At 43.8% G+C, this 72089-nt stretch overlaps 3 protein-coding genes across 9 annotated transcripts; 1 reads left to right on the forward strand and 2 right to left on the reverse strand.

Annotated features, from left to right (window-relative positions):
* The first annotated feature begins 21498 nt into the window (after nt 1–21498).
* Nucleotides 21499–23570, forward strand: LOC100282897 (uncharacterized). Its single transcript, NM_001155803.1, has 3 exons — nt 21499–21888; nt 22407–22525; nt 23159–23570. Exons 1-3 carry the CDS (start codon nt 21620–21622, stop codon nt 23296–23298), a joined length of 528 nt encoding a protein of 175 aa, NP_001149275.1. The 5' UTR covers nt 21499–21619; the 3' UTR covers nt 23299–23570.
* A 1367-nt stretch (nt 23571–24937) lies between these two features.
* LOC111589729 (transposon Tf2-1 polyprotein) lies at nt 24938–34425 on the reverse strand. Of its 7 annotated transcripts, none has more exons than XR_002748843.2 (4): nt 33916–34425; nt 28590–33797; nt 25576–25797; nt 24938–25494 (listed from the first exon to the last, which is right to left on the reverse strand). XR_002748843.2 is itself a non-coding variant. In XM_023300593.2 (3 exons), exons 1-3 carry the CDS (start codon nt 34096–34098, stop codon nt 25249–25251), a joined length of 537 nt encoding a protein of 178 aa, XP_023156361.1. In that variant the 5' UTR covers nt 34099–34425; the 3' UTR covers nt 24938–25248. The 7 variants fall into 7 exon arrangements, 4 of the variants coding, with proteins under 4 accessions (XP_023156361.1, XP_023156359.1, XP_023156360.1 ...); XR_002748844.2 differs by having other exon boundaries at nt 24938–25380; nt 25576–25822; XR_002748842.2 differs by having other exon boundaries at nt 25576–25822.
* A 14288-nt stretch (nt 34426–48713) lies between these two features.
* LOC109941081 (uncharacterized) lies at nt 48714–50713 on the reverse strand. The gene is made up of 5 exons (XM_020541562.2): nt 50463–50713; nt 50169–50381; nt 49975–50067; nt 49764–49889; nt 48714–48977 (listed from the first exon to the last, which is right to left on the reverse strand). Exons 1-5 carry the CDS (start codon nt 50655–50657, stop codon nt 48714–48716), a joined length of 891 nt encoding a protein of 296 aa, XP_020397151.1. The 5' UTR covers nt 50658–50713.
* Between the last annotated feature and the right edge of the window lie 21376 nt (nt 50714–72089).

Below are 72089 nucleotides of genomic sequence, written 5' to 3' on the forward strand. Positions count from 1 at the left end.
CGAAGTGGCCCGGCCCGCCCCGGCCTGCGCGCCCCTGGCGCCCAAAACCCCCCCATGCGCCCCCCCTCCTCTCTCTCTCTCTCATTTGGATCTCCCGCGCAACAACCTCTCCTCTCCCTCTTCCACCTCTCTCTCCCCGTGGTGCCCTAGGATTTGGAGACGACGATCACCGGATTTTGGACCCCGAGGTGAGCTCCCCTCCCCTCCCCTTCTCCTCTCTCTCTCCCTCTCCCTCCTCTTCTTCCCCCCCGCGCGCGCCCCCTTTCTCCCCCTGCCCGCGCGCGACCCCACCCCGGCGGCGCTCGCCCGCGGCGGCGCTCGGCCTCGCCCGCCCGGCCTCCCTCCCCGCGGCGGCGTTCGGCCCCCCCCCCCCCCCCCGCCTCGGCCCTCCCCGGCGGCGCCCGCCAGATCCCCCTCCCCGGCGGCGCGGCCCCCGCTCGGCCTCCTCGGCGCGGCGACGCGGCCCCCGCTCGGCCCCGGCGGCGCGGCCCCCGTCCGGCCCCCTCGGCGCGGCGGCGCGGCCCCCGTCCGGCCTCCTCGCGCGGCGCTCCACCGCCCGGCCTCCCGCCCGCGGCGGCGCTCGGCCCCGCCCGGCTGCCCTCCCCGGCGGCGCTCGCCCGCCCGCCCCCTCGCGGCGGCGCTCGTCCCGCCCGCTCGGCCCCTCGCGGCGGCGCTCGACCCCCCGCCCGGCCTCCCCTCGCGGCGGCGCCCGCCCCGCCCCTCGGCCCGGCCGGTCATGGTGGCTCGGCGCCCTCCTGCGGCGCGGCGAGCCCCGCTCGCCCGCGCGCCCCCCGCCCCCGGTTCAACCGCCCCCTGGCCGGTTCAACCGCCCTGGCCCCAGCTCGGCCGCCCGTTCCCCGTCCCGGCCTCGCCCGACCGTGTCCCCGCTCGCCCGCGCTCGCGGTGATTATTTGTTAATTAGCGTGTTGCGTCGCGCGCTTCGCCGCGCGACGGATTTGTCTAAAATTCAGATTCTATCCTGTGTTGCGTCGTGCGCTTCGTCGCTTGACGATCCATTTTGTTTCAGGTTGTTTAAGGTGTAACGTCGCGTGTGTATTCGCGCGACGTTCCACTTTGGACTCAGTTTAGTCGACGTATGCCGTCGTGCGCTTCGTCGTGCGACGCTTAGCGTCTCCTCTTAACTAAGGCGAAGTATCTCGCTGCGTGCTCAGTCGCGCGACGAGTCGTTAACTTCTTAATTTGTTTTAGGGAGCTTTGTCGCGCGTCTCGCCGCGCGACCATCCTTTTATTTATCTCCACCTGCTTATAATAATTAGACATGAAACATGACTTTACTTTACGCTAAACATAGTGTCTACATTAAATTTCCTTCCATTAAGCGAGTGGTTAATTTATAATCATGTAACGTGATCGTTTCTCGACTGTCTTTTCCTCTTTCTCTCTTAACCGTACTTGCGAGCCCGCGTGGAACGTCTGTTTACTTATTGCATTCTATTGTATGGTGTACTGTTCTTTGGTATTAAATATGTGGATGTATGTATGTTTGCGCTCGTATAGAGAACGATCCGGTTGAAGAGCCCGAGGAACTCGCAGGAGAAGCCCCTGAGCAGCAGTCGGTTGGTGGAGGCAAGTGTCCCTTGACCTATCTATGTCCTATTCATTATTTAATTCACCTCCCGCTTTACACACTTATGCCTAAGGATTGACTAGCTTTTGTTATCCCTGTCCTTGTTTACCTATTTGGGTTGGATTATTACTGTTTAGCTTTATGCTATTGCTCAAACTCTAATCAATGAACATGATGAGAATATCTATGATACGCTGTTTTCCCTTCTCTTATTATGATGTTATGCTTGTGGTCATCAAGGGGGCTCGAGCGGTTTCTCGAGTGCCTCTCCGTAAGGACCTGTTCTATGGATGACCGCCCAGGAAAACAGTGCAACCATGAGGGTGGAATGGGGTGCCCTTAGCTGAATAATTAGAGGATCCGGGGTGTAGTTCACTTAGCCGTCGTGCCGTCAATGGGGCTCGGTGTATGCGGCTCGCTCTGCCAAGTTTGGGTTCGCCCCTTGGGGAGGAGTGCGGTGCATTTAGGAAACCTAACGGGTGGCTACAGTCCCGGGGAATCTTTGTAAAGGCTACGTAGTGATGCCCTGCTGGGTCACCTTGGTAGTGATCAATGGAGAGTCATGATCTCCTGGCAGAATGGGAATCACGGCTTGTGGGTAAAGTGCACAACCTCTGCAGAGTGTTTGAAAACTGATATATCAGCCGTGCTCGCGGTTATGAGCGGCCAAGGGAGCTCCAGTGATTAGTGGTACTTGATCAGAGATACTTTGGTACAGGTGGTTATGAGATCGATGATTCTGGTTATGACTATGGTGCTGGTAAGTGGTATTCTTTCCGTTTGGAAAGGGTACATCAGGTTAATAACTTGGGTTAATGCTAAAACTTGGCTTTCTACTAGTAAGTAATAATCTGACCAACTAAAAGCAACTGCTTGACTTATCCCCACATACAGCTAGTCCACTACAGCCAAACAGGATACTTGCTGAGTATGTTGATGTGTACTCACCCTTGCTCTACACACCAAACCCCCCCCATCCCCAGGTTGTCAGCATTGCAACCACTGCTCAGGCGAAGATGAAGCTGTGGAAGGAGACTTCCAGGAGTTCCAAGATTACGACGAGTTCTAGGTGTGGGTTAGCGGCAACCCCCAGTCGGCTGCCTGTGAAGGCCGCGGTTATCTACGTTTCTTTTCCGCACTTTGATTTATTGTAAGGACTATATGGACGTCTCAGACGTATGATGTAATCGACTATTTCCCTTATTAATACTATTTTGAGCACTGTGTGATGATGTCCATATTATGTAACTGCTGTGTACGTGAATAACTGATCCTGGCACGTACATGGTTCGCATTCGGTTTACCTTCTAAAACCGGGTGTGACATAAGTGGTATCAGAGCCGTGCTGACTGTAGGACCGCTAACCTAGAGTAGAATGGTCGCTCTAAGGACTATAGACCTCTGTCTCTGCCTTGACTTTGATATCCCTTCAAAAGTTGGTCATACCGACCAAACCTATGTTCTACTATATATTATACCTTGCTGAAAATCATGTTTTATTCTAATCCTTCATTTACTTATGATTCACTATTTGCTGGTCATATTAATTCTGTTCTCACCCCTTTTGCTTGCGATGTCTTTTGTAGATGGCTCGACTTAGACACACTGCACGAAAGTCAGTCATCCCCTTCTTACCCTCCCGCCTTGCTGAGCGTCCGCTTCGCCGTCCCGTGGCCGGACAGTCCAGCCACTTGGAGAGACTACACCACCGCCTGCGTGAGGAGCAGGAGCGTCGACGACAGGAGCAGCAGGGCTCTTCCTTCTCGCTCCAACAGGAGATAGAGTCTGTGAGGAGCTGCTCCCCTGTGCTTCCTCTGGAGCCGCCCCCTGCATCACCACCGGGTGTCCCAGCTTCTGGAGTAGCTGCTGGAGGAGACCCAGACGACGGAGATGGCGACGACAGCTCGAGCCACGACACCGACTTCTCTGCTAACCCTGAGCCGGAAGGATGGGTTGCTCGACCCATCACTCGCGACGCTGCTCGCGGGTGTCACTTCCACGATGCGCTCGACACCCTGCTACGTCGGGCATTTAACCGGCATACTTGGTCCGTCGAGTATCGCTGTGTGGTCTACCAGCATAGTCGCGGGGTCTACCCGGACCGCTGGGAGGCAACTTGCTTGGTGCGCTGCCCGGAGAACAGTCTCCAGGGTGCGGAGGCCTGCTCAGAGCACTATTCTATCTCTGAACGGGACTCAGCTGAGGCAGCCATGCAAGATGCTGCACGGCGTGCGCTTTCGCACTACTGCTCGGTTTTCGGTGGGGCAGCTGATGGTCTTGACCTGAAGTATTACCCCCGCCGTCCATCTGGCAGCACAGGAGGCGTGATTGTCTCACCTGTTGGTGAGGGTAATCCTAGGTTGAGCAGCACAGTCAACCTAGCCGTCGTGCTAAACACGGAGCTGGACCATGCATTAGATGAGCTGAGTAGGGCTCGTGCTGAGATCGCCCTGCTGCGGGCTGAGCGCGCGGAACGTCGTCACCTGGATGGTGGTTCCCCCGCTCCCGTCGGGACTCAGCACCCGTACCGCTCACCTCAGCGTGGACACCAGTCTTATGGCAATCCCGACTGCAAGACCAAGATAACTCTAGAACCATAGATCGTTAGAGTTGGATCTTGTAATTAATACAAAATATATACATAGAAGCTACAGTCTTAGCGTTAGTCTCGGTCTTAGTTAGTCTTAGTTAGACAGGGTGGTTTGCTATATCCTGTGCATTTATGTTTGTCATGATGAACTATGTTTGGTTTGGGTCTTTGTAATGATTGTCACCAGAGTGTGGGTATCCCCTGCATTTTGGTTTATCTATTATGTTAATGGAGTTAGCTATATAGTTGGGAAACCTTTTATTCCACTTTCCTCTTTATCTGAGAAGCTGTGTGGTCTGTGTTGGAGATCAGTGAAGATGCTCATCTGTTCAGTGCTGTTGAAGAATTCTATTCTCTTTCCTTATGCTGCAAGATTTGCCAGATCAGTTCTGATGTGTGGTTGCATTCTGCAGATGTCAGAGAACAGGCGCAGAGGAGGAAGGCGTGCTCAGCAGGAGCGAGCCGCTCAACAGGATGAGGTGCCCCAGCAGCAGCACCTGCCGCCCTCGCCCCCGATGTCGATCGAGCAGATGTTTCTGATGCAGACTCAGGCAGTTCAAGCCATCGGTCAGACTTTGGCCGCCATTCAGCAGCAGCAGCAGCAACAGCAACAGGCTCCACCTCAGCCTCAGATGCCTCAGATGCCCAGAGACAAGCGTGCTGAATTCATGAGAGGTCATAAACCAACGTTCGCTCACTCTTCTGACCCCATGGATGCTGAAGATTGGCTGCGCACTGTGGAGCGGGAGTTGCATACCGCTCAGTGCGATGACAGGGAGAAAGTTCTGTATGGTCCCCGTCTGTTGAGAGGAGCAGCCCAATCATGGTGGGAGTCTTACCTCGCCACCCATGCCCACCCTGACGCCATCACTTGGGAAGAGTTTAGAGGTAGTTTCCGTCAGTACCATGTTCCTGCAGGTCTGATGACTGTGAAGAAGGAGGAGTTCCTGGCTCTCAAGCAAGGGCCATTGTCTGTCAGTGAGTACCGAGACAGGTTTCTGCAGTTGTCTCGCTATGCTCCTGAAGATGTCAACACCGACGCCAAGCGACAGTACCGTTTCCTGAGAGGCTTGGTTGACCCTCTGCAGTACCAACTGATGAATCACACCTTCCCGACATTCCAGCACCTGATTGACAGAGCAATCATGACAGAAAGGAAGCGTAAGGAGATGGAAGATCGTAAGCGCAAGATCAGTGGACCTCAGCCTGGAAGCAGCAATCGTCCTCGTTTCTCAGGCAATCAACCTCAGCAGTTCAGGCAGAACCAGCGTCCACCTCAGCAGCATCAGCAGTTTCAAAGGCAGTATCCTCAGCATCAGTATCAGAACCGTCAGAGCAATCAGTCAGGAGGTCAGTTTCAGAGGCAGAATCAGCAGGCACCTCGTCTTCCTGCCCCAGCAAACCAGCAGAACAGTCAGGCAGCACCAGCTCAGGTTGGAAACAGAGCATGTTTCCACTGTGGAGAGCAAGGCCACTGGGTGATGCAATGTCCGAAGAAGGCAGCCCAGCAACAGTCAGGCCCCAATGCCCCAGCAAAGCAGAATGTGCCTCAGCCTGGAGCAGGCAATCGCTCTCAGCCGCGCTATAATCATGGAAGGCTGAACCACTTGGAGGCTGAAGCAGTTCAGGAGACCCCCGGCATGATAGTAGGTATGTTCCCAGTCGACTCCCATATTGCAGAAGTGTTATTTGATACTGGAGCAACACATTCTTTCATTGCTGCATCATGGGTAGAAGCACATAATCTTCCAATTACTACCATGTCAACCCCCATTCAAATTGACTCAGCCGGTGGTAGAATTCGAGCCGATAGCATTTGTTTGAATATAAGTGTGGAAATAAGGGGGATAGCGTTTCCCGCCAACCTTATAGTAATGGGTACTCAGGGAATAGATGTCATCCTAGGGATGAATTGGCTAGATAAGTATCAGGCAGTTATCAGTTGTGATAAAAGGACCATCAAGTTGGTGTCCCCACTAGGAGAGGAAGTGGTGACCGAGTTAGTCCCGCCTGAGCCAAAGAAAGGAAGTTGTTATCAGCTAGCTGTTGATAGCAGTGAAGCAGACCCAATTGAGAGCATCAAGGTTGTGTCCGAGTTCCCAGATGTGTTTCCAAAGGACTTACCGGGTATGCCACCAGAGCGGAAAGTTGAGTTTGCTATAGAGCTTCTTCCTGGAACCGCCCCTATCTTCAAGAGAGCTTACAGAATATCTGGACCAGAGTTGGATGAACTTAAGAAGCAAATTGATGAGCTGTCAGAGAAAGGTTACATTCGGCCAAGCACCTCGCCTTGGGCCGCCCCTGTCCTATTTGTGGAGAAGAAAGATGGCACCAAGAGGATGTGTATTGATTATCGAGCTTTGAATGAGGTCACGATCAAGAACAAGTATCCTTTGCCCAGAATAGAAGATCTGTTCGACCAGTTGAGAGGAGCCAGTGTGTTCTCCAAGATTGATCTGAGGTCAGGTTATCATCAGCTCAGAATCCGACCTTCGGACATTCCGAAGACGGCATTCATTTCCAAGTATGGGTTGTACGAGTTCACAGTGATGTCTTTTGGTTTGACCAATGCGCCAGCATTCTTCATGAACTTGATGAACAATGTATTCATGGATTACCTTGATAAGTTTGTGGTGGTATTCATTGATGACATTCTGGTTTATTCTCAAAGCGAAGAAGAGCACGCAGATCATTTGAGGATGGTATTGCAGAGATTGCGAGAGCACCAGTTGTATGCAAAGTTGAGCAAGTGTGAGTTCTGGATCAGTGAAGTCCTGTTCTTGGGTCACATAATCAACAAAGAAGGATTGGCTGTGGATCCGAAGAAAGTGGCAGACATTTTGAACTGGAAAGCGCCAACGGATGCCCGAGGAATCAAGAGTTTCATTGGGATGGCCGGATATTATCGGCGATTCATTGAAGGGTTTTCGAAGATTGCGAAACCAATGACAGCATTGCTAGGCAACAAAGTTGAGTTCAAGTGGACCCAGAAATGCCAAGAGGCCTTTGGAGCGCTGAAAGAGAAGTTGACTACAGCGCCTGTCCTAGTCTTGCCTGATGTGCACAAGCCCTTCTCGGTGTATTGCGATGCTTGCTACACAGGTTTGGGATGTGTGTTGATGCAAGAGGGAAGAGTTGTGGCTTACTCGTCCCGACAGTTGAAGGTTCATGAGAAGAATTACCCAATCCATGATCTAGAGTTGGCAGCAGTGGTTCATGCACTGAAGACATGGAGGCACTACCTGTATGGACAGAAATGCGATGTTTACACAGATCACAAGAGTCTGAAGTACATATTCACTCAGTCAGAGTTGAACATGAGGCAGCGAAGATGGTTAGAGTTGATCAAAGATTATGAGTTGGAGATCCATTACCATCCAGGCAAAGCAAACGTAGTGGCAGATGCTTTGAGCAGAAAGAGTCAAGTCAATCTGATGGTCGCTCGTCCGATGCCTTATGAGTTGGCCAAGGAGTTTGACAGGTTGAGTCTCGGATTTCTGAACAATTCGCGAGGAGTTACAGTTGAGTTGGAACCTACCTTGGAGCGCGAAATCAAAGAAGCGCAGAAGAATGATGAGAAGATCAGTGAGATCCGGCGACTGATTCTAGATGGCAAAGGCAAAGAGTTTCGAAAGGATGCAGAAGGCGTGATATGGTTCAAAGACCGCTTGTGTATTCCCAATGTCCAGTCCATTCGGGAGTTGATTCTCAAGGAAGCTCATGAGACAGCCTATTCGATTCACCCTGGCAGTGAGAAGATGTATCAGGATCTGAAGAAGAAATTCTGGTGGTACGGAACGAAGAGGGAAATCGCAGAGCATGTGGCTATGTGTGATAGTTGTCGAAGAATTAAGGCAGAACACCAGAGACCTGCTGGATTGTTGCAACCGTTGCAGATCCCTCAGTGGAAATGGGATGAAATTGGTATGGATTTCATAGTCGGATTGCCTCGCACTCGAGCCGGCTACGATTCCATTTGGGTAGTAGTGGACCGTCTGACCAAGTCAGCCCACTTCATACCTGTCAAGACCAACTACAGCAGTGCAGTATTGGCAGAATTGTATATGTCTCGGATCGTTTGTCTTCATGGTGTGCCAAAGAAGATAGTGTCAGACAGAGGAACGCAGTTCACCTCTCATTTCTGGCAGCAGTTGCATGAAGCTTTGGGCACGCATCTGAATTTCAGCTCAGCTTATCACCCGCAGACAGATGGCCAGACCGAAAGGACCAATCAAATTCTTGAAGACATGCTGAGAGCCTGTGCATTGCAAGATCAGTCCGGATGGGATAAGAGATTGCCTTATGCAGAGTTTTCCTATAACAACAGTTACCAGGCTAGTTTGAAGATGTCACCATTTCAGGCGCTCTATGGAAGGAGTTGCAGAACTCCGTTGCAATGGGATCAGCCTGGAGAAAAGCAAGTGTTTGGGCCAGACATTTTGCTTGAAGCCGAAGAGAACATCAAGATGGTCCGAGAGAATCTGAAGATAGTGCAATCGAGGCAGCGAAGCTATGCAGACACAAGAAGAAGAGAGCTGAGTTTCGAAGTCGGAGACTTTGTCTATCTGAAAGTGTCACCGATCAGAGGAGTCAGAAGATTCGGAGTGAAAGGCAAGCTAGCACCCCGCTACATCGGTCCGTATCAGATTCTTGCAAGACGTGGAGAAGTGGCCTATCAGCTCAGTTTGCCCGAGAATTTGTCAGCTGTGCATGATGTCTTTCATGTGTCTCAGTTGAAGAAGTGCTTGCGTGTGCCAGAAGAGCAGTTGCCAGTGGAAGGTCTTGAAGTCCAGGAGGACTTGACCTACGTTGAGAAGCTAGTGCAAATCCTTGAGGTTGCAGACAGAGTCACCCGAAGGAAGACCATCAGAATGTGCAAAATCAGATGGGATCATCACTCTGAGGAAGAAGCAACCTGGGAGCGTGAAGATGATCTGATGGCTAAATACCCTGAGCTCTTTGCTAGCCAACCCTGAATCTCGAGGGCGAGATTCTTTTAAGGGGGATAGGTTTGTAACGCCCTGAATTTGGGGGCAGAATTTTTTCTTCTTTTCTCTCACCAAATTCGGGCGTTACTCTCTTTTCTCTTTCCTCGTTTGCTCCTTCTTTCCAATTTCAAACCAGTATAGCGGCAGGTGTCCGTGTCATGTATAAACCAAAACCTAAGTGTCATGGGTGTTGCATCATGCCGAAGCGCATTTCTTTGTCTGATGTTGAATGTTCGTCTCGTTCCGTTCCGGATTTCGGTTCGCGATTTAATTCCGTTTAGTGGTCGCGCTCGTCGTGGGTTTTCGACCCGCGAAGTGGCCCGGCCCGCCCCGGCCTGCGCGCCCCTGGCGCCCAAACCCCCCCCCCCCCATGCGCCCCCCTCCTCTCTCTCTCTCATTTGGATCTCCCGCGCAACAACCTCTCCTCTCCCTCTTCCACCTCTCTCTCCCCGTGGTGCCCTAGGATTTGGAGACGGCGATCACCGGATTTTGGACCCCGAGGTGAGCTCCCCTCCCCTCCCCTTCTCCTCTCTCTCTCCCTCTCCCTCCTCTTCTTCCCCCCCGCGCGCGCCCCCTTTCTCCCCCTGCCCGCGCGCGACCCCACCCCGGCGGCGCTCGGCCTCGCCCGCCCGGCCTCCCTCCCCGCGGCGGCGTTCCCCCCCCCCCCCCCCCCCCCGCCTCGGCCCTCCCCGGCGACGCCCGCCCGGTCCCCCTCCCCGGCGGCGCGGCCCCCGCTCGGCCCCTCGGCGCGGCCCCTGCTCGGCCTCCTCGGCGCGGCGGCGCGGCCCCCGCTCGGCCCCGCGCGGCGCGGCCCCCGTCCGGCCCCCTCGGCGCGGCGGCGCGGCCCCCGTCCGGCCTCCTCGCGCGGCGCTCCCCCGCCCGGCCTCCCGCCCGCGGCGGCGCTCGGCCCCGCCCGGCTGCCCTCCCCAGCGGCGCTCGCCCGCCCGCCCCCTCGCGGCGGCGCTCGGCCCGCCCGGCCTCCCCTCGCGGCGGCGCCCGCCCCGCCCCTCGGCCCGGCCGGTCATGGTGGCTCGGCGCCCTCCCGCGGCGTGGCGAGCCCCGCTCGCCCGCGCGCCCCCCGCCCCCGGTTCAACCGCCCCCTGGCCGGTTCAACCGCCCTGGCCCCAGCTCGGCCGCCCGTTCCCCGTCCCGGCCTCGCCCGACCGTGTCCCCGCTCGCCCGCGCTCGCGGTGATTATTTGTTAATTAGCGTGTTGCGTCGCGCGCTTCGCCGCGCGACGGATTTGTCTAAAATTCAGATTCTATCCTGTGTTGCGTCGTGCGCTTCGTCGCGCGACGATCCATTTTGTTTCAGGTTGTTTAAGGTGTAACGTCGCGTGTGTATTCGCGCGACGTTCCACTTTGGACTCAGTTTAGTCGACGTATGCCGTCGTGCGCTTCGTCGTGCGACGCTTAGCGTCTCCTCTTAACTAAGGCGAAGTATCTCGCTGCGTGCTCAGTCGCGCGACGAGTCGTTAACTTCTTAATTTGTTTTAGGGAGCTTTGTCGCGCGTCTCGCCGCGCGACCATCCTTTTATTTATCTCCACCTGCTTATAATAATTAGACATGAAACATGACTTTACTTTACGCTAAACATAGTGTCTACATTAAATTTCCTTCCATTAAGCGAGTGGTTAATTTATAATCATGTAACGTGATCGTTTCTCGACTGTCTTTTCCTCTTTCTCTCTTAACCGTACTTGCGAGCCCGCGTGGAACGTCTGTTTACTTATTGCATTCTATTGTATGGTGTACTGTTCTTTGGTATTAAATATGTGGATGTATGTATGTTTGCGCTCGTATAGAGAACGATCTGGTTGAAGAGCCCGAGGAACTCGCAGGAGAAGCCCCTGAGCAGCAGTCGGTTGGTGGAGGCAAGTGTCCCTTGACCTATCTATGTCCTATTCATTATTTAATTCACCTCCCGCTTTACACACTTATGCCTAAGGATTGACTAGCTTTTGTTATCCCTGTCCTTGTTTACCTATTTGGGTTGGATTATTACTGTTTAGCTTTATGCTATTGCTCAAACTCTAATCAATGAACATGATGAGAATATCTATGATACGCTGTTTTCCCTTCTCTTATTATGATGTTATGCTTGTGGTCATCAAGGGGGCTCGAGCGGTTTCTCGAGTGCCTCTCCGTAAGGACCTGTTCTATGGATGACCGCCCAGGAAAACAGTGCAACCATGAGGGTGGAATGGGGTGCCCTTAGCTGAATAATTAGAGGATCCGGGGTGTAGTTCACTTAGCCGTCATGCCGTCAATGGGGCTCGGTGTATGCGGCTCGCTCTGCCAAGTTTGGGTTCGCCCCTTGGGGAGGAGTGCGGTGCATTTAGGAAACCTAACGGGTGGCTACAGTCCCGGGGAATCTTTGTAAAGGCTACGTAGTGATGCCCTGCTGGGTCACCTTGGTAGTGATCAATGGAGAGTCATGATCTCCTGGCAGAATGGGAATCACGGCTTGTGGGTAAAGTGCACAACCTCTGCAGAGTGTTTGAAAACTGATATATCAGCCGTGCTCGCGGTTATGAGCGGCCAAGGGAGCTCCAGTGATTAGTGGTACTTGATCAGAGATACTTTGGTACAGGTGGTTATGAGATCGATGATTCTGGTTATGACTATGGTGCTGGTAAGTGGTATTCTTTCCGTTTGGAAAGGGTACATCGGGTTAATAACTTGGGTTAATGCTAAAACTTGGCTTTCTACTAGTAAGTAATAATCTGACCAACTAAAAGCAACTGCTTGACTTATCCCCACATACAGCTAGTCCACTACAGCCAAACAGGATACTTGCTGAGTATGTTGATGTGTACTCACCCTTGCTCTACACACCAAACCCCCCCATCCCCAGTTTGTCAGCATTGCAACCACTGCTCAGGCGAAGATGAAGCTGTGGAAGGAGACTTCCAGGAGTTCCAAGATTACGACGAGTTCTAGGTGTGGGTTAGCGGCAACCCCCAGTCGGCTGCCTGTGAAGGCCGCGGTTATCTACGTTTCTTTTCCGCACTTTGATTTATTGTAAGGACTATATGGACGTCTCAGACGTATGATGTAATCGACTATTTCCCTTATTAATACTATTTTGAGCACTGTGTGATGATGTCCATATTATGTAACTGCTGTGTACGTGAATAACTGATCCTCGCACGTACATGGTTCGCATTCGGTTTACCTTCTAAAACCGGGTTTGACAGTCACCCATCCCAAATTGCTCCAAGCCAAGCACGCTTAACTTGTAGGTTCTTTTGAGATAGGCTTCCAAAAAAGAAGATGCACCTTATTGGTGTGGATACTCTATTAATTCTATTAAGCCGTGGGCCAGGATATCACCGTCCCAGGGGCCAGGATACCACACAAGCCATTCTTCGTTTCCTTGCACACACACACTCCCTACCACCTAGTGAAGCACCGCCGGTACAGGCGCCGCCACCGAGCATCGCCGCCTCAACTCGTGGCCAGACCAACTTCGGTCACCTTCGACGATGATCCGCACATCGACGTGACCACTAGAGGCTCCTGTCACACCCGGATTTTAGGGGTCCAAAACCCGGGCGCAAACATAATCACCAGGTGTGCTGGGACCAAGTCTCACACATATGATGAATCATGGCACAGGATCGAATGTCACATCTTTACTACATAACAGGAGTTCTGTACAAAATAAATAAATAATTACATTATAAGGAGACAACGGTCCAGCAACCCAAAGTTGACTGGGAGACGACGGCCTAGACCTCTCACGAACTCGCCACAGCATCCTCCATGCGCCTCATCCTGCGGTACCTGTTCTTGACCTGTGGGGGGCTGTGAGACAGCAAGAGTGAGCTCACATATGTTCATCGCTCAGCAAGTTGTGGGGAATAATGTGCATGAACTCGCCAAAGGTGGGAGCTCACGTGAAGTGTAAGGCTTACCAAAGAGGATGGTTAGAGCTTAGCATTGCTTTTAAAGTTGGTCAAAATTTTATTAGCAATTACTAAGTATAAGTAAATACCAACCCAATTAAGTAGTAGAACAAAAGTAACAACATCACCTGCAATGCAATGCATATGACAAATTGAATTTAGTTCCATAAATTAATCATCAGAGAGTCCTGAGTTGCTCATGACCGTGAGCTCGGCTAGTATACCAGTTTTACACTCTGCAGAGGTGGTACCCTTTACCCACAAGTCATGTTACCCATCTGCCAAGGGATCGCGACTTCCCATACACCTCTACCGAGGAGGCGAGGCAGGGTAACACTACAAGGCCTTTACAAAGTTCCACTAGCTTCAGAAAACCCGCTACAGTTTATAGGAAGCTCCAATGCAGGAATCCCTTGCAGGACCGCCATCGCAGCAAAATCCTCCCGAGGGCCTCCCTACACTGACCACTCCCCTACTGCCCTTGCCCCTTTCGGGTAAGGTAGTCCTCCACTAGCTTTCCTAATTAGTCAGCCAAGGGCGTCCATAAACCCTTGTGGTGGCACGTGTTTCTCAAGTTAAGCTCTATGTTCCAATTAACATTAATGATCTTGACATGAACAGTAAATAACAACGGATAACAAAAGTATAATCATGAATAATGTGTATCTCAATGCCCAAAACCACATATAGCACTAGCAAGTACTACCCAAAAAGTTCAGTGGTAAACACGGTATTCAGATAATCAAACTAGGGTAACCTATTAGGTCCCATCAAAATTAACCTATGCAGATCATTATGATTAATTAGAACATGAGTGGGTAAAAGAAGTGATCAAGGGCACAACTTGCCTGGGACTTGAGATTCCAGGTACCAACTTGCTCTTCAGATGACACGTGTCCTCACTGCTAAACGTAGCAATACAAACAAACATGGTATAGGCAAAATGAACATCACATCAAACATATAAACAAAATACACAGTAATAATCTACATATTAAAATAGAATCCTAGGAATAGGAATCATAATTTTTGGAGTTATAGATTTTAAGTTATGGATTTTCAAAGGTTTTATGTGTTTAAAATAGAATTAAGTGTGAAATAACTTTTCTTACTGTTTTCATGATAAAACAGAGGCTCTTAAGTGTTAGAGAATAATATTACAAAATTTTAGAAACTGGAATGGCTCAATTTGGACTAAAAATGGATTTTCTATGATTTATACAAGTTCTAGGGTTTATTTTCATATTAAAAATCAAATTTCCAATTCATTTAATCAATTTAACTCTGTACTGGACTGGGCCTCAATTCCTGGAAAGTCCAGGGGCACTGGCGCAAGATTACCGAGACACAGAGAACAGTGGCCAATGTACTGCGGGTTTGTTATTAAATTGTCCAGGGACTCTTATGCAAAACGGATCTGCGAAGAGGTATCTAAGGTTTCTGGCCGTCCGATCGGAAATCAGGGGCCCGGATTAGATCGCTGAGGTTTACGAATCGGTACGCGATATCGAGTGCTGGATTAGGAATCAATGGCACGGATTTAAATAGATACGATCTAATCTGGACTTTACAATCTCCATCCTACGGTCTAGATCTAAAGCGCGAAGGGGTATCCTTTGGCCTAATCTCGGCCGTCCAAACGAGGATCCGACGGCCCAGTACTCTCGCCTACCTCGCACCCAGCCAGACCACGCGACGGCACAGTATCCCCGCGGTGGCGCGCTCGCCGGAGACCGGCCCTACCGGCGCACTAGAGACCTATTCGCTACCCCGATTGGTGCTATGAGGAGAGTATTTCTTGGTGAGTCACACGGGTAAAGACTTACCGAGGTTTGGAGCAGTGGTAAGTCCAAGTGACGAGGAACAGCGGGTTCAAGTCCAAGATCCACTCCGGCGAGAAATTCAGTCGACGACCAAGGCTTTCTCGGCCCCAATCCGCCACAGACACGTTCCACGAGCCCAAGCGAATCACCCCGACCTCCTGCCAACACCGGAACGGCGGCGAAGGGACGAGTCGGCGGCGGCGGTGAGCTGTCTCCGCGCGGCGGTGCACTGAGAGCCTAACGACGGCGCAAATGCGGCTAGGTGGGGCGAAGAGTGGTCACGGCACCGAGCGCTCGCATTTATATGGTCAACACCCCAACGGTCCGAGCGGGCCCTGCGCCGATCGTGGCGGCCAGGTCCGTTCGCGCCGCGCGACTTCCGCGGAGAAGAAGATGGCAGCGACGCAGTGACTGGTCAAACGGTCCCACCAGTCGGTGTATCGGGAGGAAGGGAGAGAGCTGACAACCGGGCCCGCAAGTCAGCGTAACCTGACTCCATGTAAAGCGCGCTTGAGACTGACTCGCTGGGCCCGCATGTCGGCACGCTTTCGCGGAATGAAGATGGCCGCGCGGTATTCGTTGGTGGGCCGAGCCAGCCACTTTGAGCCCAACATGGTTTTCATCTTTTATAATTTCTTTTTCTTTTCTTTCCTAAGTTTATGTTTTTCAAATTTTGAATTCAAGTGCTGTTGTGAAGTTTATTCCTTAACCAAAAATATAAGTTCATAATCTAGTATGCTCAAGTACAATTATTTGATTAATCATATTTTATTTATATTTATATAGTACTTTTCTTCTCTTTTCTCAAATTCTAAAATTTCTTTTAGCTCTTAAATTCCACTTTGGGCTTTAATATATTTCTTGTCACATTATTTTTATGTTGTCACAAGTAATGCACACAGAATAAATTCGAGCATGATGCATAATTTGGTAGTATATGTTTTTACTAATTGTTTTTGGGCATGATGTTCACATAAGATGATGCATAAAGATCAAACTCACATAAAGAGAAATTGTTCCTCTATTGGTATTATTCCTAGCAAATTACAAAGTGGGTGTTACAAATCCTACCCCCCTTAAAAATAATCTCGTCCTCGAGATTAGTAAGCAAAAGGGTTATACCGAGGTTGGTTTATAATTGAGATTGTAGTTTCTAATTGATTCAAAAATTAAGAGTCTCTCTCTTTCTCTTTTTTTAAAAAATACTATTTAGCAAGTACTTAGAAATGCATGGGTATCTTCTATGTTTAGACACACAGGTAAGAAGAGAGATGGTCAGAGTGAGGTTAGCTTATGGTAAGAAGAACTTGGTAAGGGAAGACTCCGTCCAAGGTGGTAAATTTGAATCATCTCGAGATCTGATTTGACTCCTATTCTTCCATGTCGAGGTTGATCTCCTCCTTCTTGCTCTTTGGTGTCTCCATCCGGGTTTGGGACAGGAGGTCAAGATAGATCTATTATGTGGGTCAAGTTGTTGGGTATGGCCGAGTTGATCTAGGATCTCAAACTTGTTTATAGGAGCAGGGTCTAATGTATTTCACCAGGATTAACTAACTTCTTAGGTCACTCTCTTTAAATTGGATCATAGTAGATTAGATGGGATCTAGATTAGATCGGTACAACTAGGTTAGACTAGATAATGTCTAATTACTTTGGATTAGATCATGGTTGTTACACTAGTGTGGGGTAAATATGGTTATTAGGGCAAGATGCATTCATAGGGATAAGGTAGAATCTTTTGAGGTTAGTTAGATCTATTAGGATAAGATAAAATCTTTTCAAGATAAGATTAATCTACTAAGGTAATAGAGTATCTTTTAAGATAAGATGGATCTATGAGTGTAGAATATGAATCTTTTAAGCTAAGATGGATATTGTTAGGCTAGATACTCTAGTTTATCTAGTTACTTTTTTTATAGGTGTTTTTTTTTCTATATGTATATGCAGATGTAATTGTAGACATTACTCCACAACTCATCACACTCAATCAAAAATCCAAATCAGACATGTATCACAAGAACAAACATTCAGGCATATAGATAAAAAAAATAGTTTTGTTTTTTTTCCTAAGAATAGGTCTCCTTTTCCTAAGGATCACTTTAGGCACAAGATTTCAAAGTGTGAAATCCACATTTGTCTTTAGAAAGAAAAGGTAAGATTAATCAGAGTAAAGCGGAAATAGATGAGGAAAGAATTAAGAAAAGTTTAGAAAAGAATCAGATTAGCAAAGGTAAGTAAGTATTGGTTGTCCAGTTCTATCTAGGTTTCGTCCTACAGTCAACATTCCTCTGATACCACTTCTGTCACACCCGGATTTTAGGGGTCCAAAACCCGGGCGCAAACATAATCACCAGGTGTGCTGGGACCAAGTCTCACACATATGATGAATCATGGCACATGATCGAATGTCACATCTTTACTACATAACAGGAGTTCTGTACAAAATAAATAAATAATTACATTATAAGGAGACAACGGTCCAGCAACCCAAAGTTGACTGGGAGACGACGGCCTAGACCTCTCACGAACTCGCCACAGCATCCTCCATGCGCCTCATCCTGCGGTACCTGTTCTTGACCTGTGGGGGGTGTGAGACAGCAAGAGTGAGCTCACATACGTTCATCGCTCAGCAAGTTGTGGGGAATAATGTGCATGAACTCGCCAAAGGTGGGAGCTCACGTGAAGTGTAAGGCTTACCAAAGAGGATGGTTAGAGCTTAGCATTGCTTTTAAAGTTGGTCAAAATTTTATTAGCAATTACTAAGTATAAGTAAATACCAACCCAATTAAGTAGTAGAACAAAAGTAACAACATCACCTGCAATGCAATGCATATGACAAATTGAATTTAGTTCCATAAATTAATCATTAGAGAGTCCTGAGCTGCTCATGACCGTGAGCTCGGCTAGTATACCAGTTTTACACTCTGCAGAGGTGGTACCCTTTACCCACAAGTCATGTTACCCATCTGCCAAGGGATCGCGACTTCCCATACACCTCTACCGAGGAGGCGAGGCAGGGTAACACTACGAGGCCTTTACAAAGTTCCACTAGCTTCAGAAAACCCGCTACAGTTTATAGGAAGCTCCAATGCAGGAATCCCTTGCAGGACCGCCATCGCAGCAAAATCCTCCCGAGGGCCTCCCTACACTGACCACTCCCCTACTGCCCTTGCCCCTTTCGGGTAAGGTAGTCCTCCACTAGCTTTCCTAATTAGTCAGCCAAGGGCGTCCATAAACCCTTGTGGTGGCACGTGTTTCTCAAGTTAAGCTCTATGTTCCAATTAACATTAATGATCTTGACATGAACAGTAAATAACAACGGATAACAAAAGTATAATCATGAATAATGTGTATCTCAATGCCCAAAACCACATATAGCACTAGCAAGTACTACCCAAAAAGTTCAGTGGTAAACAAGGTATTCAGATAATCAAACTAGGGTAACCTATTAGGTCCCATCAAAATTAACCTATGCAGATCATTATGATTAATTAGAACATGAGTGGGTAAAAGAAGTGATCAAGGGCACAACTTGCCTGAGACTTGAGATTCCAGGTACCAACTTGCTCTTCAGATGACACGTGTCCTCACTGCTAAACGTAGCAATACAAACAAACATGGTATAGGCAAAATGAACATCACATCAAACATATAAACAAAATACACAGTAATAATCTACATATTAAAATAGAATCCTAGGAACAGGAATCATAATTTTTGGAGTTATAGATTTTAAGTTATGGATTTTCAAAGGTTTTATGTGTTTAAAATAGGATTAAGTGTGAAATAACTTTTCTTACTGTTTTCATGATAAAACAGAGGCTCTTAAGTGTTAGAGAATAATATTACAAAATTTTAGAAACTGGAATGGCTCAATTTGGACTAAAAATGGATTTTCTATGATTTATACAAGTTCTAGGGTTTATTTTCATATTAAAAATCAAATTTCCAATTCATTTAATCAATTTAACTCTGTACTGGACTAGGCCTCAATTCCTGGAAAGTCCAGGGGCACTGGCGCAAGATTACCGAGACACAGAGAACAGTGGCCAATGTACTGCGGGTTTGTTATTAAATTGTCCAGGGACTCTTATGCAAAACGGATCCGCGAAGAGGTATCTAAGGTTTCTGGCCATCCGATCGGAAATCAGGGTCTCGGATTAGATCGCTGAGGTTTACGAATCGGTACGCGATATCGAGCGCTGGATTAGGAATCAATGGCACGGATTTAAATAGATACGATCTAATCTGGACTTTACGATCTCCATCCTACGGTCTAGATCTAAAGCGCGAAGGGGTATCCTTTGGCCTAATCTCGGCCGTCCAAACGAGGATCCGACGGCCCAGTACTCTCGCCTACCTCGCACCCAGCCAGACCACGCGACGGCACAGTATCCCCGCGGTGGCGCGCTCGCCGGAGACCGGCCCTGCCGGCGCACTAGAGACCTATTCGCTACCCCGATTGGTGCTATGAGGAGAGTATTTCTTGGTGAGTCACACGGGTAAAGACTTACCGAGGTTTGGAGCAGTGGTAAGTCCAAGTGACGAGGAACAACGGGTTCAAGTCCAAGATCCACTCCGGCGAGAAATTCAGTCGACGACCAAGGCTTTCTCGGCCCCAATCCGCCACAGACACGTTCCACGAGCCCAAGCGAATCACCCCGACCTCCTGCCAACACCGGAACGACGGCGAAGGGACGAGTCGGAGGCGGCGGTGAGCTGTCTCCGCGCGGCGGTGCACTGAGAGCCTAACGACGGCGCAAATGCGGCTAGGTGGGGCGAAGAGTGGTCACGGCACCGAGCGCTCGCATTTATATGGTCAACACCCCAACGGTCCGAGCGGGCCCTGCGCCGATCGTGGTGGCCAGGTCCGTTCGCGCCGCGCGACTTCCGCGGAGAAGAAGATGGCAGCGACGCAGTGACTGGTCAAACGGTCCCACCAGTCGGTGTATCGGGAGGAAGGGAGAGAGCTGACAACCGGGCCCGCAAGTCAGCGTAACCTGACTCCATGTAAACCGCGCTTGAGACTGACTCGCTGGGCCCGCATGTCGGCACGCTTTCGCGGAATGAAGATGGCCGCGCGGTATTCGTTGGTGGGCCGAGCCAGCCACTTTGAGCCCAACATGGTTTTCATCTTTTATAATTTCTTTTTCTTTTCTTTCCTAAGTTTATGTTTTTCAAATTTTGAATTCAAGTGCTGTTGTGAAGTTTATTCCTTAACCAAAAATATAAGTTCATAATCTAGTATGCTCAAGTACAATTATTTGATTAATCATATTTTATTTATATTTATATAGTACTTTTCTTCTCTTTTCTCAAATTCTAAAATTTCTTTTAGCTCTTAAATTCCACTTTGGGCTTTAATATATTTCTTGTCACATTATTTTTATGTTGTCACAAGTAATGCACACAGAATAAATTCGAGCATGATGCATAATTTGGTAGTATATGTTTTTACTAATTGTTTTTGGGCATGATGTTCACATAAGATGATGCATAAAGATCAAACTCACATAAAGAGAAATTGTTCCTCTATTGGTATTATTCCTAGCAAATTACAAAGTGGGTGTTACAGCTCCCCAATCTCTCCTGACTTTTCACCGGAGCTCTACCGTCACCGGTAAGTCGCCCCGCTGTCTTTTTCGCTGTGGTTACTATTTACCCCAGCCAAGGACCGCTGTCACACCCGGATTTAATGGACAAATCCGAGTGCGTCTCATATGTGCGCCAAGGAAGAACAACACATATAATGACCAAATGTATAGAGATAAATGTCAAACTTTATTACATAGCGGAAGTGTCTGACAAAATAAATGATAACAAATAAAGCGAACTATTATTATTTCCTCGGTGCCATCAAGCTGACTGGGAGACGCTACCTAGACCTCGTCGAACTGCTCATAGTAGTCCTCCTCCTGGGCCACCTGACTGGGGGGTTTATATCACAAGAGTGAGCTTACAAAATTTCATCGCTCAGCAAGTGTGGGGAATAATGTGCATGAGCTCACCCATGGTGGGGTCTCATGTGAAGTGTAAGCTGATCAACAAATAATGGTTAAAGCTGAGCACTTCTTTTAATAAGTTGGTCAAATTTTATTAGCAATTACTAAGTGCAAGTATATACCATCACACAATAATAAGAGATCAGAACTAATAATAAAATCACAATGTGATGCATATGACAAATTAAGTTTAATTCCATAAGTTAATCATGTGAGTCCTGAATCGCTTTTGACTGCGAGCATGATCAGTATACCAGTTTTACACTGTACAGATGTTGCACATTTTTACCCACAAGCCATGTTACCAATTTGCCAAGGGGTCTAGAAGTCTCATTTATCTCTTTCAAGGAGGCGAGGCGGGTAGCAATTCAATAGTAGGAATCCACCACTTTCTAAATCCTGAACCCTATAAATATATTAATTTTTCTCCGTATATAATCCTCACAATAATTAGATTATCTCCACAGTCATATTCTCTCTGCAGCTAAGTTCTCGGAAAAGGCGGTAAAAAAGTTGACCAAAAGGACACACTGGATGCACATTGACAGCTTACTCTCCCGTCGCAGCCTGAAGCTGTGCGCCCCGGTTCGGTGGGCGTGAAAGGGGAGAAAAGAGGGCGGGAAGGACCGCGGATTTTGCTAGGGTTTGCGGTTTCTGCTTCACACTGCCTCCTCAGTCCTCACCACCACAGCCGTCGCGCGCAGGAGGTTTGGGAGGATGCCACGTAAGATCACCTTGGTCAAGGAGGGGGAGCCGCAGCCGGTGGACGCTGCTCAAGGGGAGCCCGCTCCGGCACCGGCGGCACCGACGGCCGCGTTGACGGAGGCGGAGGTGGACGAGCTGCCCAGGGCCATCGTGCGCCGCCTTGTCAAGGACAAGCTTTCCCACGTCGCCGGTGGGGAAGGAGCCGAGGTCATCGTCAACAAGGACGCCATGGCCGCGTTCGCCGAGAGCGCCCGCATCTTCATCCACTATCTCTCCGCCACGTCTGTAACATCACATTCCCTCCACAGTCCCACCATCTCTGATTAGATCCAGATTACCCCCAGTTACTGTGATTCTTATCCTCTGTTGCTCTGTATGGGGGTTGGAATTTGGAACTCGGAAGAGAAAGCAACTAATCTGATATTTTTGTTGAACAGTAGACTCAGTAATAGTGAGGTACAGCAATTTTATCCAATCAAATTCTGCGTATTTTGGGGTATAATGCTGCCATCAATGGAGTGGATCCAAGTAATATATGTGATGTATTTTAATGTTGTTGAGTAACTAGCAGGATATTTTTGTTCCATAGCAATCTCTGCTCGTTTTTTAGTAGAAAAAGGTACATAGAAGGGAATGGACATAATCTATCCTCTCTTTTTTTTAAGAAAGGGTTCTTGCATATTGTAGCCTGGAGGCTCCCGATTTTTCCAGATGGAAAACAGACTTCGAGTGTCGGTATAATCTGCTTTTCGTTATCAATGCATCCATGAAAATAATACGATCATGGTTTTATCTGCAGTGCCAATGATATGTGCAAGGAATCAAAGAGGCAGACCATCAACGCTGATGATGTCCTCAATGCTCTTGATGACATGGAGTTTTCGGAGTTTGTAGAGCCCCTTAGGACTTCACTGCAAGGTCAGTCTTGCTGCCTTCATCATGTTAGCACCTTCTTAGATGCTCCATGGTGTTATCGATATGTTAAGTGAATGCAGGTAAAGCAGCATGAGTTTCAGCTTTGGATTGTGCCTTTTACAATCCGAAGCTTAAATAAACAGGCAACTTTTGACCTCAGACTCGACAGCCTAGGTTGTTGGATTGTAACTTTTCGAAGAATTTGGTCTTCCTCTGCTTTCCACGAAGTGTAACTTCAAATTACTTGCAATGCCATTCGTTCCGAACCCGGTCAAGTGGTGCACACAACAATCAAACAACCTGATCCAGAGCTTTCCACAATCTACAAGCTGCTTTTCAGAATTCCTAGCCCAAACAAACAGACCATTACTCTAACCATTACTCATTGCTATACTTGCTTAAATTTTACCGTCTTACTCCATTGAGTAAAGGTTATTAACAATATTCACAAGTTCTAGAGATTCCATTCCAATAATTTCATTGATTTTGTAACCATGGTTTGCATGGCTGTTCTGCCAATGCGAATGCCAGTCCATATGAAGTTACATACAAATACTCAGATTTTTGTAGTGAAGTCTATTTTATGGGTAGCTCATCTTATCTGATTCTCCTTTGCCCTCATTTTTTATGTTTCAGAGTTTAGAAACAAAAATGCAGACAAAAGGTCAGAAGCAAAGAAACAACAGAAGGAAAAGAGAAGGAAATTAAATGAAGAGACACTTCCGCAGAAAGAAAATGATCCAGCTGATGATGCCAAGGAGAATGGAGTAGCTTAATCGCAAGAAAAATGAAGAATGAATACAATTAACTTCTCTGCTGGAGGGGCAGTAACACGCAGAATCAAAACCATGGCAGTATTTGTTGGTAGTTGTATTTGCTTTTGCTCCATGTAGCCTCTACTCCAAAACACTTTCTTGACTTGATATGATGCTGTATAATTCTAGTGTCCTATCAGTTTTCAGCTTGCTTATGGTGCAATTAAAATTCTATGTGCCTGATGAAATTGTTCTTATGAATGAAGAATGATACCAGCACTATGTTCGTTGGCAAATTACTGGTTTTATTCTTCCAGTACTAGAATAGCTCACGACTTCCTTAGATGTTGAAACTGGATGTGCTTATTATCATATTGCTTCATGCTTTACAGTTTGACATAGATACACTAAAGCAGTCCATCTGGACAACCATATTCCGTGATTTTGGCTCATAAATATCGATTTGGCATATTCCGTAATGAGTCGAGCTTGACTCAGCTCGCTTCTCTAGCGAGTATGAAATTCTTGGGTCTCGTTGCTAGCTCGTGACCGTGAGTTGCTCGCTGAGCAACGAGCCTGACCATAAACATGAAATCATTTTTCAAACTATAATATAAAATCTCAAAAAAAAGTAACACATTTTAATTAATAAAATAAATATATTACTAATATAACGTAGAAAATAGATTAATTCTATATAGTAATCTCAAATAACATAATCCAATCATCTGTTGATACTAATATTATATGTTAATTAGAATTTTATGTAACAAATTGTTGTTAGGTTAAGGCACGAGCTAGCTCGCGAGCCGTAGTGAGTCGAGCCGAGCTAGCTCGCTCTGTTCTCGAGTAGAGATGCCAATAGGGCCTCATCTCCGATTCCCCGTGGGGAATTCCTCAATTAGACGACGAGGATCGGAAAATTTATTCCCCCACGAGGATGTAAACGAGGAAAATTCTTTCCTCGATGGGTAAATGGAGATAGGGATGGGAAAATTTATTCCTCCGCGTGGACCTATTAAACCTGCACGTGATGATATTTTTATGTACTAATTAATGATAAAAATAAATAATTACTTTATCAAAAAATGAATCATTATATAAATATGTTCGTTTTGATGTACACATAATTATTTCTTACATTTAACAATATGTATAAGCGAAAATATTTTGCATTAATAACGAAGAATGTATGTTCTAATTATAATTTAAACGGGGATAAGGATCCCCGTCATAGATTTATTCCCGTAGGGTATGGAGATGGAAAAAACATCGCTGCAAGCGTTCATGGAGAATCCCGTGAATTTTTTTTATTGCAGGAACGGGTATAAAGAGTTTTCCTCGACAGAAAATTTTCCATTGCTATCCCTATTTTCGAGCCACAGAAACAGGCTTGAGTCAGACTTGTTCTAACCGACGAGTTCTTCGAGCCAGTTCGTCGAGCTCAATCTTTTTTTTCCGTGTCTAAACTGCAGCTGTCCAAAACCATCCACAAAAGCTGCCTAAAATTCAATTCAGAAACTAGCTTGAACATTGGTAATTTATAGATGACCCAGAACTCAGAAAAATAAAGGGTAAAATAAACGCTTTGAAAGAGCCAGGATTACAGCGTGTAGAGCTTACAGAATGACTCAGAAATGTTACACGTAATAAAAACAACTTAAAACACGAATGCTCGTACTTCATATTGAGTGGCAACGCTGATACAAAACTCTGAACAACCACTAATCACGGTCTTCATCTCAAACAATTCGGCAAACATCAACATTTCAGTGTCTGCAAAACTCTGAACAAGAAATACTCCGTCTGATTTTAGGAATCCTTTTGGTCAAATTTTTTCTAACATTGACTAGCATCACAACATATTTCATTTAAAAGGTCATAGTTTCATAGAAATTATTGTAACATGTCTACTGTCGTACATACATTGAAACAGAGAGAGTTGCTCACAAGACATAACTGTGCACTACTTCAGTCCATTGCCCATTTCCCAACTACTCTTTCTTTCGCAGACATTCCAGCCTTTTCTTTCACAGGCACTCCAGCCACATTGCTAAGGCCAAGGGTACTTGACTTTGGTCCAGACCTTTCAACCAATGCGCCCTGGAAAACACAGTAAGCTATGAAGGAGAGTATGCGCCGAATCTGCCGCAGCACAAGCAACAACGAATTGATAACAGAAGCCACCAGTATATTGAAGTTTGCAATCAGGAAAAACTGCAACACAAATTGAACAATATACTTAGCAGACATTTAGGCTGGGAGCTAAAACAATGTAACAAGGTTATTTTGTTTTACCGCCGCGATAATGCCAAGGATTGTAAGAACAGTTTGTTTTGCTGCATCCCAGAAACCTCCACCAGTAAGCCGCCTAAACCAGCTGCCTCCTCCTGACCATCCTCCACCACAAGCAGCAGGATCTCTAGGGTAGCCCCTTTGCCTCCTTTCAATTTCCACACCCCATTTGTCAAACTCAGCCTTCTTCCCTAGGGCATTTTCCAGTGCTTTCCTAGCTTCATCCTGTAGGGAAAATAGTAATTTGATCCTGCAGACTACTTAGTCCGATAAGTAATAGTGCCTTTTTTATTTACAAAATAAAGTAGTACAAGAAGAAAAGGGAGTACTAAAGTCAGGTTTGGTTCGCTAGCTAAGTTGCCACACTTTGCCTAACTTTTGTGTCTAAGGTTAGTTATTCAATTTGGACGACTAACCTTAGTCAAAGTGTGTCACATTTAGCCACAAACCAAACAAACCCTAAATCCTTGCACTTTACAGTTTTGCTATGGCAGGGTTATCCAACTTCCAAGGATCAGTGAACGAAGGTGCAATTAACAAGTAGAAAAAAGTTTCCTCATCACAATTTATTCTATTACTAGGTCAGTACCCGTGCGTTGCAACGGGAACATATAATACCATGATAACTTATATACAAAATGTGTCTTATATTGTTATAAGAAAATATTTCATAATTCATTTGTGATCCTAGCCATACATAAATTTTGTTATTTTAATTTAGTTGTTTCACTACTACATTGCAACCATCAATATCATGCAGACTTCGATATCTGTCATGATTTGCATGGTCTCATTATTGGAGAGCACGTGCCACACCTGCCGGTAGAAGTTCCGTCGTACATCGTTAGTCATCAGGCACGCACCACCATACACGCTTGCTTAAACAAAAAAATGCAAGTGTGTGTTTGCGAAGAGAATTAAAGGCAGGCTGGCACAAAAGGTACCCCGACAATGGCGAGTGGTTATTGTTGTCGGTCCACCTCTGCTCACCTCCGGTGTCGAGATGACGCCACAATTCTTGATATAATAGTCGTCGAACGCGCGCGATATGGTGAGTACCGATCACTCTTGGCTGGGCTGCCAAATGAAGTGCACCCCGGGCTCATCAGCGAGGTAGTACACCTGGTCGTTGCACCACCGGATGTGCTACTCCTCTACATACATCTTGTTCGAGGACACTCACACAACAATAACAATGGTCGTCATTCCAGCGCACAAGAATTCATGGCCGGTCAGTAGCGACTTACGTGGCAGGTTAGGCTTCAGGTGGATAATGAGCTAGACGGCGTGATGGCGTCGTCGTAGGTTGTGATGCCCAGAACAACCCGAGAGTCGTCGACATTGGCGACGGCCATGAGGTCCCCATGTTTGACGATGGACAGCGCGGTGCAGCCGCTCTGGACCACGTCCAAGCGGCGGCTGCGCCGGAGCTTGCCGTACACAGCGGCGCATGGGCCATGTAGGACTGCTTCCAGAGGTCGAAATGGCAGTCGCCAAGTTTCTTCTCGTCGTCGGTGAGCGACGCCAACGCGAGCGCCTCGTGCTAGTGGTGTTTGTTCGGGGTTTCCAAGTAAGAAACATGGATTCATCTTTGGCATTGGTTTATGAAAATGATTTATAAGTTAGATCCATGGAAAAATATTACCAAGAATAAATGTTACACATGCAAAAAAAAGTATTTAAGTTGAAAACATTATTCAAACAAAAGAAATTGCATGCAAGGCTCTTCTTTAAATACTACTCACTCAATCCAAAAATATAATTTAATAATCTCAGTGATACTTATCTACTACTACACATTGTGCAAGGGTAGCAGGTGGGCTTCGGGAGAGATGTATTATATGTTTTTACTATAATAGATGTAGACATAAACACACATGTGGTGTAGTGGTAGCTATAAACACATTTATTTGAGAGATCACGGGTTCGAATCCCCTTGGAGCCTGTTTTTTTAATTTAATTTTAGCTAGGTGTGGGATGCACGTGGGAATGAGAATAGACTTTGTGGGAGGGAGAATGAGAAAGACACGTGATAGCCGGGAATGGAAATGTAAATGAGCTTTGCAGGGAGGGGGAATGAGAAAGACAGGCAGCTAGGAATGGGAATGGGCTTTGCAGTGAGGACAGAATGGGAATGACAGAACACGGAATGAGGCAGCCTACCCCTTACCGTCTTAATAGGTAGTAGAGACTATGCGGACATGTTACATCATCAGCATTATCTATATTCCAATAAGAAGCAAAGTAATAGGGTTTCCCAGCACTTTCATACTCATAGCTTTATTCTATAAGGAAGTTTGTGTTCAATTTAATCCAATATTTCGCGTAATTTTGGATTCTCTCAGAAATCAGCAGTGCTATCTAGTTCAATACAATCTTGCATATAAAAGTGACATTTTTTTTTGTATAATGAAAATCAGCATGGCATGCCAGAGGATCTCTGATTCCAAGAAAATGTACAGTTTTGCAACAACGGGGTTGCCTAAACATTACTTGTAATGGGTAAAGAGGGGTTGTCTAAACATAGCAGATTAATAAATACCGCAATACAATAACTTGATACTGTCTGCTGACACTACCGAATTCGGCATTATACACATCACCCTAAAAAATTAAAACAAGGGGTTCTTATCGAACAGGTGGTGTTCGTTTGAATAACAAATAGTGTAAACAAATTTAATCAATCCCATTTTCTACAGTGCTATGTGTTCAATCCCAGAGACAGACAAACTCAATGTGATATCCGGTGGATTATCGCCAGAGATCACCGGAGAGAAGAGAGAAGAAAGGGAAAGAACACAGGCAAGAGAAGCAGACAGAGGTATGAATATTTGGTTTCTGTTCTTCCATCCCTTCTTCAGCGCAGATATTTGCCTCTTATACGTGTGGCTGACCCGCCCACGAATACACGGCCACAATACGGCCCAATACCAGAGATTAACAAAGTCTAACAATTGAGATTACAAGGCCAAATCCGGCCCAACAGGATCCACTAAAACCAAACCTTGTCCGCATACCTCTCCTACCGCCAACTCAGTCATCCGCGACGGTGTTTGCCTGATCCTGATGCAGCACCGATGTGACAGTGCCCCCTCCAGAAGCACCAGCTGGTCCCCAGATGGATGAATTCGGGAACCTGGATTGCAGCACTGTATAATCCTCCCAGGAAGCCATCTCAACTGGAATTCCCTCCCATTTGATCAAAATTTGAGTAACTGCAGCTGATCCTTTCTTCACCAACCTCCTATCCAATATCCTTTCTGGATTGGGAGTCACATTTTCAGAAAAAGCTGTTGGTGGCAACTCAGTAAACACTGGAGTATAATCTGGAACATGTGTCTTGAGCTGAGACACATGAAACACTGGATGTATATTAGCAGATTCAGGCAACAATAGCTTGTAGGCAGCAGATCCCACTTTATCAACTATTTTGAATGGCCCGAAATATTTGAATGATAATTTGGCACAGGGTCTATAAGCCACTGAAACTTGTGCAAAAGGCTGCAACTTCAAGTAAACCAGATCTCCAATCTGAAACTGTCTAAAAGACCTATTCAGATCAGCATAATGCTTCATCCTGCTTTGAGCAGATGCCAAATTTGTCTTGATTACTTCCAAGAATTCCTGTCTTTGCTGCAAGGTGAGTTGAGCTTCTGAAGGATTCAAAGAGTCAGTGACAGGAATGCATCCCAAATTAGGCTCAACTCCATATAAAGCTTTAAATGGAGAACACTTTATAGAAGTATGATAGGATGTGTTGTACCACAACTCTGCTGAGTCTAACCATTTTGCCCACTGAGAAGGGGAATTGTGAACAGCACATCTCAAAAACATCTCCAAGCATTGATTCACACGCTCCGTTTGACCATCACTTTGGGGGTGGTATGCTGAACTGAGATGTAACTGAGTTCCAGACAATTTGAATAACTCTTGCCAAAATGTGCTGGTAAACACTTTATCCCTGTCTGAAACTATGGTATGAGGGAATCCATGTAGTTTAACCACTTGAGAGAAAAACAAGTGAGCAATGTGTGAAGCTGTGAAAGGATGTTTAACTGCTAAAAAATGGGCATATTTTGTCAAGCGATCCACAACCACTAAGATCACAGAATACCCATTGGATTTAGGTAGCCCTTCAATAAAATCCATGGACAAGTCTTGCCAGGAACTTTGGGGAATAGGCAAAGGCTGAAGCAGACCTGGGTACTTACAATGTTCGTGTTTAGCTTGTTGACACACGTGACATTGCCTCACAAATTGTTCCACATCAGCCTTGAGTCCATTCCAAAGAAATAACTTCTTCACCCTTTGATAGGTGGCCTGGATTCCTGAATGTCCTCCCAAAGGAGATGCATGAAAGGCTGAAATCAACTTTGTTTGCAGCCCCACATTTTGTCCCACTACAAGCCTGTTATTCTTGTAAATCAGCCCATTCTTCAATTCAAACCCTTGCTCATTTGGACTAGAGACAGCCAGTTCTGCCAATAGACTTTGAGCATGAGTATCCAACTCATAGGAATTTGTTATCTCCTGAAGCCACACAGGAGTTGTTGCAGAAATGGCCGACAATTCCATATTATGGGCCACTCTAGAAAGGGCATCTGCAGCTTTATTTTCTGCTCCCTTTTTATATTGTACTGAAAATTGCAGTCCGGCCAATTTGGTCATTGCTTTCTTCTGCATATCCGTTGCCAAAGTCTGATCCTGAAGATGACACAAACTTCTGTGATCAGTCCGAATCACAAAAGGTCCTCTACTCAGATAACATCTCCACTTCTCTACTGCCATTAATATTGCAAGAAATTCCTTCTCATAAGTTGACAGTTGGCTGTTCTTCACTCCTAAAGCTTTACTATAAAAAGCCACAGGATGTCCCTTTTGCGACAACACTGCTCCAATGCCAGTGTCACAAGCGTCAGTTTCAATGACAAATGTCTCACTGAAATTAGGTAAGGCAAGAACAGGAGTGGTAATCATAGCATCCTTCAAAGCCTCAAAGGCAGTTTGTGCTGATGGTGGCCATCCAAACTGTTTTTGTTGCAGCAGTACCGTCAGAGGTTTTGCCAGTATCCCATACCCCTTGACAAACTTCCTGTAATAGCCTGTGAGTCCCAAAAATCCTCTAAGTTCCGTGTGTGACTTTGGAGTAGGCCACCTTCTCATTGATTCTGTCTTAGAAGGGTCAGTTGACACACCTTTGTCTGAAATAATATGCCCCAAGTATTCTATTTGAGTGAGAGCAAAAGCACATTTGCTCCTTTTTGCATACAACTGATGTGTTTCTAATACTTGAAAAACTTGTTGTAGATGAACAACATGTGTCTCCAGTGAAGGGCTATACACCAATATATCATCCATAAAAATCAAGACACACTTCCTCATGAGTTGCTGAAATACAGCATTCATCAAACACTGAAATGTAGCTGGTGCATTTGTGAGACCAAATGGCATAACTCTAAATTGGAAGTGTCCATGGTGAGTCTTAAATGCTGTTTTCATTTCATCTTGGTCTGCCATTCTTATCTGATGAAAACCCGCAGCCATATCCAATTTGGAAAACACCTTGGCTCCTGCTAACTCATCAATAAACTCATCTATGATAGGCATAGGGAATTTGTTCTTCACTGTAATATCATTCAATTTTCTATAGTCCACACAAAATCTCCAACTCCCATCCTTCTTCTTAACCAACAAAACAGGAGAAGCAAAGGGGCTGACACTTCTAGTGATTGTTCCTGCTTGCAACATTTCCTGGACTTGCCTCTCAATCTCATCCTTCTGTAATGGTGAGTATCTATAGGGCCTTACATTCACAGGTGTAGTTCCAGGCAACAGAGAGATAGTATGATCATATTCTCTTGAGGGTGGTAAAGAATCTGGGGTTTTAAACACTTCCTTAAACTGGTCCAACACCTCTTGAACACACTCAGGGACTTGACCAGTGACTACCTTCAACTCTGGTGTCACTTGTTGTAGCAATGCAACTGCCCAAATTTCATTCCCCTTGTGCCACCTCTGGATTTGCTCATGGGATGCTTCTGGCAACAGAGCTGCAGATTTATTGCCCACCCCTTGCAGCCTGATTCTCACTCCTTCATAACTGAATTCCACCCATTTTCTATCCCAATCACATAACATGGGACTAAACTTTTCCAGCCAATCCATTCCCAGTACCATATCATATGCAGTGGCTGGTAACACAAATGCATCTACAGTAAAGGTTTTCCCACCACACCACCACTTCAATTGGACAACCTTCTTCTGGCAGTAGATGATCTGCTCATTTGCTACCTTCACTGCAACAGGCTCTATATTCTGAGTTTCACACCCAATCCTAGAACAGGCTAGCTCACTTATGAAAGTGTTAGAGCTGCCTGAATCCAACAACTGAAGGATTAACTGGTCCTTGATCAATGCTTGTATTCTCACACATCTTGGGTTGTTAGTGCCACTCATAGCATTGAGGGATACTGTCATACCATCATATGACTTATCTCCATTTGTCTCCAAATAATCCAATAGCTCATCTGAAAGTAAAGGTCCTCCATCTCCACCCTCCTCCAGAGAGATGCAGTTCAACAATGGTTGTACAGGAACCTTACACTTGTGGCCTGGCATGTATTTCTCCCCACATTTAAAACAAAGTCCATTTGCCCTCCTATAGTCCTTCAATTGTTTGGCCTTCCATAATTCTCCTTGAGACTCTGTACCTTCTTTGAAGCCCACTGGAGGAACCCCCTTTACTCCCACTGCTTTTCTTGTTCCTGCAGTGTGTCTGCTATGCAAACTCTCATGTTTCAAAGCTAGTTGAGCGGCCATAGCCACTGTTTTAGGAAATTGCATCTCCACCCCAACCTTCAACTCATGTTTGAGACCCAAAACAAATTGTGTCACCAAGAAGGTCTCACTCACAGCCTTGTCAAACAACCTAATGCAATAGACAAGTTTCTCAAATTGTGTCTTATATTCCAACACAGTCCCCGTCTGCCTTAGTGTTAACAATTCCAACATCCTGTCTGAATGTGTAGTAAGATCAAATTCATTCCGAATCTCCAACTTGAACTGAATCCAATCTACGAACCCGACAGAATCTCGAAATGATTGGTACCAGTGAGCAGCACGACCCTTAAGATGGAGAGAGGCAGCGCTTACTCTGAACTCCTCTGGAATCTGGTATAGCAGGAAGTAGGCTTCACAATTATCTATCCATACCCTAGCTTCTTCCCCTTCAAATACCGGGAAATCCCACTTGGGTAGCCAAGTCCTTCGGTGATGTTGATCCGACTCTATTCCTCTTCTGTTAACTTCTTCTTGTCCAAATCTTGCCTCCTCACCTGACGAATGGTTCCCTGAACCTCCTGTCGGATGAGACACATGAGGGGCGGTCTGGGATGTCTGGAAACTGGGTGGTATTGCCTGTGGATGAGCTCCCATCAACCCGTCACCAGTTCCTCCCCTCTGCGCGACGCTCCCTCCTCGGTTTGCATTCGCCACCACATTTGATAGTCGCGCTTGATCTTGGGATACCTGTGCCAGAGACTTCATGGAGAGATCCATTTTTGCCTGCACGTACTGTGTGATCTTCTCATGCTCCATCTGTCGCTTCTCCATCTCGGACATCTTGGTCGACAGCGTGTCCAACCCATCCATCTTCTTCGACAGCTCCATGAGAGTGGCAGTCGACGCCTCCCATGCTTGCTGGAACTTCTCAGTCAGCCTTTTCTCCACCTCTTCCATGGCTGCAACCACGTGACGCGCCTGAACAGATGGCCGACTTGGCGCCGTGATGTCTTCCCTGAGATGTCGCTCGACGACGATCGAAGTGTCGCCGGAAAATGCCTCTGATACCAGTTTGTGATATCCGGTGGATTATCGCCAGAGATCACCGGAGAGAAGAGAGAAGAAAGGGAAAGAACACAGGCAAGAGAAGCAGACAGAGGTATGAATATTTGGTTTCTGTTCTTCCATCCCTTCTTCAGCGCAGATATTTGCCTCTTATACGTGTGGCTGACCCGCCCACGAATACACGGCCACAATACGGCCCAATACCAGAGATTAACAAAGTCTAACAATTGAGATTACAAGGCCAAATCCGGCCCAACAGGATCCACTAAAACCAAACCTTGTCCGCATACCTCTCCTACCGCCAACTCAGTCATCCGCGACGGTGTTTGCCTGATCCTGATGCAGCACCGATGTGACACTCAACCCCCGGAGGCCAGAACCTGGGCCACATATGAAGACGGGAGTCCACGAAAATTGTTCCCAGATAAACCAAACGACCAACGAACCCCGAATTCGCGGGGCTACTCAATCAAGAGATGCATGCTGCGTTGCGCGCACCTGTTTCTTGCGGTTATCACCGCCAGAGAAGAGGCAGTACACGCGGCCGGCGCGGCCGCAGGATCGGCGATTAAGGCATCCAGGGATACTGGGGAATCGACCGGCATAGAAGGAGGTGAGGACTCCATCGCGGGGGAAGGCGCGGAGGCGAGCGGAAGGCGGAGGAGGCCGCGCAGGCGACATGGCTCGCTCGGTAGCTAGAGTGGCGTGGCCGCGTGGGTTTGTGTTACGGTGAAGGCTGCTTACACAACTGGGCTGGGCCTACTTTTTTTTTTTTTGCCTTCAGAGTCTGTTCTCGTGAACAAACTGTTAGGGCTAGTTTAAAAACTCAAATCCCCTTCGAGATTAGAGGGGATTAGAGAGAAAATTAGTTCATTTTCATCTCAACCCCCTCCAATCATGAAGGGGATTTGAGGTTCGTAAAGTAGCCCTTATGTGGTTTGTCCTATCTCCTGTGAGTTTGACAACAAAATCATGATACATAACATGTAATCTCAGCCAACAGATTTACCATATTTTACAATAGACACCACTATGATAATAAGAACACCACGATAATTATTCTTTGAACGTTTCATGCTAAAGAGCATGGCATCATGGATAACGACATCAAATCAGATGAACCAATATGCATCGATAGGAACAAGCAGCGCTAGGCTATGGATTTATCAGCTCAGGTGGAAGGTAAAAACACACAGTTTAGAGAATGACAAAGCAGACCAATCTTGTTCACTTGAATAGTAGACACAAAAACTTCCATTACTAATCATATCCTATAGCAAACTACACTATGGTTTCACGCCAGGAGCACAATAATTTACAACACACCATTTGACTTCCTCATATCTTGCTCTTTGGTTTCCTTGTATCGTGCTCTTAATGTATAGACATCATAACGATAATAAAGTCTTTTAATACTAAGAAAATTAACTTCTTAATGTAGGTATACAGATATAGATGGTTGTTCACGCGTTAATTTGCATCACACACCAAATCCATAATAAGAGCACCATTGTAGGAAACGGTGACGCCTAATAGGAGGCGGTGAATTAAGACTTTTAAAACTTCTTTCTAAACAAGGACACAAAATAATCCCTAAAACAAAACCTATGCAAATATCTAAACTAGATTGTGTAAACTAGGTTTTTGTCTATGTGTTGTTATCTCTACCTTAAAAGAAGTAATGCAACCTAAGTTCCAATCCTATATACACTAAGAATAATAAAGATTGTAACTTAGGTAAAGATAGTAAATGTGGATGATTAAAGAGCTAGTAGAGAAAGCAAACTCTCGTGGACGACGCTGGTTCTTTTACCGAGGTATCTGGAACCATGAAAGTTTCCAACTAATCCTCGTTGGTGCCCATATGCAAAGGGTAGCCCACGCGAGGGCCAAGCACCACGAATGAGTAACTCCATAGAGAGTCATGTGCCTTCTCCACACGCAAGTAGTGCTTCGCTTCCGGCCTCTTCTCGGACGCTCACCGCTGTCTTCACTATCGAGTTTCTGGTCGAAATGCCATGGGCCTCGTTCCCGGTACACAATGGCGGCCGTGATACAAACTCAATTGTCACGGTCTTGCAAGACTCTCGCCCTAGTCGGTACAATATTACAACGGCTCGCGCAAGAGCCGAGGGCTGTGGTGGGTTTTTATTACTTCACTCAACTAACTAGCATTACACTAGAGCAAGCGCAATGGCGGTCTAACTAGCCTAAGCACCTTGCAAAGCACCTATACTAATCACCAGATGAATCTCTTATGCACTTGTGTGTTGGACCTTAGAAATGTGCCTCTATGCCTATGATATGTTTCTTGTGCTCCACACACTTCAAATTGCCAGTTGGAGGGGTATAAATAGCCTCCCCCTCAAATAGAGCTGTTGGACAAAAAGTAGCAGTTTCTATCATTGGGTGCACCAGACAGTTCGGTGCACACCGAACATGTCTGGTGCTCTGGCCACATCAGCCGATCGTTGGAAGTAGCCATTGCTGAGCCTCTGCCGACCATGAGCTTGACTTTCCGCTGCACACCAAATTATCTGGTGGCTAGCTTCCTGAGAGCCTATTTGTAGAGCTCTCTATGTTGAATGTCTGGTTTACACCGGATTGTCCGGTCCCTCTGTCCGGTGCACACCAGACATGTCCGGTGCGCCAACACAACACCGAATGTCAGCCCCTTTTCTTGTATTCTTCAATCTTTTTCATTAGGCTCTTTTGGTCTTGAGTCTTGGACTTGTGCTTGATATTTGTTGATCTTCTAAGTATCTTTTAGGTCTTCTTTTTAGGTGTTGCATCCTCAGAGCTTCAGTCTAATCCTCTTCGTATCCTATGAACTACAAAGCACAAACACTTGGGAAACATTAGTCCATAAGGTTATGTTGATCATCAAACACCAAAATCATTTAGCCAAATGGCACGAGGTCCATTTTCCTTATAATATCCCCTTTTTGGTGGTTGATGACAACACAACCAAAGAAAGCAAATATAACAAATCATTGAGTGAAAAATGCAATCTACTTGCTAGAATGCATGAATGTCCCCCTCAATGTGAGATTATGGACTTAAGGCTCCCCATAACTCCATAAAATCCACATACTTCCTATTTTGGACCAAAAACAATATAAGCAACCATTTGTAAAGATAAAAATTTTAAATTTGGTGGTTTAGGTATTTGATATACTTTGAATTGCTTTGGTCCCTAAAGCTTCGCCCCCTTTGGAATCAAACAACAAAAACAAAGACATTAAAAGCATATAAGAAGAAATTAAAAGACGTGCCCTTTAAAATGATTACTCCCGCTAAAAGAGAGCTCTCCCCCTTTGAAAGAGTATTCTCCCCCTTTGTATGGAAGAAGACATACTCCCCCTGTTGTAGATACTCTACTTAGGAAAAACACATGAAAAAGAGAGGGAACAAGACATGATTGAATAGACTAACTCCTAGGTAAAAGATATATTTTAACAACATATGCATATATGGCAACATTGTGGTGGAACCGCCTAGATTATTCCAGCTTAAGTGCTTGGGTCTTGCCTCAAGGGCAACAACGCACACCTAAATCGGAATAAACTGTCAATTCCTCGGATCTAGTCCGATTGAAGCCACTTACCAAGGATCGAGTACCATTTGCTCACGCGAAGGTGAGGCTCACAGAAATACAATAAAGCATAATACCACAAATTAAATAAGTACTTAGAGTTATTACATCATCGGAGTTCAAAAGTAGTAACCATTGTTCTCATTGCAGCGAGAATAACTAACAGTAACATAAGGAGTGTGGCGAAGCCTCGCCCATCACTCCTCCTAATCCTCTCTTGCTGAGGCAGGGTTCCACTTGACTATCCAACCCGGTGGCAGGGTGGATGTCCAAGTCAACCTAGAAACCATATCCTTCAAGGAAGTACCTATAAAAAAATTATGCCACACGCAAGGCTGAGTATACTAATACTTGGCTAGACTTACCCGATGTGAGCAGTCTACTCCTCTACCTCTAGACCATGAAGTTACATTGTTTGGCTGAGGGGTTTGGTTTGCCAAAAGCACTAGCTTTTGTGAATGTTGTAGTTAGCTGTGAATGATATACAAATGTGGTGCTTTTGCAAATTTCTAATTGTGGTACTTTCGTGTTTATGCGATGGATTAATGATGGTGCATTACTAATTAACTATGTATGTTAATGTGTATAAAAGTATGATTTGTGGTGCTTTTGTATATATAATTAAGTGTATAGTATTATTAATAACAACTGTAAATAGGACGACTTTCTGTTGTTTGCTAAATGTATAGTATAATGGTTCATGGTCGGTCGCTAAATCTGTAATATAGCAACCCACAGTTGGTCGTTAAATATACAATATCAGCAACGGACAGTCGGTCACTAAAAAGATGTCGGTTGCTAAAGCCTTTAGCGACTACACTTACAACGACCATCCTTATGGGTAGCTAAAGGTTTTTAGCGAACAACCGTAGGGCGCTGTAAGTGAACCATCATTCATAATATGGAGGACTTGAGCACCAAGACCTTGGGGCTTGTTATTAGCAAGCTAGTGACATTTGAGATGTCTAGGAAGATGGGTCGAGAGGAGGCCAGTTCACAAGCAAGGGAATTGCTCTCACATGTGATGAGCATAGATTGATGAAGGGCAACAAGCAAATTGAAAGCTCATGTTCCTCAAGTGAATAAGAAGATGAGGATGATGATGATGATAATGATAATGAAGATGATCAACCCTCCACTTTATCATTTGAAGATGAAGAAACAATCCGATGGATTGAAAAGTAACGAGGATGATCCACAAGGTAAGTCTCATGGGTGCCCCTTCAAGTAGAAGACATACTATTCAACATCAACAACAAAGAGTCAATAAAGAAAGGATGCTTCACATGTGGGGAGAAGGGTCACTTTAGGATAGTTGCCCAAACAAGACCAAACCCAAGAAAAAGAGGGATGTTGGGGGCATTTTATTGCTGAAGCTCCACAAAACATTAACATATAGATGGTTCTCAAGTTTGTTTTAGGATCTTCGAAGCAGTGATGAAGCTGACCTTCGCCTAAGAACCTTAGGTTAAATGGTGTATTCACGAAAGCAAAGCTAGGAAGATTCAACTCTGATGCAGGCGCATGGCGATAGGCCAATGAAGATGGAGGAGAGAGACATGAAGGCTTATTCAATACATCTACAAATGAAAAGACGATGATGCCCCTGGAGCATTATGTAGTCTCAATGTAGAGGACCTAAGGACATATTTGTAATTTTATACAAAGTTGTATTGTGGTTCTCCACTATACACAGTGCCATGCAGTGCGACACCTTCTTGGTGGAAAAGAGACGTAAGAGATCCGAATTGCTCTATCACACCCAGTTTTAGAAGACAAATTGAATGCGAACTATAAACGTGCTAGGATCAGAACTCATGTACATAACGATTACATAAATGAACACCATTGCACAATGCTCAAATTACAACATAAAGGGTATTAAACTTATTACAACCGGATGTTGAAGACATCCACATAGTCGCTGACTTAACAATTACCAAATTGCTAACACGAAACACAATAAAGATAAAGGGCTTTCTGTAACACCCTAAATCCATCAATTAAAAGAAACTTAGTTTAATTAATTAGTTTCTATTAGAAAGGAAAATATTTGTGTTTCAAATAATGAAATGGAATATAATTAAACTGCACTATTTCTTGAATAGATAAAATTTTATTAAGTGTTTGATGTATTCATGCTGAAGCATATGTTTTGTTTGATCTAGATTTCTAAACCAATTCTTGGAATTAATTTTGTGAGAAAAGATCTCGTTCTATAAAATAATAATGAGTTGTGGAAATATTATTCTTGGACTACACATTTTGATAGGGTAATAATTTTAGTTTGTAGGTATTTGTGAAAGTTTCATTTTATTGATTTCCTTTTTTAGAGCTCAGTTTATTTAAATAATAGAAATTGCGCAAATATTATTTATTAAAATAATATTATTAGATTTATTATACTTTTGGAATATTTTAAACATATTTATTAATGAATAATGTATTCTAAAAAATAAAAGAAAATGAATTTAGAAATTAGGAAAAAGAAAAAAAGAAAACTCATCGCAATCACGCACGCATTAAAAAAGAAGAAACAAAATTTAAAATTAAAAAACAAAGATTGGACGTACGCACCCAAGTCTCGCAGCCACTCATGGCCCCCACGTCAGACTTTCTCTCACACATTTTTTTACAAGCCGACCTCACAACCATTTCTTTTCTCTTGCATTTTCTTGTATTTGCTGCAGCCGGGTCCTACTTCTCATTAACTGGTGCTCTTTCGTCTTTCCTCATCCTTGTTCTCGCACACACGATGGACGGAAGACGCTGCTGCCGCCGCTTCTTTGGAGTTAGGAAACGCCGCCGCAACCGTCCATTTCTTCGATGTCTCGTCTCCACACTCTAGTGCGCCACCAGAGCACACATTGCCCATCTCTCTTTGCCTCTCTCTATCACACCACACCATTACTCGCGATCGTTTCTTCCCCACACAGTTAAACCGCCATTAATGGTTTTCATGCACCTTCAATCCGGCGCCCCTCCGTGTCCCTCCACCTCCTTGGCAATTCGTCTCGCCGCCGCGATGTGGAGGACCCCATGCCACCTTCTCTCCTTTCTCTATCTCAATTAAATCGATTGTTTCTCCCTCTCCACTTTAAGGTGCCATCAATGGCCACAACCATGTGTTGCTGGCGTCTGTCCACCTTTCCCAGCGCCTCCTCCCCTCCCTAGGCCTACAAATAGCACCGCCGCGCTCTCGTGGACCTGTCCCCGACCTCCTCTCTCTCCTCCCACGCCCCTGCTTGCTGTCCACACAGAATCGCCACTTTTGTACACTGTACATGCCCGGCCTGCAACGTTCCTCGTCGCGCACAGGCACCATGTGCTGCTTTCCTCGCCTCATGTCGCTCCTTGTCGAAGCAGCACGTGCCGCCAGAGAACCAAGCCTCCCAGAGCTACTATGTGCCTTGCTCTCCACCGTTTAATAATGTTTAATAATGTGTTTCATAATGCTTCATAAAATTAATAATGTGTTTCATAACTCATTAATCGTAGGTATATAACACATATCTTTTCTAAAGGTTAAAAAGGTTTTTAATAATGTTATAACGTGACTTGTCATCTTATGAACCCTTAATCTTAGACATATCACATATGACTTTTTATAAAAGATTAATGTGGTGAACCTAATATTTGTATATTTTAATTAAGATATTTTTAAGCTCATATCTTGTTTTATAAATTATAGATCACACATTTTTGAAAAGAATACCTTTTTATCATAACCTTTGCGTGTAATACTTTTGAAAAACAAATGCTCTTCTAGTTATATTTTCTTTTAGCTTTTTCTATGGTGAATGTGGTATGTTGTTGCGTGGTGTTTGTTTCTTCTTGTTTTCTTTTGTGATATTCAGTAATTGATCTAGTAGCTGAAAATCAAGATTCATTTTTGAAGAAGAACCACAAGTTTTCTATAAGCAAGGCTAGTGGACTTCTCCCCCTGCATATTCTGTCTGATCCCATACAATACATTTAATAAAGTTTATTCTTGGATATATATGCATAATTTGATGGGTTACCTATTCAAATACAACTAACTTTTCCAACCTTATTCCTTGTTAACCTGGGTTTTGACCTAATCAAATAGCTATGCTATTGCTACAACTTTATTTTTATGATGTAACTCTTTAATCATATTAATGTTCCAAATGGTAAGTTTACATTATTGTTGCTAATCCGATGATTAAGCAAGATCATATTGTGATAATTGGAACATAGAGTGACCACCCAGGAAAACAGTGCAACCACGAGTGCTATCATGGCTCTAGCTTTGGTAATTAGCTTTATATGCTTAGTGCCTAGCAACCTTACCTGAAATAAAGGGCAAGAGGGGGAGCGATAGTGGTGGCAGCTCACGTTAACATGGAGACGTATTCTTGGCTAAGGTACCTCACCTAGAGGGTCACCACACCGACATGGAAACCTTAGCGGGTTGCTTTGTATTAAGTGTATTCTGTGAAAGCCTCATAGTGGATCCCTAGCCATTCACCTCGGAGGTGTTTACGGGTTTGGCCGACTCAGGCTAGAGGGGATACACGGCTTGTGGGTAAAGTTGTACCACCTCTGCAGAGTGTAAAACTGATATATCAGCCATGCTCACGGTTATGAGCAGCCTGAACCCTCACATGATAATTGAACATGAAGATGAAAATAAATCATGGTCGTTTATGGTTCAAGTGGTTATGAGCTTATGCTGATTATGAATTATGCTTAATTGGGTTTGGTATATACTTATACCTAGTAATCAAGTGTTGATAATAAAATGTTGACCAACTAAAATGCTAACCGCATTAAACTTTAGCCTTACCTTGTTGCCTTGCATTTTCACCCCACTTGCTGAGCCCCGACCATAAGTGAGCTCACCCTTGCTTAATTTTTGATCAGAAGTTTGCAGATGAAGATATGATGCTGAACTCCATGGATGCTAGTCTAGTGATACCCCCGGTCATCTTCATGTGGAAGGATGTCCATGTTTCGCTGTACTTTGATGAATAAAGGTTAAGACTTCATGTCTGTTCGAAGTGTAATATGTTAATATAATCTTTATTTATGCTTTTATGCATTGTTATTTTGATATATTACACTTGTGACGTCAACATATGTGTGGAAATAGATCCTGGCACACATATGCTATGCATTCAGTTTTGCCCTTAAAACCGAGTGTGACAGAAGTGGTATCAAAGCAATGTGACCGTAGGTCGCTAGATTAATTAGAAATGGAAAGCCAAGTTAGACTTTCAAACATGGTCTATTTTCCTCCATAAAAACTTACTTTATATCAAAACTTGTCTCTTTTGTCTTCAACTCTTCTAGTCTGATTTTTCGTATATCGGAAGACTCTGCTTAGAAGCACAACAAGATGATCAAGTAAGATTATGGAACTTGAAGCGAAGCTTACCAGAAGTAACCATTTTGAAGCTATTGAAGATACCCATTCTATTTCTTGTCCCCACCCCGCAAGAAGTTTCGTTATGGATCCCCTGGATCTATTATTTGACTTCTTGGCTAGGTTGATAGGATAGTTCTCTAGTATTAAGTTTTTCGACTAGATCGATAAGGACGATGTTATATTATATTATAGTAGTTTTCTAATCCATAATATTGTTATATAATACATGACTTCTTCTACTCCTATTTCTTTCCATTTTATTGCCATCGTTGGGCAGTGTCTACCTTGATATAATGAACTATTTTCCTCTCTACTTCTCCCCTTGATAATGTCTCTATTTTGTCTCCATGATATAACTTTCTCCCTAATTCACTTTATATCCTTGGTTGTATCATTTATCCTCACTTCACCTGTTTATGGTTATCTTGTTTCACTCTCGACCATCAACAATAATAATGTCTTATTCTTGTCTAACTCCTTGCTATTTCTAATATGATTCCTTGATTTTATAATATCTCTTTCTTACCCCTAACCTTGTCTCGCCTTTTAAAAAATTGTTATAAACTTTTGTTCTTAGGAAAGATTCCCTTTGATTGAATGAGTAGCATCGAGTTGTATTGTGTTGGTGTGCTTGAGTTCATGTTAGTTGTCGTTGTGCCTATGATTGATTTGCTTCTTTGTAATGATTGTTGGTGTATTGTGTGACTTCTGTCCACAATGACATCAATTTACTAGATAAAACCTTATATAGCTGGGTTTTCTATGCTCTCTGTACTCTATCTTTACTCAGTCTTTTCATCCCTTCTCTCCTTCCCACACCCAAGCAGGAGAATCAAATCAAGCTCAAGTATTTAAGATATAGGCACCTAATTAGCCATCATTTGTCGACAGTCAAACAAAGTTGACTCGCGAAGATCTCAAAGCAAGAGGTGCTTGCTACTACTGCAATAACAAAGGACATATTATTCATCAATGCCCCAAGAAACGTCTAGACCGACTAGAGAAGAAAATTGCAAAGCAAGACCCAAGTAATAATCCAGAAGACCAAATGGTTTACAAGTACAATTATGAGAATCGCCCGCTCAAGAAACGATAAGTTCCTTAAGTTTGGAAGAGTCTGGTGTGAACCAAGAACCTACGAATAGCCATGTATCTCCTTTGTTCTCTTGCTAGCCTTCCCTAATCTCGAGGACGAGATTCTTTTTAGGGGGTAGATTTCGTAACACCCTAAATCTATCAATTAAAAGAAACCTAATTTAATTAATTAGTTTCTATTAGAAAGGAAAATATTTGTGTTTCAAATAATGAAATGGAATACAATTAAACTTCACTATTTATTGAATAGATAAAATTTTACCAAGTGTTTGACGCATTCATGCTGAAGCATATGTTTTGTTTGATCTAGATTTCTAAACCAATTCTTGGATTTAATTTTGTGAGAAAAGATCTCGTTCTATAAAATAATAATGAGTTGTGGAAATATTATTCTTGGACTACACATTTTGATAGGCTAATAATTTTAGTTTGTAGGTATTTGTGAAAGTTTCATTTTATTAATTTCCTTTTTTAGAGCTTAGTTTATTTAAATAATAGAAATTGCGTAAATATTAGTTAATATAAATTTTATTTATTAAAATAATATTATTAGATTTATTATACTTTTGGAATATTTAAAACATATTTATTAATGGATAATGTATTCTAAAAAATAAAAGAAAACAAATTTCAAAATTAGGAAAAAGAAAAAAAAGAAAACTCAACGAAATCACGCACGCATTAAAAAAAGAAGAAACAAAATTTGAAATTAAAAAAACAAAGATTGGACGTACGCACCCAAGTCTCCTAACCACTCACGGCCCCCACGCCAGACTTCCTCTCTCACATTTTTTACAAGCCGATCTCACATCCTTTTCTTTTCTCTTGCATTTTCTTGTATTTGCTGCAGCCGGGTCCTACCTCTCATTAACTGATGCTCTTTCGTCTTTCCTCAACCTTGTTCTCGCACGCACGATGGACGGAAGACGTTGCCGCCACCGCTTCTTCGGAGTTAGGAAACGCCGCCGCAACCGGCTGTTTCTTCGACATCTCGTCTCCACACTCCAGTGCGCCACGACTACAAGCATTGCCCATCTCTCTTCGCCTCTCTCCATCACACCACGCCATTACTCGCGACCGTTTCTTCCCCACACAATTATATCGCCATTAATGGTCTTCATGCACCTTCAATCTGGCGCCCCTCCGCGTCCCTCCACCTCCCTGGCTATTTGTCTCCTCGCCGCGATGTGGAGGACCCCGTGCCACCTTCTCTCCTTTCTCTATCTCAATTAAACCAACTGTTTCTCCCTCTCCACTTTAAGGTGCCATCAATGGCCACAACCATGTGTTGCTGGCGTCTGTCCACCTTTCTCGGCGCTTCCTCCCCTCCCTAGGCCTACAAATAGCACCGCCGCGCTCTTGTGGACCCGTCCCCGACCTCCTCTCTCTCCTCCCACGCCCCTGCTTGCTGTCCACACAGAATCGCCACTATTGTCCACTGTACATGCCCGGCCTGCAACGTTCCTCGTCACGCACAGGCACCATGTGCTGCTTTCCTCGCCTCATGTCACTCTTTAATCATATTAATGTTCCAAATGGTAAGTTTACATTATTGTTGTTAATTCGATGATCAAGCAAGATCATATTGTGATAATTGGAACATGGAGTGACCATCCAGGAAAACAGTGCAACCACGAGTGCTATCCTGGCTCTGGCTTTGGTAATTAGCTTTATATGCTTAGTGCCTAGCAACCTTACCTGAAATAAAGGGCAAGAGGGGGAGCGACAGTGGTGGCAGCTCTCGTTAACATGGGGACGTATTCTTGGCTATGGTACCTCACCCAGAGGGTCACCACACCGACTTGGAAACCTTAGCGGGTTGCTTTGTATTAAGTGTATTATGTGAAAGCCTCATAGTGGATCCCTAGCCATTCACCTCGGAAGTGTTTACGGGTTTGGCCGACCCAGGCTACAGGGGATACACGACTTGTGGGTAAAGTTGTACCACCTCTGCAGAGTGTAAAACTTATATATTAGCTGTGCTCACGGTTATGAGCAGCCTGGACCCTCACATGATAATTGAACTTGAAGATGAAAATAAATCATGGTCCTTTATGGTTCAAGTGGTTATGAGCTTATGCTGATTATGAATTATGCTTAATTGGGTTTGGTATATACTTATACCTAGTAATCAAGTGTTGATAATAAAATGTTGACCAACTAAAATGCTAACCGCATTAAACTTTAGCCTTACCTTGTTGCCTTGCATTTTCACCCCACTTGTTGAGCCCTGAGCATAAGTGAGCTCGCCCTTGCTTCATTTTTTATCAGAAGTTTGCAGATGAAGATATGATGCTGAACTCCATGGATGCTAGTCTTCTTGTGGAAGGATGTCCATGTTTCGCTGTACTTTGATGAATAAAGGTTAAGACTTCATGTTTGTTCGAAGTGTAATATGTTAATATAATCTTTATTTACGCTTTTATGCATTGTTCTTTTGATATATTACACTTGTGACGTCAACATATGTGTGGAAATAGATCCTGGCACACATATGCTATGCATTCGGTTTTGCCCTTCAAACCGGGTGTGGCACTTTCACATGTAGCTGACTGGGGGATTGCGCTAATGTAAGTCTAGAACTCCTCTAAATCCTAGAACTCCACTTCATTGCTTCCATTTTCTCCTAAACATTGATTGAAGTGGTGGCAACCTGGTGTTTTGTGTTAAAGCAAGAGTGAGTATACATCAACGTACTCAACAAGTGCCCTGTTTGGCTAAAGTGGACTAGCTTTTATGTGGAGTTAGGCTGATAGTAGGTTGTTTTTACTTTGTCAAGTTTTATCATTAATATAAGCCAAGTTTTATCATAAATCCCAAGTTATTATCCCAAAGAGTACCTCCTCATAGAGGAAATACCATAATCCATAGTCATAATCATCATAAAGTGAAACCATTGTATCTCTAATCAAAGGAGCTCCCAAGGACACTCTTAATTGTGAGCATGTCAGTTTCATTCCTGTTTAGAGGTCGCACACTTTACCCATGAGCTGTGATCCCTTTTCACCTCGGGTCGATCAAACCCTTAAACACTTCCATGGTGAGTCAGCAAGGTTTCACTACATGGCCTTTACAAATATTCCCTAAAGGTATAGCTACCCGTTAGGTTTATCTGGGTTTGATAAACACAATACTCCTCCTCGTGGTGGTGACTAACAAAAGCAAAACAATAGAACCTGAGCACCCAACCTCGGTATAGCAAGCAATGTGCTCTGGACCCATTGACGTCATGACGGCGAAGCAACTACATCTCTAGTTCCTCTAATTAATTAGCTAAAGACATCCAATTTCACCCTCATGGCTGTGCTATTTTCCCAGGTGGTCATCCGACGTATCGGTCCTTACGAAGAAGTACTCGGGAAATAACTCGAGTCTTCTTTAGTGTCACAAGTTTAGGATCATATCCAGAATAGAAGCATCATATCATAAATGTATTTCATCATGTTCATTGATTAAGTTCAAGCAACTAGCATAAAGCTAATCATAATAGCCCAACCCAAAATGGTGACAAGGATAGGATAAATAGAAAGCTAGTCAGTCCTTAGGTTGAAACACAGACTGCTCGTTATCTGTGCGATCCAAACATACAATGAATACATTCAGAAACGAAAAGAACAATACACCATACAAAAAAGGTCATTAAGTTGTGCAAGGAAGAATTAACTAACATGTCTAACTAAAGCGAAATGATTTAATGACGCACATGGACGGCGTGCGAAATAGTGTGCTAACAGCGTGCGAACGACACGTGAATCAACGTGATGACGACACACAAACAACATGAATCAGTGTGCTGACGGCGCACGAACGACTCACGACGAGGTCATGTAGTAGGTGAGAGTGCTTGGCTACGAATGCCGACTAGGGCTAGCCACGACCTAGCTGGGAATGGCCACAGCCTGGCCGAGAATGGCCACAGCCAATTGGGTCGGTTGGCCAGGCATCTCGCGTGAGGTCGTACCGAGTTGGCCACACTAGCCGTGCTCGAGGAAGGCGAGGCATGGGAAGAGGGACGAGATGGATGGTTGTTGCTGGATGGACATAGCTCGAGGCAGCGGTCAATCACTGGGCATATATGGGCATGGCTATGAGGGAGCAGGGGCACCCAGAGAGCGGCGCGGTGTGGCTGCAAGTGGCGGTAGGTGGTTGTGTGCAAGGGAGAGGGTGCAGGCAAGTTTGAAAGGAGGTAGGGACGTGGGAAGGGGGGCGTGGCTTAGGCGTGGGGGTAGTGTGGCAGAACCGCCCAGATTATTCCAGCTTAAGTGCCCAACACTAGTAGAGATCTTATCATCGATGACGTTCGTATTGCGTCACGGAATCTGTATATATCGCCACAGATAAAGATTTGTGACGAATTTGTGACGAGTTCGATTTGGTCATAGGGGTCGCGTCACATTTGTTGTGTTGTGACGGACTACCCATTTTCGTCATCGATGTGTATACATTCTGTGACGAAATACGCGTTGTCATGGAAGTGAATTCATTCTATGACGATCAGTTGTGGTCATAGAGGAAGGCACTTTTCCGTCATAATTCGTCGTCTGCCCGAGCAACCTGACGGCGTTGTTAACGTCGTTTGGTTTTTGTGACGGTACGGTATCATCATAGATAGAGCCGTGGTTTGGTCATTAACAGCCGTTTGGAAGGTCCCGATGCGTATGACGTCAGCGCTGACGTGGCTAGTGACGTGGCAGCTGACGTCAGCGCTGACGTCAACGCTGACGTGGCTAGTACAGTGGCAGCTGACGTCAGCGCTGACGTGGCATATGTTTTATTATATGCCACCAGTTTGGTCATAGATGTGCAGAGAATAATTTTATTGGAAATTGCAAAAGATACTAGAATAGAGGAATGAGCACACAATTCCATATTCCGTAGATGAATACAACTAGTATTCCAGTGAGCATACACACTAAGTGGACAACACTAAACCCAGTTCACAGCATCACCACTTGACTTCACATTTCAGTTGAGTTTGCACAAACATAACAGCATATAATAAAAAGTTGACACCCACGAGCAACTAGAGTTTTTGGGTACCCTCATGTCAAAGAACAGGCCAAAAATAGCAGCTCTGACTAGCAGCCCTCATGTCGAAGAAGAGTTACCATGCAAGGACAAGAGCTTCTTGATGAGCACATTGGTCTCCTCCATCTCCTTGTTGTTCTTCTCTGTTATCTTCTTGTACTCCTCCAACTCCCTTTGTGTCCTCGCCTACTGTTCCTCAGCTTCTTCACATTTCTTCCTGAGCTGGTCGAGTTCACCTTGAACAGCAGCCGTCGCTTCAGCTGCAAGTTGTTCCCGAAGCTCACTTTGATTTGATGATGATGCCTTGGAGGTTGCCGATGTTTTGATGCCGACGCTCTTCAGGAATTGGTGTGAGCTGCTCTGGGACAACACCTTCAACACAAGGTGCACACTGGATGCTGGCATCTCACCTTCAGCAACAGGTTCAGCCCTCAAAGCCTCCATATGAGACTGAAATATCATGGACAGAAATAGTTACATGTTAATGCTAATGAGCAACAGAATATGCCAATTGTTAGTTATTGCAATAATTTGAGGCATGTAGAGATGACAAATTATAGCAGATTTGTCGCTGACAATAATGTGAAAACAATTACTTTCATTTCTAGTGCACGGGTCCTACAAGGCATTAACAAAGACTATGAAAAATAGGCTATGAAAGACTCTAAAAGCTATACATTTGATGGCAAATTATAGCAGATTATAGCAGTTACAAATTATAGCAGATTTGCTTAAAAGCTATACATTTGATGGCAAATTAAAAGCTATACATTTGAAAGACTCTAAAAATAGACTATGAAAAATAATGTGAAACAATTACAAATTATAGCAGATTTGCTTAACAAATACTCTAAAAGCTATACATTTCTAGCGCACGGGTCCTACAAAAAATAGACTATGATATTTACTTTCATTTCAGAAAATTGATGGCAGACAAATGGAGGTAATAATTTGATGGCCAAAGCCAAGGACAACTTTATCTAGCAGACAAATGGAGGTAATAATTTGATGGCAGATCGATTCACTACTGGATGCAATTGCATTTTCACAAATTGTAGCCTCCCTAAGCTCTTGGCACGAACGAATCATACGAAGTAAAAAATCTGAACTCCCTTGGGATGGGACAGGCGATCTCACTCATCGATCTCACTCCCCTTCGTTCCATCGACCCACAACCAGCCTCCCTCATATGATCTCATAAAAATTACACTAAATAAAGCAAACAAATGAACTTACAAGTGCTTCTCTTGCTGGTTCACTCAGGCCACGTTTGGAGCTGGTATGACAGGTCTTGAAGGCGTCCATCGCATCTAGTTCTTCAGTCTGATCTAAGCTGGGTTCTTCTCGGTTTCTCTTCTGCTTCTATTTCATGGATAAACAATCACAGTGAAGTTTGCTCAAATCAAATGCAATAGAAGTTGTTGAGTACAAGGTAATAGTTACTTACATATGCATGTAAGTGTGCCACATAGCAGCGAGAACCCGTAGCCTGATGAAACTTGACTTGACTGCGGTTCTGCTTGTTCTTTTCACTTATTTCCTACAAGAGAATGAACATGTCAGATTAGATCATAGGTTCAATATGCGAAGATCCTTTGCAAACTTATAGTGAAAGAACAATATATGACAAGATACCCATACCATGTTCTTTGGATCAGACCACTTTGCAACTAATGCCCTCCACTGTTCATCAGTCATGTAAGATACAGGAGAAGTTGTCCTAATCTCATTTGCAGGTACACCATTGAAGTATTTCTGCTTGAGCCGATAACGCTGGTTTTTTACCGCAGAGCGTAGCATATCGGTGCAAGCTTCCTTTGTTGCCTTGTCCTCAGTGTTAACGGACAAGCGCCCCTATGCATATGACAATTCCATAGTTAGTCAATTCAGGTTAAGCAGTATACAAGTGAACCATAGAATCAGTAATGCACTTACATTTAGCTGTGACACAAAGCTGTTGTAGTATTTCTGGTCGTCCTTGTAATCTTTCCAACGAGTTAGGATAGGCATGGTTTCCCGAATAATGATGCCAGCCTCTGATGCAAACTTGGCAGCTTGAACAGATTCATGTGGCCTTTTTTTGCCTTCCTCAACAGCTATGGGCAGTCTCCTTTGCATAACTTTAGTCATCCTGTCCAGTTGTTTTCCCTTAGTTGCTGCCCTGGGTCTCCTTGGTGCTCGCTGTGTAGGAGCTACAAAATATAATTCACATTTATTGAATAATGAAATTGTTTTGTTTCATGCAAATCAGCAAAAGAGATGCCATATTTGACTGAAAAAACTAGAACTTGCCTTCCGTTTCTTCATCTCTAGCTACATTGCCTTGAGCATCACCTGTACTGTCATGAGCAGCAGATGCCATGTCTTCCTCTTCAGCTCTGCTGAAATGATCAGCAAGTCCAGGTGTAGTACGACTGTTGCGTTCAGCATCACCGTACTGTCATGAGCAGCAGATGCCATGGCTTCCTCTGCAACTCTGCTGAAATGATCAGCAAGTCTAGGTGTAGTAGGGCTGTTTGGTATGTCATCATTACCATCTATTGGTTCTTGTACATTGTGGCCATCTGTCTCTGTAGAGTGAAGCCTTTTTGAAGATTGCTCCTCTAGTTGTGGACCTGCCCTCACTCTCTTGCTGAACCTAATTCCTGGAGCCATGTTGGGGTCTATCTTCTTCTTTGAAGCAAGGGTTGTGTTTCTACCTCTTCTAGGATACTGACCACAAAAAAATAGTCATGTGCATTTAAAAGCAAGACCATATATTAATTAAGAGGTATGAAATAAAGAAGATGAATCTAAAAGCATGAGCATATATTAAACACCAGATTAAAAACATTGAAATGCAATGCAACTATTTGGCATCCACTACTTTGAAGATAGAAGGAGCACCTTCATTGCCAGGGGTTTTGGCTGCTCATAAGATTCAGTGTCATCATCAGTATCTCCTTGATCATCATCGTCAAGGAGATAGAAAGAGACATATGAATCCGAATCTGAACTATTATTTATCTTGTTTGCTGCATTTTCCCCTTTGTTGATGCAGATGGTGATACAAAATTATTTAGAACAGAAGTATATTTGTTCAGACCCAAATCTTGCATCTTCTTTATATTCTCCTCCACTTGTTTATACCGTCTTCTCTCATAAGCAGTTCGCTCATGTTGAACTACTTGCAAGATAGATAAGAACAAGCATACTGTGCGTATTAGATAATGTAAAGGATTTTACTAAAAGCTAAGAGGTACTACTATTTGCAGGGAAGGATTTTACTAAAAGCAAATAGATAAGATGTGTAGATTCAGTCATAATGAAGCTTGCTTATGATTGTGCAATTTCATAATTGTGGTTGCACTATAACTGTAGTTTTTCCCCTGATCTACGTAATTGTTGGCTTCTAAGTAAAGGAAAAAGGCATTATGGGACTCTTTGGTGGCTTGCATTAGCCTGTATCTAGGCTTCTGCAGTGTACTTCGCCTGTTTGGTTGTGGAAATATTTATGCAGGCTTAAACAATGTTCAAAGTACTAGCTAGTACATTGATTAGGCGATGTAGATTTACACAAGCTGATGAACAAAAAAGTGGAGAAATTCTCATCTCTTTCTACCAGTACTATAAACATAAGTTCTCTACTAAAACATGGATGTGACTGCATATAACACAATGTAAGGAACCAAACACAACTGTATCAGTGCACAATGATTACATAAATCAATTTACAATATCTCTGAGAACAACGAATGAATAATTAAACTAAATCTAGCGATGGTTAGGGTTTAGGGGTTGGACCTTTCTGACTTCTGTGCCTCCTTTTGTTCACCATCAAGGTCGTCTGCGATGACCCAAATCCAGCGATGTTAGGGTTTAGGGGTTGGCGTGAGCAATGTGGATGGGGCGTGTTAGGTGGAAGGGGCGAGAGAAATGCGGATGGCAATGAGATAGAGCGGGATGCGGCGAGTGAAGTCGGCGACGACGCAGCTCATCGACGCGATGAGAGGTAAGGGGGCGGTGGTGAGGTACCTTGTCGAGGGGGCAGGTCGTCGACGGCGGATGTGTCCCAGCGGCGGCGGTGAGGTACCTGGTCGAGGGGGCAGGTCGTCGACAACGGTCGTGTCCCGGCGGCGGCGATTAGGTTTGGAGAAAATAGTGGGGGAGAAAGAAGAGGAGTGGGGGAGATAGAGGATGAGAGCGGCGTCTATTTTAGTGACGACGGTGAAACATGTTTTTTGGCGCCCAATTTGTTTGGCAATGCGGAGGCTAATGCGTTTAAGTATACTAGCGCTGGGTATATATCGAAAACACGTGCGTAACTCAATGGTTTGACTTGCTAACTATAAGATCGAGCTCCTAGGTTCAAGCACCTGCAAGGAGACATTTTTTGTGTTTTGCCTACCATTTTATATTAATTCTTTGTTTTTTTATTTCTCTCTATGTTTTTTTTGCAATTATCTATTCATGGACACATTAGTTTGGTTTATGATCATGTTATAATATTTTGAAATATTTTTGACATAGTGGTACTATACATCTCTCACTTGCAATAGCATCTCTCACTTAGTAATTAGCCTTATATGAGAGATGTATGCCTTTCTTAGGATGTGTGTCACCACTTTGTCCGAATGAATTGAAACTATTTTGTCAACATTGTACACCAAAATGAATGGTCCATGCAAGTTTTTAGATTTTTCTAGCTAGATTATGGTATTGTAACAAATATCTTTACGAAATGCATCAAATAAGTACAATAATTGGTAAACTAGGTCTGAAAAATGCATAACTGCACACAACATCATAGGTTGGTTCAATAAACATCCCATTAAAGTTTAAAATGATTTGGAGAAAGTGGTAGTATAGATCCATCACAAGCATGAATATCTCTCACTTAGTAATTAGCCTTATATGAGAGATGTATGCATTTTTGTAGGATGTATGTCACCATTTTGTCAGAATAAATTGCATTTTTTGTCAACATTGTACACCAAAATGAAGTCTAGGTGTAGTAGGGCTGTTTGGTATGTCATCATTACCATCTATTGGTTCTTGTACATTGTGGCCATCTGTCTCTGTAGAGTGAAGCCTTTTTGAAGATTGCTCCTCTAGTTGTGGACCTGCCCTCACTCTCTTGCTGAACCTAATTCCTGGAGCCATGTTGGGGTCTATCTTCTTCTTTGAAGCAAGGGTTGTGTTTCTACCTCTTCTAGGATACTGACCACAAAAAAATAGTCATGTGCATTTAAAAGCAAGACCATATATTAATTAAGAGGTATGAAATAAAGAAGATGAATCTAAAAGCATGAGCATATATTAAACACCAGATTAAAAACATTGAAATGCAATGCAACTATTTGGCATCCACTACTTTGAAGATAGAAGGAGCACCTTCATTGCCAGGGGTTTTGGCTGCTCATAAGATTCAGTGTCATCATCAGTATCTCCTTGATCATCATCGTCAAGGAGATAGAAAGAGACATATGAATCCGAATCTGAACTATTATTTATCTTGTTTGCTGCATTTTCCCCTTTGTTGATGCAGATGGTGATACAAAATTATTTAGAACAGAAGTATATTTGTTCAGACCCAAATCTTGCATCTTCTTTATATTCTCCTCCACTTGTTTATACCGTCTTCTCTCATAAGCAGTTCGCTCATGTTGAACTACTTGCAAGATAGATAAGAACAAGCATACTGTGCGTATTAGATAATGTAAAGGATTTTACTAAAAGCTAAGAGGTACTACTATTTGCAGGGAAGGATTTTACTAAAAGCAAATAGATAAGATGTGTAGATTCAGTCATAATGAAGCTTGCTTATGATTGTGCAATTTCATAATTGTGGTTGCACTATAACTGTAGTTTTTCCCCTGATCTACGTAATTGTTGGCTTCTAAGTAAAGGAAAAAGGCATTATGGGACTCTTTGGTGGCTTGCATTAGCCTGTATCTAGGCTTCTGCAGTGTACTTCGCCTGTTTGGTTGTGGAAATATTTATGCAGGCTTAAACAATGTTCAAAGTACTAGCTAGTACATTGATTAGGCGATGTAGATTTACACAAGCTGATGAACAAAAAAGTGGAGAAATTCTCATCTCTTTCTACCAGTACTATAAACATAAGTTCTCTACTAAAACATGGATGTGACTGCATATAACACAATGTAAGGAACCAAACACAACTGTATCAGTGCACAATGATTACATAAATCAATTTACAATATCTCTGAGAACAACGAATGAATAATTAAACTAAATCTAGCGATGGTTAGGGTTTAGGGGTTGGACCTTTCTGACTTCTGTGCCTCCTTTTGTTCACCATCAAGGTCGTCTGCGATGACCCAAATCCAGCGATGTTAGGGTTTAGGGGTTGGCGTGAGCAATGTGGATGGGGCGTGTTAGGTGGAAGGGGCGAGAGAAATGCGGATGGCAATGAGATAGAGCGGGATGCGGCGAGTGAAGTCGGCGACGACGCAGCTCATCGACGCGATGAGAGGTAAGGGGGCGGTGGTGAGGTACCTTGTCGAGGGGGCAGGTCGTCGACGGCGGATGTGTCCCAGCGGCGGCGGTGAGGTACCTGGTCGAGGGGGCAGGTCGTCGACAACGGTCGTGTCCCGGCGGCGGCGATTAGGTTTGGAGAAAATAGTGGGGGAGAAAGAAGAGGAGTGGGGGAGATAGAGGATGAGAGCGGCGTCTATTTTAGTGACGACGGTGAAACATGTTTTTTGGCGCCCAATTTGTTTGGCAATGCGGAGGCTAATGCGTTTAAGTATACTAGCGCTGGGTATATATCGAAAACACGTGCGTAACTCAATGGTTTGACTTGCTAACTATAAGATCGAGCTCCTAGGTTCAAGCACCTGCAAGGAGACATTTTTTGTGTTTTGCCTACCATTTTATATTAATTCTTTGTTTTTTTATTTCTCTCTATGTTTTTTTTGCAATTATCTATTCATGGACACATTAGTTTGGTTTATGATCATGTTATAATATTTTGAAATATTTTTGACATAGTGGTACTATACATCTCTCACTTGCAATAGCATCTCTCACTTAGTAATTAGCCTTATATGAGAGATGTATGCCTTTCTTAGGATGTGTGTCACCACTTTGTCCGAATGAATTGAAACTATTTTGTCAACATTGTACACCAAAATGAATGGTCCATGCAAGTTTTTAGATTTTTCTAGCTAGATTATGGTATTGTAACAAATATCTTTACGAAATGCATCAAATAAGTACAATAATTGGTAAACTAGGTCTGAAAAATGCATAACTGCACACAACATCATAGGTTGGTTCAATAAACATCCCATTAAAGTTTAAAATGATTTGGAGAAAGTGGTAGTATAGATCCATCACAAGCATGAATATCTCTCACTTAGTAATTAGCCTTATATGAGAGATGTATGCATTTTTGTAGGATGTATGTCACCATTTTGTCAGAATAAATTGCATTTTTTGTCAACATTGTACACCAAAATGAAGTGTACATGCAAGTTTTTAGATTTTTCTAGCTAGGTTATGGTATTGTAACAAATATCTTTACGAAATGCATCAAATAATTACAGTAATTGGTAAACTAGGTCTGAAAAATGCATAAATGCACACAACATCATAGGTTGGTTCAATAAACATCCCATTAAAGTTTAAAATGATTTGGAGAAAGTGGTAGTATAGATCCATCACAAGCATGAACATATCTCACTCAATAATTAGGCTCTATGTGAGAGATGTATGCATTTTTGTAGGATGTATGTCACCACTTTGTCAGAATAAATTGAATTTTTTTTGTCAACATTGTACACCAAAATGAAGTGTACATGCAAGTTTTTAGATTTTTCTAGCTACCTAAGGTTTTTTAGCACTTATTCTTTAGTAAAATAACAAATAATTACATTAATAGTTAAACTAGTTCTAAAAATTGCACCGGCATAAAACATCATGGTACACCTCCATCAACACCCCAAAAAAAAGTTGAAATGATTTGGAGAAACTGGTGCTATACATCTAAATAAATAAAAGAAAAATACAAAAATGATTGAAAAATGTCAACAAAACAAAAAATCTACCTATCCCAAGCTCAAACACAAGACACCATGGTTCACAGTAGCAAGGGGTTACCATTGCACTAGTCAAGTTTGTTCATTAGTAACAGAGCGCATTTATATTTAATCATCAACTGTCCTCTGTCCAGGAGGCTAAAGTTTAGAGTTCTGAATGCTATCAGTTCAGATGTAACCGAGCGCCCAGTTCAGAGTTCTGCACAGTTCATATTCTACTTTAGCTGCCCAGTTCATGTTCTGCATTTTCAGATGCTAAACTGCCCAGTTCAGAGTTCTGCATTTTCATGTTCTGCCCAGTTCAGAGTTCTGCCCAGTTCATGTTGAAATCTGAGAGATGCTAAACTGCATGTAGACATCTAAACTGAACATCTAAACTTAACATGTAATCTGAAATCTGAACATCTAAACATCTGAACATGTAAACATGACCATCTGAACATGAACTGTCATTTCTAAACTGGGCAGTTCATTTTTCAGATTTTCAGATGGTCAGTTCAGATGGTCAGTTCATTTTTCATTACTTTAGCTGCCCAGTTCATTTTCAGTTCAGTTTTCTGTTTTCATTTCTATCAGATGGTCAGTTCATTTTTCAGATTTTCAGATGGTCAGTTCATTGTTTCCCATAAACCCAGCTTAGATCATGTTGGGGGCCTTCGGCTTCCGAAGGTCCTCAAAAACATGATTTAACAATGTTTCTGGAGTATAATGTGTGAACAGGTATCTTCGGGCTTGAATCAGAAAGGGAGAAGCTCAAAAGATACGAAGGATGACACAGTGCCGAAGCTGTGAAGCAGGAAAGCTTCGGCATGTTCGCAGAAAGGGGGAACCGACTTAAAGATGAAAAGGCCATTTAGACCTCGATAGAATGCTGTAGAATTATCACCAAATGTAAAGGGCATGTATGTAATTTTGTATGGGTTGTACCCCGTGCCTATAAATAGGTGAACAGTACCCCCATACTGTTCACGCTGACTTGGCATTTGCTTTTGCGTCACACTTGTATTTTCATCTCCTTCCAAGCCGAAGGTACATTTATAATTCGATATTGTTTCTATTCCTTTATGATGAGTTAATAAAGTTAAATGAATAATGTTATATGATTATTCACGCTATCTTTTATGTTTCATATGCTTCGTCTTTTACTAATGTATGTTGTAGTGATGAAGGTTAATCCTTCATGACCTTCGTCCGGAGATCGTTATATCCTAAGGGAAATAATGCTTCGAAGGACGAAGGATCTTAATGTTTAACATTTTCTGTGTTGCCTTGTTCTTAACTCATAGCATTTGAAGAACAAGTCCCCAACATTGGCGCCCACCGTGGGTGAACTCACTTCCACTTCGAGTCTTCGTGAACACCTTCGGAAGCTATAGACCTTCGCTATGGCGCCGAAGAAAGCTTCAGCAGCTGGGGCTGCAGCACTACAACCGTTGGACCACAACCAGGAGACCGTCTCTCTTCGGGAGGCCAGAAGCCAGAAGAGAAAAGCGGTTAGCCCGACGCTTGAGGAAGAAGAGCTAGACCAAGAAATCAGAGAGATGGAGATGCTACATCAACAAGTGCAGAGGAAGAAGGAGAAGATGGCCCGCCTAGCTGAGTTGCAAAGGCAAATTGACGAAGCTTCTGAGGAAGTTCGCCATCTCACTCACGATGAGCAGAACAGAAGGCCTCATCAGAAAGACCTTCATCAGGAGGGCTTCGTCAACGAAGACGACTGGTATGATAATTTCCATCAGGGAAATTTTGTTTTTGATGATGCTTCTCCTCTGTCTGCTGAGCTGCAGGCTACTCCTTGGCCTCCATCCTATAAGCCACCTCAGCTCCCCATGTTTGACGGCCACTCCGACCCGAAGCAATTCTTGATGAGCTACGAAGCAACAGTGTCTTCGTACGGGGGCAACGCTGCAGTCATGGCGAAGTCTTTCGTCATGGCCGTCAGGAATGTTGCTCAGACCTGGTATTCCTCCCTTCGGCCAGGAACAATCACTTCATGGCAGAAGCTGAAGGATATGTTACTGACCAGCTTTCAAGGATTTCAAACGAAGCCGGTTACAGCTCAAGCCCTCTTCCAGTGTATTCAGGATCACGAAGAATACCTTCAGGCGTATGTCCGAAGGTTCTTACGATTGAGGGCGCAGGCACCAACGGTGCCCAATGAAATCGTTATCGAAGCCATGATCAAGGGGCTTCGTCCTGGACCTGCAGCTCAATACTTTGCTCGGAAGCCTCCTCAGACCTTGGAGAAATTGCTCCAAAAGATGGATGAGTACATTCGTGCCGACAATGACTTTCGCCAAAGAAGGGAGGAGGCCTTCAGATTTTCTGAGATGACCAGGGGCTTCGGAGGAAGATACTACCCGAGGCATGTCCGTTCCATTCACAGCACTCAGAATGATGATAAGGGGAGTCAGCAAAACAGGCCGCAGTGCTCCTCACAGGCTTCGGGGCAACAACAAACTTCCTTTCGGCCACCAGCTCCAAGAGGCAGAGGCGCCAGGGGCTTCGGCGGAAGATTCGGAGATCAGCCAAGGAGACTGTTTTGCCTATTCTGTGGAGAGGGCAAGGGCCACACCACTAGGACGTGCCATGTTACAATCCAGAAGCAAAAGGAACTAGCCGAAGCTGCATCTCAACAAGCTCAGTCGAAGCAGGTTATGCATACTGCTTCGTTTCATCCGCCTTATGTCCCACAATACATAGACAACCACCCTGCGGCTTCTGTAGCTTCGGCAAGTCAACCTCAAGCTTCCTGGCAGCAGCTTCCGCCTCCACCTCCATTGCAGCAAGGTCAACAGCCAGAAGGGAGTCAATACGCTCCACAGCAGAGGGACTTCAGAGAACAGTCCGAAGCTCGCACAGTCAACAGCACTGTGCCAGAGTCGAAGCACATTTATTGACATATCCTACCTTTGATAGCAGTCTTTTCTATTCCGTTTTATTTTCTGTGAAGCAAAAAACATTGATAGTTTCCATGTAATAATTTCGTTGTTTCCACGAGAAAAATTTATTTGATTCACAGGCCTAAGTTGCCGAAGCCTAAAATTTCTTCCGTTACCAAGAAGGACCTTCGGACTAAAAATCCTTCGGAGTAACAAAAAGTCGTTCTAAGGAACGCAGAGTAAGTTTATAAAGTCACAAAAAGTCGTTCCAAAGGGAGCACAGCGTAAGTTTTCTGCTCAGAAGTCGTTCCTAAAGGAATGCAGAGCCTACAGCGAAAAATCAACGCTGATACCGTCTAAGTAAAAGACGAAGAAGCTCCTAAGGGAGGCTTACAGCGAAAAGTCAACGCTGATGCCGTCTAAGTAAAAGACGAAGAAGCTCCAAAGACGTTCCTAAGGGAATGCAGAGCTTACGAATATATTTTATGTGTATCTTCGGAACAAATGTCACATGCATAACATAACATCATCACATCATTTTGCATAGCATAAGCATCATACATCATATCGCATTTGGCAAGAGAAGGGGACACTCTCAACCTTCGAAGGGATGCTTTGAAAAAGTGACATTGAAATTGTATAGCTTCGGAATACAGTTTCGGGGAATATTTTCACGAAACATGGGCGAACTTTATCAGATCAATATCAAAGTTGCATAGCTTCGGAAAATAGCTTCGGAAAATGTTTTCACGAGGCATCGATGTCATTCATCAGAATAATTTTGACGAAGGCTATCTTCTTCACGACGCATGAAAAGAAGGGAAGGTGTTTTTTCGCCGAAGGCTCAAAAGTGGTATGTTTTTAAAGTTTCATGCATCGTAAAGAATTCAATAATGAAAAGAGACTTGTATATTACATTCAAATGTACAAAGTGTTGCATAGATTACACTTTAAATGTTTTTTCCAAATAGCACCTAATCTTCCCTCAATACTGCTTCGGCGGCTTCATTCAGAAGTTGGTCAACAACCTTGTCCATGATAGTTTCGGCCATTTGATTAATTTCTTCATCCCCTTTTGTGTGGGGGTCGGCAGATCGTCCAACAGTTTCTGAGCGAAGAGAACACTTCTTCAGTACTTTTACAAATCGTGAGCAAAGTTTAAAATGAAAATTACAACGCAACAAGAACGACTAGTTGGTACCTAACTGTCCTTCGGGCTCCCTACTCCTTTCGGCAGCGTCTGCTACTCTTCTAGCATCATGAATGCCTTTTTCGCTTCTTTCAATGATCTCTCGCGCCATTCCTCGGCCGCCGTCGTTCCAGATATCAGTAAAAAATTTGCCACCAACCACGCTCGCTTCGGCCGAGGGGTCCTTGATGTCTTCGGTAGATAAGGTAGCTTCGGATTGAGCTAAAAATTTTACATGTTCGCAACCTTTCTTCTCTAAGACGGAAGCAATTCCTCTGGCGCCCGAAAAAGCACATATGTCGCCACGACTGTTCAGAATCTCTTCGAAGGCCTCTGCTTCGTGGCTAATCCATTCCAGCGGACCTTCGGGATTGCCTCGAGAGAAATTCTCTTCGCTGGAAAAGGCGCCTACACTGGCGAAGCTGGATTTAATTTTATTCACACATTCTACAGATTTGACATAGCATTTCCCCTGAGATGTGCGAAGCTCCTTGACTTTTGATTCCAATTTGTTGACCATAAAATCACTAAGTTCTCGTTTCGTTTCCTCAAGCGCGCGCTCCTCTTTAGCTCTAGCCAGCTGTTTCTGAAGATCTTTAATCTCGCGTTTTTGAGCTTCGGCCTGGGCCTTTGAAGCAGCTTCGTCTTTTTTCACTTTATCTACCAGTGTAAGTAGAATTTTATCTTTTTCCAAAGCTTCGTTTCTCAGTTTGATAACTTCGGAGCGTAAATTATTAAACGCAATTTCATAACTTTCATCTTCGGCGCTCTTTTGCGCTCTTAACGCGTTGCTTAGGATCAGGCCCTATATGAAAAAAGAATTCATATAAGAAAAAAGGAATGAGTTGCGTAAAAAAATAGGGGGTTTTTTCTCAAGTGTTTAATTCCCGTACCTTCAGGCTGTTGTACGCGAGGCTGTCTGCGAGATCCTCTTTCGTCATGGCACTTAACCCAGCTTCAAGCTTCGGAAAGCCTATGCTTCTCGCCATCTCTCGGCAGACGGATAGCTCTTTGTTATCAGGCAGGCAGTATAAGAAGTCATCTTCATTTGTTCCATTGAATATTACTGCCCCCTTCGGATATTTCAGCTCCTTTGCATAATGGTTGGCCTCATGAGTTTCTTCCTCAGATAGCTTTTTCCCCGAAGCATGTCGCATGATGTAATCATGCATGCCGGCAAGTGCTTCGGGGATGACGGTGTCCGTTTCTTCAACTAATATTGGTTCCGGAATTTTTACTGCTTCGGCTTCAAAAGGATGTTCTTTGAAGGGCTCTGAAGGCCCAGCTTCAGCTTCAGCTTGTTGAGCCGAAGCTTCAGTAGAAGTTTCAGCAACTTCAACACTCTTTTTTGGAATTGTGCTTGAAGACTTAATTGTCTCCAAGACGTCTAGTACATTTACCATTCTTTTCCTTTTTGGGGTCACTGATGGCCCCTTTTGGTTTTTTGCTGTCCCAATGATTGCTGTAGGACTCAAAACTTCTGATGTTTTGGAGCCCTCAGTTGCTTCTTTTACCTCCTCAATTTTTTCTGTGAGCGGCGCTTCGGTTTTCTCTTTTGTTTCTGACAACAAAATGTTTGATTGTTCTGATTCTATCTTTGGTGGCACTTCGGCCGTTTCTGCGATCTCTGGCAACAAGGCTGGCTCGATTAGTTTTTCAGCTTCGGTGGCTGAAGAAGTTTTCCCGGTAAACTCCGGCACCGAAGCTGGTTCAATATAACGCGGCCGTTGCGTAAGAACCTTTATCTTTTTCCTTTTCGGTTCTGGCTCGCTAGGAGCAGCTGCAGCTTCTTCTTTTGCAGAGATTGTGTTTTTTCTCTTCTGCCTTCGAATGGGATAGCAGTAATCAGGGTAGACAAACCCAATGGCATCAAATACCCGATTCAGTCTCTTCTTTTTTCGGCCTCCGAAGGCTGCTGACATTGCATTATCTTCAGCCTTCGAGTAGGTCCCAAGTAGCTCATCACTTAAATTGTCAATGCTTTTCAACCACTCATCATCTGGCTCAATAAATTTATCTCCAAATTTGAAGGTGTACTTCAGTCTCACAAGCTCACCTTCGTCGGCCTTTTTTATGGTTTCTTGTGGCATTTCCCATTTCTCAGCAAGCGGCCACACCCTGAAGGCGATATGTTCTTGTACTAAGTCCCTTGTTCCTATAAAAGAGCAGACAACGCCGAAGGCTCTTTGGCACTCTTCGGCGGCTTCGTTCATTTCAACCTTCGGCCTCCGAAGGCCGAAGCTTTGCCAAATAGGACGCATAATTATACCTTTGATATCTTCTCGTGCTGATAAGTCATTCTTCACATAAAACCATTCTGTCATCCAATCCCCGGGCCATCTCTTCCGAAAGGTTGGTACGGGACAGCTTGCCCCGGACCGAGAAACGAAGCTGTAGCAGCCAAAGTTGTTATGGTACTGTTCTTTGCCCCAAGGCTTTGTTTCATATAATAATTCATGAACATTACAAAAGCTTCTTGCGTCAGGCTCCAGACCTTGGCTCCTCGCGGCCCACGCGAAGATATTTAGCCTTATAATTGCCTCGGGAGTAAGTTGATGAAGATAGACTTCGAAGATTTTCAACACCTCCACGACGAAGCTGCTCAAGGGGAATCGCAATCCAGCTTTCAAAAAGCTTCGGTACACCACAACTTCATTTTCTTCAGGGTGTGGACAAGTTTTTTCCCCTTCGTCCGCCCTCACAATGGACAGATCCCGGAAATACCTTCCTCTCATATTAACAAGATGATTCTCTTTGATAGTTGATTTACCATAAACTGAATGGCTTGATCGCCAGGGACGATCTTCGGAGTCTTCGCCACCACTGTCCATATCATAACTTTCGCTGTCACCAGTATCTTCAGACAGCCCCTCCAGAATTTCCTTGGTAATCTTTTCTGTGTTGGACTTCGACATCGCTATAAGAAACCCTAGGTTCTTCTCTTCATCAAGACTCAGCTTCATCTCAGCAGCAGCCTTCTTAGCAGCTTCAGACATCTTCGGAAGCGCTAAAAAACTGTTTCTAAAAACCGAAGCTTCAAAGCTAAAAACTTAGCAGAGCACAGTGCACAAGAGCTAAAAAATGAGTGAGCAGGAGTGGTTGGCCAGAAAGCGTGCAAAATAAGTTTGCGGTATGGCCGTATTTATACGCTTGATGCGTTGAAAGTTGAAAGACCCCACTTGTCATTGAATGTTGCTATTCTAGCAAAGGGAAGGTGTTTTTTCGGACCTTCGGCATAAAGCCTTCGTTCATATCGCAATCTGAATTTATTATTTTCAAACAAATTAACATTGCGAGGGGCTACTGTTGGGGGCCTTCGGCTTCCGAAGGTCCTCAAAAACATGATTTAACAATGTTTCTGGAGTATAATGTGTGAACAGGTATCTTCGGGCTTGAATCAGAAAGGGAGAAGCTCAAAAGATACGAAGGATGACACAGTGCCGAAGCTGTGAAGCAGGAAAGCTTCGGCATGTTCGCAGAAAGGGGGAACCGACTTAAAGATGAAAAGGCCATTTAGACCTCGATAGAATGCTGTAGAATTATCACCAAATGTAAAGGGCATGTATGTAATTTTGTATGGGTTGTACCCCGTGCCTATAAATAGGTGAACAGTACCCCCATACTGTTCACGCTGACTTGGCATTTGCTTTTGCGTCACACTTGTATTTTCATCTCCTTCCAAGCCGAAGGTACATTTATAATTCGATATTGTTTCTATTCCTTTATGATGAGTTAATAAAGTTAAATGAATAATGTTATATGATTATTCACGCTATCTTTTATGTTTCATATGCTTCGTCTTTTACTAATGTATGTTGTAGTGATGAAGGTTAATCCTTCATGACCTTCGTCCGGAGATCGTTATATCCTAAGGGAAATAATGCTTCGAAGGACGAAGGATCTTAATGTTTAACATTTTCTGTGTTGCCTTGTTCTTAACTCATAGCATTTGAAGAACAAGTCCCCAACAGATCACATCAACCCATCTTCTATCCATCTATTTTGACAATAAATTAAAACTTGCTTAGATCACATGAACTGAAAATTGTTTCCCATAAACCCAGTTTAGATCACATGAACTGAAAATTTTCAGATGGTCAGTTCTGTGCATTTTCAGATGGTCAGTTCAATTTTCAGATGCTCAGATCAAATGCAAGTTTTAATTTATTGTCAAAACATGAACTGACTGTGAAGAAACAGTTAGTTCTGAAAATACAGAAAATACAGAACACACATTCAGTTCACCACAAATTCAGTTCACCCCAAATTCAGTATTTCAGACACACATTCAGTTCTGAAAATACAGAAAATACATTGTATCATCTAAACTGAACTGAATTTCAGACACACATTCAGTATGCTGTATTAATCTGAACTGAACAGTTCATAAATCAACTATCAATACTAGAAATCCTCATCTTCATCTTCTATGGACATGTCATCATTGTTGTCGTTGCCACCATCATTAAAATATTGAAACATTGTATCATCTTTCTCCTCATCCTCACTATCTTCAAGAATAATAGCAGCTTCCTTCTTTTTTCTTATTAGTTCCTCTAAATTGCCTTCAATTAGACTGCCTTCTCCACCTTCAACATTGTGCAGAACCTGATTATCATCACCTTCTTGCACTATATGCTCTGTATCAGAACAATAATCATCCTGATGCACATCATTACCGCCCTCATATTTTTCAGCCACATCATAAATATTCCTATGTTCAAATTTCTGCACAACTCGGAAATCTTTACATTGTGGAGTTGTGTCTTGCAGGTAAAATATTTTTTTCGCTTGGTCTGCCAAGATAAAAGGATCGGACTTGTACCAAAATGACTGCACATTGATGGATTTGAAATGTCTGTCATCTTGAATGCCCACAGTCTTTCCTACTTGGTTGTACCAATCGCATCGAAATACAACCACCAACCGACGAACTTGATAATTCGAGTTATATTGTAACTCAATTACCTCTTTAAGGACACCATAAAAATCTATGTTCTCCCCATTATGTTCACCTTCAGTCATTACACCACTATTTTGTGTCTGCATGAACTTCTCACGATCCACTGTGCTAAACCACACTCATTAATCTTGCAAGATGTACTAGTCTTAACTCGCCGAGCTGGGCCACACGACAGTGCCCACAGTCCTTCGCTAACCAATTCTGGATTCTCATTACGCTTCTTCTCAATATGTTGCAACAAAATTACTCAGCTGAGCAATTACATATGCATACCAAAAACTTTAGTAAACCTATAACATAAAAGTTTAGTGACTTACATGGGACATAAACCACTTTGCAAATCCTTGTTGAACCATTCGATCAACATCATTTGGACGTGCACCTTGCTGCGATAGCTCCTCCCTGTACAGACTGCATGGCATACTTAATTCATAAGAATATTTTCAAATTTAATAAATATAACATAAATTATGTAGCACATACCAAACTAACTTACGTCAAATATTCCTGTACTTCATCAGCATTATGTAGCACATACCAAACTAACTTATTCATGATAGCGTCATCAATGTACTCAGTCTTAGTAGCTCCAACAAGAGTAGCACCATGCTTAAAAACATACATGTCATTAGGCAATGGCATCTCTGTACCACTATCATCATCCTGGTTAAATCTAGTGTCAACATCCTTCATGTACCTAGAACAAAATGTTAAGGTATCACTTGCCATATATGCCTCAGCAATTGATCCTTCCGGCCTAGCCCTGTTCCTTACAAAATTTTTCAAAGTGCCTAGTCGCCTTTCTATTGGGTACATCCATCCATACTGAACAGGTCCTCTAAGCATTGCCTCATCGGGAAGATGGACACTCAAGTGCACCATGACATCAAAGAAGGCAGGTGGAAAGATTTTCTCAAGCTTGCATAGGATCAATGGAATATCTCCTTTTAGCCGTTGCACAACATCTATCCGTAGATTTCTACTGCATAGTTCCCTGAAGAAGGTCCCCAGCTCTGCAATTGCTTCATATACATCCTTCCTCACCAGTCCTCTAAGGCCAGCGGCTATGATTCTCTGTAGGAGTATGTGGCAAGAATGTGTTTTCAGTTTTCCAACCACCTTTGAACCATCTTCACTTATGTATCTTGCTAGGTTATCCGCAAATCCATCAGGAAACTTGATACCTTTGAGGAACTTGCAAAACTCGACTTTCTGATCCTTCCCCAACACATATGGAGCAGGTGGAGCCCTGCAGGCCGAGTTGCCATCTTGTTGCAAGTGCAGTTCAGGTCTTATGCCCATATCATACAAATCTAGCCTTGCATTATGTGTGTCCTTGGACTTGCCTGGTATACTAAGTAGTGTGCAAAGAATATTTTCACATACATTTTTCTCTATGTGCATCACATCGAGATTATGTGGAAGCATCAAATCTTTCCAATATGGCAATTGCCACAACCCAGATTTCTGGCTATAAATCTTTGGACCGTCACTACTACGCTTCCTTTTATTTCCAGTAATGTCAGCCTGCTTCCCTGGCCTGACATCTTTCACCTTCTCTAGCTCTTGTAGGACCTCATCCACAGTGAACCTGCCAGACACAACTTTGTTTTCACGCTTACCATTGAAATCCAAGCTATTCCGCCATGAATGTGTCCTTTTAAGGTAACGACGATGTCCAATGTAGCATAACTTGTTCCTTATTGCCATAGACAACGGATTCTTGTCACAATAAATACATGCATAATACCCTTTTGTTGTTCGCCCAGATAATGTGGCCAGCGCTGGATAATCATGTATACACCATAGTACAACAGCACGAAGGTCGAACTTCCTACCAGTACATGCATCATAGGTCTTGACACCCTTCCATAGCTTCAGCAGTTCTTCAATTAGGGGCTCAAGGAACAAATCAAAATCCTTTCCTGGACATCTTGGACCTGGGATGAGTAAAGACATAAAGCAGTTTGTTGGATTCACGCATTCCCATGGTGGGAGATTAAGCGGTGTCACAAGCACTGGCCACATACTGTACTGGGTACTCATGGTGCCAAATGGATTGAATCCATCGGTAGCTAAGGCTAGCCTCAGGTTCCTCGGATCATTTGCAAAACCTGGGTACTTTTGGTCAAAGTCCTTCCACGCTTCCCCATCAGCTAGATGGCTCATCACATTGGCGACTGACTTCCTCACTTTCTTGTGCCATTATGTTTCCTCTGAAGTTTGTTTTGAAGCAAAAATTCTTTTCAACCTTGGCAACAGTGGAAAATGCCTCAAAACCTTATGTGGAACCCGCTTCGAACCAGTTTCATCTTTCCATCTAGACTCCTTGCATACTGGGCACTCATTCAATTTAGCATTAACATTCCGAAACAACACACAATTGTTCTTGCACACATGGATGTTTTCGTATCCAAGGCCCAATTCTTTAAGATATTTCATGGCCTCATTATATGATTTTGGCAACTCACTGTTAGGGTATCCATCAGACATCAGCTTCATCATTGCTGAAAATGTTGTATTGCTGATTCGATAACGAGACTTCATATACAACATCCTCACCATAAAAGAAAATTTTGAATGGCTAGAACCCGGACTAAGTGCCTTCTTTGAATCTCCAAGAACTCCTGCAAATCTTGGCTCTTCTCCATCAGCCTCTGCTGCTGCAAACAGTTCACCGATCATCTCAGGTACTCCATGATCATCATCGTAAACATCATCGTCCACATCCATATGTATCCCAAAGTCATGATCATATCCTTCGACATCCTCCTCTATACCCTCAACTTCTGTATCTGCCGACTCCCCATGATGAATCCACCTCGTGTATGTAGCTGACATTCCATAAATGTGTATATGAGTTTCTACTTCACTCTGAGGTCGCAGCCTTTGATTAAGACAATTCACGCACGAACAACGAATGTGTGTGTCTTCTGGGTATCTTTCAATAACAAAATTCATGAACTCTTCAACTCCTTTCACATATGCAGGTGTGAATTGTTTCCCATAAACCCATCTTCTATCCATCTATTTTGACAATAAATTAAAACTTGCATTAACTCCATAACTATGATTAAATTGAACAAAATTGAAAACCACATCAAACACATGCATATATGAAATAAAATTCAAATGCACATGGAACCTTATTGTAAAAAACACAACACATCAAACCTTGTCTTTTCTCCCCGCCCTGCCGCTGTTCTATCCACGCCCGCTGTAGCTCTGCGCACGACGCCACTGCTTTGCCGCGCCCGAAGCTTCTCTGCCTCGGTGTTTTCACGACGACGCCGTTCTTCCAACACAGTTGGATCAATGGATCAGGCAACAAGATCGCTCGTTCGCTGCGACGCTACCCAGCTGCCGATCAAGCGGACGACGACAGACGCCGGCGTCGTTGTGTGCCGTAACCTAAGGGCCGATCGCAGAAGCGCAGATCGTAGAAGGTAGAATCAGAACAGGCGAACAACCATGCAGATCACAGAATGGCGGCTGGGAAAACCTGTTAACAGAATGATAGATGGGAACACCTGTTAACAGAACGATACTTTCTTTATATACAAGAACAAGCGAGTAGTCTGGTGGTAACACCGATTCGAAGAAAGGCACAGGTCCCTGGTTCGAAGCTCCGCGGGCGCAAGTTTTTTTGCCAAATAAATAACTGCCGCTTCCAGTTGGTGGGCCGGGGCCGCGTCGCCAGGCGGGGGCTGTGTCCCAAAAAACTGCGGCCCATGTAGGCCAAGGATCCCACGCCGTCAAGTGGTGTGTACACGTGGGGCGTTTTTTACTAAAACTCATCTGTGACCAATTTATTTCATCATTACGTCAGCCGATCAAGGCAAATTAGCGATGACGATATCAAATCTAATATGTGACGAACTTGTTGCGTCCAAACTTTGTGTCTATGACGTTCCTTTCATTTTCGTCTTTAATATTCAAGTCTAATCTTTGTCACTTGTAATTGTTGACGAAGATGTAAATTTGGTCATAGAAATGTATCAATCTGTGACTGAAGTCACCAGCGTCACTAGAAAATCGTCACTGATGATCACATTCTTACTAGTGCAAGTCTTGCCTTAGAGGCAGCGACACACTTAAATCGAAATAAACTATAAGTCTGTCAGATCTAGTCCGATAAAACCACTTACACCAGATCGAAATACCACTTGCTCACTCGAAGGTGAGACACAGAGAAATACAATAATGCAAAATACCACAAATTAAGGAGTACCAAAAGTTAATACATCAACAGAGTTTTAAAAGAAGTAAACCATAGTTTTTAATACAACATAAATAATTAACGAAGATAACTGAGTAACATGGCGAAGCCTGGCCACACTACTCCTCCTGGTCCTCTTTTGCAGAGGCAACATCCCACTCGACCGTCCATCCTAGTGGCAGGGAGGAAGGCCAAGTCACACCAGCAACAATTTCATCCAAAGAAGTACCTGTAAAATTATGCCACAAGAAAGGCTGAGTATACTAATACTCAGCTAGACTTACCCGGTGTGAGGAGTCTACTCCTCTACCTATAGACCATGAAGCTGTTTGGCTGAAGGGTTTGGTTTGCCCAGAGTACTAGCTGAGTTCTAAATCTACTTTTAACTTTTCAGGTTCTAGAATTTTCCTTAGTCTAGGTGTGCTCCTAGCTACCAATACATGGTAGCAAACATTTAAAACAAGCAACACTTTACGTCATAAAACCTCATTTCAATTCTTACTCGATGCAGTAGCACATATCAAGGAGTCTCATTAGCTGCGAGAAGCAGACAAATCGTATTGAGTTTTAACCTTGCAAGGTAAACCTAAACACACAGCATATAGGGGCACTATATCCCCACAAATATCAATCATCACCATCGATTCCCTGGAAACAGAACAAGGCCCACGACGTTGGCATACAATGCTCCATTGGCCCCGGCCGCAGCCATGTAGTGACTGCACTTGTACCCACTATAATCTGGCATGGGAGACTCCGTCTCAGGACCAACGAGGAGTAAAGTCTATGGGCAGGTTCACTTAGGTACTAGGCTTACCGATTTACCATATTTCTGGCATATGTTTAATACATTCAAATGCTTGACACATGGTACCACACATTAAACCTTATTCCAATTCCGTCTCATCGATAGGGCATCCCCTAGGAAGCCATGTATACAGAACATATTATCGCATTATCAAGGTGAACACAACCTTGCGCGAGTGCTAGAAAAATCACTCAACTTTTACGAAGATCCTTATTTAGCAAGCAACTACTCAACCTAGCATACTAGTATCCATTTCATTAAGGAACCTGAGCTCATGCATCTAGGGTTTCAAGCAACTCCTACACTTAAGTACACAATACAAACCTACAAACAATAATTGCATTAAAATAGCATATATAACGGTTATGCATAAAATCGGGGCTTGCCTGAAATCCAACATTAGTTAGTGTTTGCTAGAAGGTACTTGTTTAGTGAGCATCCAATTGTTCAGTCCATCCTTCTTCGTGTTGTCCACCGACTTCACCTTGTGATTAGCTCCACTTCACTTCGCACGATCATCATTTCTCGGTCCTAAATGAGATGCACGATGCATATGTATGAACATGATGGAAAATAGCATAAGACTCTCCAAAACCACACAGTAACAACTAAATGCTAAGTGACCAGACATCGCAGGCAATTGCAAAGTGACAAGACATCACCAGCAATTATACGTAAGCGCTAGCTATCTAGACATCACCGAGCACATGAATTCAATCATCATTGAAAGGATGACGATCACTACCTATACTTAACCAATGCAAACACGACATCACAAGTTCTAGCATTTACCCAATTTGTTCTAGTCTTTCATTAGTTTTCCTATTGATCACACAAGAGCAACCAAGACAAACACAATTTAAAATAAGACATAGCCACATAGGCATCAATGACTATGGAACTCCTATCCCACAACCAACTTTAGAGAGCAAGCACATTAATCATGGAACACTTTTCAACTCTTTGCAAGTCTACATCAATTAAGCGCTAGCCAACCTTTTTAGCTAATAAGGGTGAACTCAACAATCAAATGAGCGCCTGTAGATTTTTTGACAGCAGCACAACAGTCACCTGTTTTAATCATATCTCAAAATATAATCATCCAAAAATAGTGAACAAGGACTTTTTGGAAAGCTTAAGAAGTGATCTACAACTTTAGTATTATCATCTCTATGTGATTAGACACTTAACAAGGTCGAATTGTACTAAAATGACAGCTCTGTCCAGATTTAGACAGATTCAGACTTCTCACTTCAAAAATCCATAACTAGAGACTCAATCATCCAAAACAAGTGATCCTAAACTTTCTAGAAAGATAATGAAATTGTCAACAAAATATTTCTAAACATCACAGAGTGATTCGATATGCATCAAGGGTAAAGGACACTAGGAAGGCCTTGCTGTCCAGATTTGGACAGATTCAGACTCCACACTTCAAACATCTATAACTTGACCT

Source organism: Zea mays, chromosome 7, assembly GCF_902167145.1.
Source record: "Zea mays cultivar B73 chromosome 7, Zm-B73-REFERENCE-NAM-5.0, whole genome shotgun sequence".
NCBI classification, from domain to species: domain Eukaryota; kingdom Viridiplantae; phylum Streptophyta; class Magnoliopsida; order Poales; family Poaceae; genus Zea; species Zea mays.

Excerpts from the sequence above, each read along its gene's own strand:
- LOC100282897 (NM_001155803.1), top strand. The coding sequence starts at position 21,620 with ATGCCACGTAAGATCACCTTGGTCAAGGAGGGGGAGCCGCAGCCGGTG. Across the intron at positions 21,889-22,406 it reads ATCCACTATCTCTCCGCCAC|TGCCAATGATATGTGCAAGG; the intron begins GTCTGTAACATC and ends TTTTATCTGCAG. Across the intron at positions 22,526-23,158 it reads CCTTAGGACTTCACTGCAAG|AGTTTAGAAACAAAAATGCA; the intron begins GTCAGTCTTGCT and ends TTTATGTTTCAG.
- LOC111589729 (XM_023300590.2), bottom strand. The coding sequence starts at position 33,309 with ATGGAAGAGGTGGAGAAAAGGCTGACTGAGAAGTTCCAGCAAGCATGG.
- LOC109941081 (XM_020541562.2), bottom strand. The coding sequence starts at position 50,657 with ATGACTAAAGTTATGCAAAGGAGACTGCCCATAGCTGTTGAGGAAGGC. Across the intron at positions 50,382-50,462 it reads GCTTTGTGTCACAGCTAAAT|GGGCGCTTGTCCGTTAACAC; the intron begins GTAAGTGCATTA and ends TCATATGCATAG. Across the intron at positions 48,978-49,763 it reads AACCAGCAAGAGAAGCACTT|TCTCATATGGAGGCTTTGAG; the intron begins GTAAGTTCATTT and ends ATGATATTTCAG.